This window comes from Agelaius tricolor, unplaced genomic scaffold (assembly GCF_023055355.1).
Source record: "Agelaius tricolor isolate 1412-34295 unplaced genomic scaffold, bAgeTri1.0.p SCAF_1, whole genome shotgun sequence".
Classification (NCBI taxonomy): Eukaryota; Metazoa; Chordata; class Aves; order Passeriformes; family Icteridae; genus Agelaius; species Agelaius tricolor.
The window spans coordinates 2,060,716-2,132,062 of NW_027269261.1; the positions used below are offsets into that span (position 1 = coordinate 2,060,716).

General features: G+C 42.8%; 2 protein-coding genes across 4 annotated transcripts; both read left to right on the forward strand.

Moving 5' to 3' along the window:
- Positions 1–1,948: 1,948 nt before the first annotated feature.
- Positions 1,949–7,999, forward strand: CCT4 (chaperonin containing TCP1 subunit 4). Its single transcript, XM_071441535.1, has 14 exons — positions 1,949–2,179; positions 2,625–2,677; positions 2,920–3,009; positions 3,604–3,712; positions 4,237–4,379; positions 4,640–4,761; positions 4,850–4,982; positions 5,316–5,455; positions 5,649–5,745; positions 6,057–6,167; positions 6,431–6,561; positions 6,654–6,888; positions 7,392–7,505; positions 7,786–7,999. Exons 1-14 carry the CDS (start codon positions 2,062–2,064, stop codon positions 7,801–7,803), a joined length of 1,614 nt encoding a protein of 537 aa, XP_071297636.1. The 5' UTR covers positions 1,949–2,061; the 3' UTR covers positions 7,804–7,999.
- A 1,496-nt stretch (positions 8,000–9,495) lies between these two features.
- On the forward strand, positions 9,496–18,283 carry FAM161A (FAM161 centrosomal protein A). 3 transcript variants are annotated; one of them, XR_011681489.1, is made up of 7 exons: positions 9,496–9,744; positions 10,873–11,120; positions 11,564–12,745; positions 15,339–15,438; positions 15,862–16,013; positions 16,608–17,610; positions 17,642–18,283. XR_011681489.1 is itself a non-coding variant. In XM_071441672.1 (6 exons), the coding sequence occupies exons 1-6, from the start codon at positions 9,625–9,627 to the stop codon at positions 17,185–17,187; spliced, it is 2,382 nt and encodes a 793-aa protein (XP_071297773.1). In that variant the 5' UTR covers positions 9,496–9,624; the 3' UTR covers positions 17,188–18,283. The 3 variants fall into 3 exon arrangements, 2 of the variants coding, with proteins under 2 accessions (XP_071297773.1, XP_071297912.1); XM_071441672.1 differs by having other exon boundaries at positions 16,608–18,283; XM_071441811.1 differs by lacking the exon at positions 9,496–9,744 and having other exon boundaries at positions 10,973–11,120; positions 11,620–12,745; positions 16,608–18,283.
- The last annotated feature ends 53,064 nt before the right edge of the window (positions 18,284–71,347 follow it).

Here is a 71,347-nt window from a genome sequence, read left to right on the forward strand (position 1 = left end):
CACCAAGCACAGCCCAAACCTTCCTCAGCAGCTCCTTTGAAACCTTGGCTCTTTATTGATTCCAGCTGTAACATTGCAATAGTGCTAAATATCCAGGGTTTGGTACTGCTGCCATCCTTGCTGGGTGTAATTGAACCACAGGGTCAGAGTTCACAGTGATTTTTAGAGTGTGTTTGGGTAATTTTAGAGGTGATATAAATCCAGATGTATCCAGACTATTACTAGGTAGACCTTTTCCCTGTATATGACCGAGGTGTGCATTTCTCTACCTTTAGACAAAAACTGCTTTCCTCTCTGCCTGCTAAAAATTGAATATAAAAAGGCAAAGATCACCCACTTCCAAACCCTCTTCTCAGTTATCTGTTTCAAAGGTGCATAAACCCAGCAAAGAAATAAAATCAAAAGCAACTGCTAAACATGGTAGAAAGATGATTGAGTCATGATTTCCCTATTTCTCCATTTTGACAACTGCCCAAATGCTGGGTTTTGATGTCTCACCATACAGAGCTGCTGCAGGCACTGGAAAATTGTTCACCATGAGGTTGTGTTTCACTTGCAACGAGCTCCTGATATAGGTGCAGGTGCTTGAAAATGGAAAAGAACCTCAAGAGCTCCCATTCTCCACCTGTTTCTTACACCTTGCTGGTGCAGGGGAACATTTCTTGGATCATTTTCTTTACACGGGAGCACCTTTAACCCTGGCTTTTCACACTCAGCCAAAGATATGCCATAAAAATTACAGGGTTTAGGTATTATGTGGGCATTTTCCTTTCAGCCAGAGCTCTTTTTTGAGCTGCTGTGTTTTACTGTGAGCACAACACAAAATGAATTCACTTTGTGGGTTCGAGTATGTGCTTTGCATCTAAACTACATTACATTTGTATTCTGTTCTAACTTAAATAGCTATTCAGAAATATAAAATTAAAAAAAAAAAACAACAAAACAGGAGCTTCTTATAGCAATACAGTGGTTAAGCTCCTAATAAACTATTTTTCAAATCTAACCCTATTTTTAGTGAGGATAAAGGCTACTGCTCTACAATGGTGATACAAGCTGAGCCTCTCAGACACATGGGAGGTTCAGGCTGTTACAAAAAAATATACCTTATATGTGTTCTTTTCCTGTAAGTCAATCCTGTCTAAGCTCACCTGTGACAAAGCTGCTCCTTCAATGAGTTCTGCAAAAAGCAGACCTTCAAAACCCACCAAGGACAGGTGGGATGGCACACAGCAGGTCCCGAGCTAAGGAGGGAAAAGCTGCAAGGTGGCACATCGAGATTTATAAAAAGGAAAGGCTGGGGCTGCCTGGCGCTGGGTCAAACCATCCCTCCCTCAGTTCCCGGCTCCCTGAGGGATGAGAGCGGGATCCCTTGGGCTGTGAGCCCCATCCCGCACATCCCTCCCTCAGCTCCGGCTCCCTCAGGGCTGAGGGCGGCATTCCCGGGGCTGTGAGCCCCATTCCTCCCTCAGCTCCGGCTCCCTCAGGGCTGAGGGCGGCATTCCCCGGGCTGTGAGCCCCATCCTACTCCATTCCTCCCTCAGTTCCCGGCTTCCTCAGGGCTGAGGGCGGCATTCCCCGGGCTGTGAGCTCCATTCCTCCCTCAGTTCCCGGCTCCCTCAGGGATGAGAGCGGCACTCCCTGGGCTGTGAGCCCATCCCGCTCCATCCCTCCCTCAGTTCCCGGCTCCCTCAGGGATGAGAGCGGCACTCCCTGGGCTGTGAACCCATCCCGCTCCATCCCTCCCTCAGCTCCGGCTCCCTCAGGGCTGAGGGCGGGACCCTCCCCGGCCGCGCCCTGGCGCCCCCCTGCGGTCACGAGCGCAGCGCGAGACGAGTCCGGCCCAGCCAGGCGGGAAAACCTCCCCTAAGCCCCGAGTGAGCGCGCGGCTCCTCTCATAGGCGTCCGCGCCGTTCGCCGGCAGGCGGGTGGAAGGGGGCGTTTCGCTCGGCCGTGCAGCAGCGCGCAGGCGCGCGGCGGGCAGCCCGGCGTGACGCGCGGCGGAAGGCCCCGTTCTGGAAGCATCCCGGCCTGTTCCCGTCCCGCTCCACTCCCGGCCCGGCCATGCCCGAGAGCGCGCCCGGCAGAGCCCCCGCCGGGGCCGGCGGCAGGGCCAAGGGCGCCTACCAGGACCGCGACAAGCCCGCCCAGATCCGCTTCAGCAACATCGCCGCCGGCAAAGGTGCGGCGGCCGCGGGGGGAGCCGCCCCGGGGCCGGACCCGGGCCCCGCGTGGGCCGCAATTGGGGCGGGGGGCGATGGATCCCCGGGGCTGGCACCGGCCGGGCCGTGCCCCGGGCTGCGAGCGGGAATTGCCTGGGTGCGGTGTCTGGGAGGTGCCCGGGATGCGGCCCTGGGCACTGACACGAGCCCCCGGCGCGTTGCGTTCTGCTCCTTTGTGCCTAAAATGGCTGCAGACAAGGGGCCCGATAATAATGGTTTAAAAACAAAGAACTGTGGAAATCAGGCCTGACACTGCAGCGTTTTACATCGTTCCGCTCGTTGGGATCCTTTACTCTGTCTGGGGGCTTTAAAGGGGCAGGAATTTTCTCTTTGGAAAAGACGTTTGAATGATGGAGTGTTTGCAGTTCTTTAGATCAGCTTGGAAACGTTTTCTTCTCTTCCCAGCTGTTGCCGATGCAATTAGAACGAGCCTTGGACCAAAGGGAATGGATAAAATGGTAAATTTTATGTTTTAAATTCTAAAAACATTAAGCTTACTAGAGATACTGTAATTCAACGTGTCTTTTAGAGGATGCCTCCTTTTGCCTCAATTCTTTCCCATGTTCCAAGTATTTAAGGGAAAGTGGGAACTGAAAGTGGGACATCTTGGTTTTGAAAACGATGTTAAAAAATATTTTGAGCCTCAAATGAGAGATTTGCAGCTGCTGATCAGAACTGTGTTCCTGCCCTTTATTCCCAGATTCAGGATGCTAAGGGAGATGTGACAATCACTAACGATGGTGCCACCATCCTGAAACAAATGCAGGTTCTGCACCCTGCAGCCAAAATGGTGAGTGCTTTCTTTTGCATTTTGTGTGGATTTGAGGAGCATTACCCAGGATAGTGACAGAGCAGGAGATTTTGTGCCTTGTGCTCCAGGAACATTTATTTTGTGGCATGTGCTTGAGAGTTACAAACCATTATTTATTACCCATGTGCCTTATGCACAATCCCTCTGGATGTGTTTTAAAACATAAGAAAAATGAAATTTTGAGAAAGAATCTTAAGAAAATGTAGCCCAAACCTGCATGTGTCATTTGAGAAGGAAAAATTCCTGTTGCAAACCATTAGGACAGAAGGGAAAGAAGGGAATGAGTGAAAGTATGACCAGGTGGTCTGAGGATACAGTAGCTGGTCCTTTGAGATGTTCAGTGTTCATGGATTTGGTTGTGGTTGGAGATGGAAATGAGCTTCCTGTGACCCTCCTCCAGGGAAGGAAAAGGCAAACCTGTTAAATAGGTGTGTTCAGATTTAAATTTGGGAAAAAAAGCTCTCCTTCTGGAAGTGACTCACTGTCCCCTAGCTGTATTTTGGCCAGAGAAGTGTCTGGGTATGGGTAAACAGCTCTCTCATATTTATTTTTTTACCATAATTCCTTCCTTAGTTAGTAGAGCTGTCAAAAGCACAAGACATTGAAGCTGGTGATGGCACCACCTCTGTTGTGGTCATTGCTGGAGCTCTCTTGGATGCCTGTTCCAGACTCCTTCAGAAAGGTAAATAAATTCATGTAGCATGCAGAGTGTAGGTACTGCAGTCACTTTGTCCTCTTGCACATGTGGAATGGAGCTGAAAGTAGCTGTAATCAGTTGGAAGGATAAAGGGTGGATCCCACACTCCAGGGAAATTGGGGAGTTTCATACAGGACTGGAAAAGCAGTTTTTGGAAATCTGAAGTTTAATCAGTGTCAGCCTCCTCACAGGCATCAGTTGAACAGCAGCAGCTTTAGGAATGCTAAGAGAACTTGGAGAAAGTGCTCCTGGGATGTCAGGGATTGCAGGGGACTTATCTGTGAGGACAAATCACTTGGAATGTTAACAGCATTTTCCCTCAGGTTTAATGGCAGGAAATAATAAGGGAGGTCATACACTGGTGAAGAACATTCTGCTGAAATGCCCTCAATTTATTCTGACCTGAGCACCTTGAGTTTTAGAATGGAAAGAGATGGGGAAGAAAAGCCAAAAAGACATGTGTTTGAAAGGGTGGAGTGTCTAACAGGCATGTTTTATGCTCTGCACAGGAATTCACCCCACCATCATTTCGGAGTCATTCCAGAAGGCTCTGGACAAAGGGATTGAGGTGCTGACCAACATGGCCCAGCCTGTGGAGCTCAGTGACAGGGAGACCCTGCTGAACAGTGCAACCACCTCCCTCAACTCCAAGGTACAGCTGCACTTCACTGGCAGCTCCAGCCCAGCCAGGCCCTGCAGTTCCACTTTCTGCACATCCCTGGGGTGGGTTTCCCCTGGAATTGCTGCTCTGTCCTTGCCATGGAGCAGCCATGAAGAAGATGCCTTGTTAAGACATCTTTGCTGCAAAATTGTGGCACCAAATACTGAAAGACAATGACAATATTGTTGTGAAACTGCTGTTCATCAGTGTGAAGGCTCTCACCATGGTTTCTGTACTGTTGAATCCCTTAGGTCGTGTGTCAGTATTCCAGTTTACTTTCTCCAATGAGTGTGGATGCAGTGATGAAGGTGATTGACCCATCTACAGCCAATAGTGTGGACCTCAGAGATATTAAAATTGTTAAGAAGCTGGGGTAAGAAACAATTTGTAATTAGACAGATTTTGTCTCTTTGACCTCAGTTTCTCAGAGTGCTCCAGTGATGGGTTGTGTTTGTTTCCAGGGGCACCATTGATGATTGTGAACTGGTTGAGGGACTCGTCCTGACTCAGAAGGTGGCGAACACCGGCGTAACCAGAGTGGAAAAAGCCAAAATTGGCCTCATTCAGTTCTGCTTGTCTGCTCCAAAGACAGATGTAAGTCAGACTGTGGCTAGAGCAAGTCCTCATCCTCTAGGACTTGGGACAAGCAAACGGAGTAACAAATGTTTTCTTAAGATACTGTGGTGTCAACTCTGTGCCACGGCTAAAGTGAAGAGAAGCTGGATCCTAAAAAAAATTACAGTTGGCATTAAAAAGTTGTTTAAATTATAAATTGTGTTTGAATTACGTTAAAAATGGCTTAAACTTAAATTCAGTGTTACCTGAACTGTCTCTAATAGCATGCTTATTTGTTTAGAATTACAGCATCTTCCAGTAAAGAATGTGGCACATTTTGACACTTGCTTTTCTCTTTTTTATTTGAGACAGATGGACAACCAGATTGTTGTTTCTGATTATGCTCAAATGGACAGAGTGCTGCGTGAGGAGAGAGCCTACATCCTGAACCTGGTGAAGCAGATCAAGAAGGCTGGCTGCAATGTGCTGCTCATTCAGAAGTCCATCCTGAGGTATGTTAATACCCAGGCACCGTTGGAATTGTGTGGAAAACTGAAGCCAAACACAGTCACAATTGGCAGAGTAACAGTGGCTTTGCCTTTAGAAAGCACCAGCACTGTCTGTATTTTGAGTTTGATGGCATCCTTACTTTGTACTCTGAAGAATTTGAGCACTGGGACCTGATTCCTTCCCTCTCGTTTTCAGGGATGCTCTCAGTGACCTGGCCCTCCATTTTCTGAACAAAGTTAAGATCATGGTGGTTAAAGACATTGAAAGAGAGGACATTGAGTTTATATGTAAGGTAAGGTGGCACATATAAATGAGCAGCAGTGTTTTAAAATCTACCCCAAAACCAACTGCCCAGCCAGGGCCAATCTATTGTGACATGTTCACAAGTTTCATGTTTTGACTATAATGCCAGAGCAGACACTGCCCTAAAAAACATTCCTGCTCTGCTGAGCAGTCACCCTTCTGTAGAAGGATTCAGGAGAGATGTAAAAGCTACAGTCCCTTCTGCATTTTACTGTCATGTGCAGAAGAACAACATGCAGTGTACTTGCTGAGTCTGCAGTCAACCTCTGGATTAATTTTTTTTCCCCATTATTTTTTCAGACAATTGGAACTAAGCCTGTGGCTCACATTGACCAGTTCACCCCTGACATGCTGGGCTCTGCTGAGCTGGCAGAGGAGGTCAACTTGAACGGTTCTGGGAAACTAATAAAGGTGAGTGAGGGACAAAATGTTAATCCTACTTAACATCTGTCTGCTATTTTAATAACTGGTGGCTTTGATGTATTTTACTGTAGAATTTATTACATTTAAGTACCTATTTCTAAGCTCTGAGTAGCCACCAGCTTCAGCAGTGCAGTGGTTTTGCTTGGCCAGACATCAGTGCTGTTACAGAATTTGAAAGTGCCAATGGCAGTGTCTTTTTGTCCCAAGCTTTTATTTCCTCCCCAGTGTCAGTATCTGGTTTTATGTTTCAGATCACAGGCTGCACAAACCCTGGGAAAACTGTGAGCATCGTGGTCCGCGGATCCAACAAACTGGTGCTGGAGGAAGCCGAGCGCTCCATTCACGATGCCCTGTGTGTCATAAGGTGCTTAGTGAAGAAAAGGTAACGTCTCACTTGGATCATGAGTAACTCCTAGAGCCTGGTTGTGTGTGCACTGGTGTGAGGTGAGGTTAATGGCATCCCTGTGCCCCCAGGGCTCTGATTGCTGGCGGTGGAGCCCCGGAGATCGAGCTGGCGCTGCGGCTGAACGAGTACGCGCGGACGCTCAAGGGGATGGACTCCTACTGCGTCCGTGCCTATGGGGATGCACTCGAGGTCATTCCCTCCACCCTGGCTGAGAACGCGGGGCTCAACCCCATCTCCACGGTAACAGAGCTCCGAAACAGACATGCCCAAGGAGAGAAAACTGCTGGCATTAACGTCAGGAAGGTAATGAGGGGTTGGAATAGCTGGGTGTTACAGGGGGAATGCTTAACCTCCTAAGGGTTGGACTAGGGAGAGGGCAAGGTGGTAGCCTCCCTTAAATTAGAGGGAAATGACAGCTTGTTCTCTCAGGAGCTCATCCTGAGCACTGATAATAGCAGATATTAAATGCTTTATGCACACGACAGGAAACATCTCACATCTCCACAAAAGCGTTTCAGCTACAACAAAACATCCATCAGTAGGATCTGCAGTGGAAGGTGGTCATAAGTTGGGAGTAGCACCACAGCTTTTTCTCAACTGGCACTGTTGACCTTTTTTGTTGTCTAGTTTTGACTGGATATGTCAAGTGCTTGGGAAGAGAAGATGTGTGTTGTAATGCCCCTGTTGCAGGTGAAAGCCCTGTGATAGTCCAGGAGTTGATTGCCCTCAGGATTCTGCTAAAAGAAAAATTGCTAAATGTGCCCGTAGTGTGTCTTGCACAAAGTGAAGGCTCCTTGTTCCCCTAGGGTGGCATTTCCAACATCCTGGAGGAGCTGGTGGTGCAGCCTCTGCTGGTGTCCTTGAGTGCACTGACCCTCGCCACAGAGACCGTGCGCAGCATCCTCAAGATTGATGATGTGGTGAGTGGTGTGGGCATCCTGCTCTGGGTTATCCTTCCTTCACAAGCACCAGCACATTGTCATTCATTTGCTGTGCTTCAAAATGCAGTTACTGTGCAGAGTATTTTCAGTTTGTGTGCTACTTAAAACCATTCAGCCTTTTAATAACTGCAGCTCATGAATTATAAATACTGCACCATAAAGCAAGGAATTAGTCACCAAAAGGCCAGGATCTTTGTCAAAGGAGGAATTGTGATATATCCTGTGCTTTCTTCTGTCTGACTGTGTGTCCTCCCTGCAGGTGAACACTCGAGGATAAGCTGAGCCCAGGTGGGGACCAAGGCCCCAAGCTCCTGCCCTGTAGCTGGAATATGGACTCCTCACCAAAAGCGCCTGTGTGAATTGTCTTAAACTCCACCGAGACTGATGTACTTCGATCAGGTTTAACTTAAGTAACAGTTGGTTTTCAGAAAGAAAATGCTGTTTTGTCAATAAACACGCAGTAGTCTACCTGACTCTTGGCTGGATAATTTTGTTGGGGTTTGTTACATTTGGTTACATTTGCTTTAGGGCTGAAACGTTGAAGGGGACGAATCGCCTCGTGTGATATATTTTAAAAACACCCTTGAAGTGCACTCCAGTAACACTTGGCTGGCTTAGAGCTGCCTCTCCCAAAGCCTTCCCTGAGGGAGTGGTGGTGCTGCCCTCAGCGATGCCTCTAAGAGGATCTTTGCAGTGGGAGCCCCTCCCATTCCTTGCTCTCCCGAGCTCTGCAGCGATTCCTGCTGCCATCACATGATCCAGAGCCCTGCAGAGGGTGTTCTTCACAGGCCTTCCTCCCTCTGCTCCCAGAATAATTGCCTTTCCCAAAGCTGCTGAGAAGTCAAAAGTACACTGCTCTATAATAATGCAAATTAGCTTCCCAACTTTCAATTCTTAGCCTGACATTTTAAATTAACCCTTTCATCTCCATTATTGCTGTATTGAAACAACCTGATTCCCCTTAATGTTTAAAGGAGAGTGTTTCTTCCATTTCTTCTCACATTTCCGTTCATGATTGGTTGGAGCTGGAGCTTTTGAGTAAATTTCCACCATGGTGTTGTCCTGCTGTTGTGACTTGCCAAGTAGAACAAACAGAATAACTCTACTACTAATTAATAAATGAGACAATTGATTTAGGCATTAATGCTCTGCATTAATTATTCATTGCCTGTTGAAAATTGCAAATAGTGCTTACCCACAGGGTCACATCCAACAATGATCTTAGTTCAGGTACTATGATTAAAGCTGTCATCCCTCATTACGAATCTTGACAAGAATTCCAGCAACAATTGTGCGTGATTTCATCACAAAAAGTATTTGTAATTTCACTACATTAAACAGGTCCATCCACAAATCATTCTTCTTTGTAGAGGAAGAATGTTCCTGCTTGTCCTGATAGAAGATAGAATATTCCTAGGGCAGAATGTTCCTGGTTTAGGATAGAGTATTCCTGCTTCTCCTGGTTTAGGATAGAATATCCCTAGGAGAGAATGCTCCTGCTTATCCTGCTTTAGGATAGAGTATTCCCAGGACAGAATGTTCCTGGTTTAGGATGGAACATTCCTAGGACAGAATGTTCCTGTTTATCCTGGTTTAGGATAGAATATTCCTAGGATAGAATGCTCCTGCTTCTCCTAGTTTAGGGTAGAATATACTAGGACAGAATATTCCTGTGTATCCTGGTTTAGGAGAGAATATTCCTAGGATAGAATTCTCCTGCTTCTCCTGGTTTAGGGTAGAATATTCCTAGGAGAGAATGCTCCTGCTTCTCCTGGTTTAGGGTAGAATATTCCCAGGACAGAATGCTTCTGCTTCTCCTGGTTTAGCCTTACCCTGATATCGCTTACCTGAAGTACAAACACCAAGACGGAAAAAGCCTCTTTAATAACTCGAGGGCGCAAAACCCGCGGGCTCTGCAGCGAGAATTGGGTGTTCCCACTAAAATCCTGCGAGAAGTCGCCTAAAGCTCCGCACGGGCAGCGGCGGCGAGCAGAGCCCAGCCCAGCGCAGCGCAGCGGCGCTCGGTGCGGGCGTTAACGCGTCCCGCCCGGGCCCGGGGCCGCCCCCGCGGGGCGGAGCGCACGGAGCCGCTGCCGGCATGGAGGACGCGCACCGGGCCGCCCGCCTGGCCGCCTCCTGCCTCCGCACGCCGCTCGACCCGCGCACACGGGCGCCCGCCGCGCTCTACGAGCGGGGACCGCCGCCCGCCGCCGCGCAGGTACCGCGGGTTCCCCCGATCCTGCTCTGCACAGGGGGCACCGCGCGGGGCTCCCGGGCACAGGGGACGCACGGACGCAGACAGACAGACAGACACAGGCGGGGGATACCTGGCAGATGGCCCGGGCACCGCAGCACCGATCCCTTAATGCGCTTGCGGAGCAGATGGAGGCGCTGCCTGCCCTGCCCGGGAAGGGCTGGGGCCGCTCCGCGGGGCGAGGAAACAAACGGGGTTTGCACACGCCGGTTCCGGGAGCTGCACGGTGCTGGATGCCAACACTTCAGGGTTTTTCCAGTGAAAACCTGACAAAACATAAAAAAGAAAATTTTTTTCGGTGGTTTTTTGCTTGTTTGGTTGTTTTTTTAATTGTTATTTGTTTGTTTGTTTTTGTTGGAATGTCAGAGCTTATTAAAATACCCCTGTGTGGAAAAGTAATATTCTAATTTAATTTATAAAGAAACTGGCCCATGATTTTTTTTTTTTTTTTTTTTTTTTTTTTTTTTTTTTTTTTTTTTTTTTTTTTTGCTTAGAGCAAAATGAAGCTTTTGTCATGCTGACCAACCTGGCTTTAATAACTTCTCTGACTCGTGCAAGCTTTAAAAATGCTTAAAGAATATTAACTGCACACAGCTGCAAGCTGACAAACAGTATTGGAAATATAAGCTGTGCAGAATCCCTGTCATTTCACAATAAGTTATGGAAATGGCATAAATATTTATGCACCACATCTCTAATGACTTATTTTTAGAGTGGTTATGGAACTAGGAGAAGGTTCTGTTTGCTTGTAAATAAAGGCATTTTTAGAGCTGCACAGTAATCAAGGAAAAATTACACTTTACAAAATAGTTAATTTTTTTCTTTTGGTAAGCCCTTTTGATCATATTTCCTGTTATAAACATATTGATTACAGGGCAGACTTGGGAATTTTTACAGGCTTTAAATAGGAGCCTTAGGATAAAAATTAATATGCAATAAGATTATTCCATGTACTTCTACATTAACATTTGTATACAAGTATCTCTATTTGTGTTACTTTACCATTCCTTAGACTAAATTAGAAGAAAGCAATATTAAGAACCTTGTTTCCCTTCCTTCCAGCAGAAAAAAAATTAAAAACATCTCTTCTAGGATGGCTTCAACTTGGATTCAAATACCAACAGAGAGCAGGCCCCCCCTCCAAAGAGAGACTGTGACAAGTGGATAGACTTTTCCAAAATGTACAATTCAAATCAAGAGTATTACTTGAAGCTGGAAGAGTTGAAGAATGCCCACATGGAGACCATGGCAAAACTGGAAAGCATGTACCAGAACAAGCTGCATTTAAAAGGAGTACAAGCCCTGGATAAGAGAAATGACACCTCTCCAAAGTGCTGTAGGTAAGTTTGGGGGCACTTTTTAGCTGAAGAGTCCCAAATGCTTTGCAGGCAGCTGTAAAACCTTTGCTGGGTGTTTTTCTGGCTTGGAAAGTGTTCCACTCCCCACCTCTCATAACCAGATAATCAGAGAAAAGTCAGTTTTGGTGACAGAAATGCTCATTACCTTGCTCATGGTCTGTGAGATTTAGAGGTGGGTGTGCAGCAGGGATTGGGCAGCACATTTAGGAAAGCACGGGGCCTTTCCCAAGTGTCAGGAAGTGCTGACTTGGTGATCAGCACTAGAACCAGGATCTGCTTTGAGTGCTGCTCTTTTCCCTTCTCTCCCCCTCAGGCACTCGTTTTTGTTTCTAGTGATGATTCCTTAGAGTGGAAGTCACCAGCTTTGCATCAGTATTGGACTGGCTCAAACCAAGGTTTTTTTTTTTTCCCCCTTTATTTTCAAGGCCAACTTGGGACAAGAGTTCCTATCAGCCTCTTAACCTGCACAAATCCTTTTCAGACTCAGACTTGAGCGATCCCTTGGGCTCAAGCGCATCGGACGTGTCTGCTGAAGAATTAGTGTTTGAAGAGAACGCCAGCGAAGCTGGATCATCCTCATTTGCTAAACAGCAGATTGAAAAAATGTGGGATGGGTTCTGCCTGGAAGACTACATGTCCCATGCCAAGCACAGCCTGCCCAGCTCACCAGCCTGCAGGAAAGTGCACAAGAAAGAGAAAGAGAAAGTGTGGTCCCCCAGAGTCACCGTGCCCAAGCCCTTCCAAATGACCATCAGAGAAGCTCAGAAGAAAGAGCAGAACGTCAAATCCAAGTCACAGATTGAGCTGGAAAATCACCTGCTGAAGAAGCAGCTGGAGGAGGAAGCAGAGTGTCAGAAGAAGTTCCGAGCCAATCCCGTGCCCGCCGCCGTCTTCCTGCCGCTGTACCAGGACATCGTGCAGCGCAACGAGGAGCGCAGGAGGTCGGTGAGGGAGAGGAGCAGGCTCCAGCTCCTGGCTACACAAAAGCCCTTCAAGTTCATTGAGCGAGAGAGGCAAAGGCACGAAGCCAGGAAAATGCAGTTAAAAGACCTCTCCCCACCTGAAAATAAAATCAAAGCGTTCAGAGCGAAACCGGTCCCCAAATGTGTTTATAGTGCAGATTTCCATGACAAGGTAAAGGAGGAGGAGCTCTGCAGGGAAATCAGGATCAGGATGAGAGCTGAGGAGCTGCTACGAAATTCATCTGTACCCAACAGCAGACTGGCCTTAAAAGAGACCAACAAAAAGAAGAAACACAGGAGCACTGAACCAAAGCAAACGGAACACAAGCTCAAGATCAAATCGAGCGTCCCCGATTTTGAACTCCTACATGAGAAATTCCAGAAACGCCTCCTGCGACAAAAAAAAGTGAAACCCCTCACGGTCTGTGAGCCTTTTGACCTTTGTACTTCATACATTCCCTCAAAAAAGGACAAGATCTTGAAGGACATGCAAGAGGATGAGGAGAAATTGAAGGAAACACGGTGGCCATTTGCCTCTCCGAGACGGAAGCCTCAGTCAGGGGCAAAGCCACAGCTCCTGGGAGAGGGAAAATCCAAACCTCCCAAAACCACAGAATCCACCCGACGACGGCTGCAAGCCCTGAGGTGACTGCTTGGAGATGCTCTACTTCATATAAGTTTGAAAAGTAGACCTTTTTTTATTAGTAGTATATATTTGATATTTTATTTGGTGTTATTTTTGGCATTTCTATATATGTAGTTAATTCTTCCGTACAGTGAATATAGGATTTAATTTGTTAACGTAAGGGCTTATAAATCTTAAAATATTTAAATATAGGACTTAATTAGTATTTATTATTGTTAAAGGAACACTAGTCATTTTTGTCAGCATGTCCATAAGAAGACAAATGCCACTGGTTTCCCAGGATATCCTGAATCCCTTGAAATGGCACATACAGTGTGTCCTCTCATAGCAACCCTGTTTTCACCCCGTTGTTCTCTTTGGAATCATCTTTGCCAAAGCTTCCTTTGAAGCCTTGCTCTAGGTTTAAACTGAATTCAGGCTTAGTTTATTTTCCCCACCAGGAATTCCCTTGAGGAAAAAAGAAAGCTGGAAGAACAACAAAAAAGGAACAGAAACAAGCAGAAACAAAGAACAAAAAAATTCCAGAAAATTGTGATGGCTCGGGCTGAGGCCAATGACCCCCATCAGAGCCTAGCTCAGATGTCTAAACCCAGATTAAAAACATTCAGGTATTTTGTTGCATTCCCCTGAATCCCAAACACCTCATTCAACAGTGAGAAGGAGAGGTTTGGGATTGCACTGTATGTTAAACATACAGCGTGTAAAAAAAATAGCATAGTCTACGTTTAGATACTTACATGGCATAAATTAAACATGGTGCAAGCAGCTGATTAAAAAGTGGCCAAATTTAGCATTTCAACTGGGAAATTGATGCCAACCTATACTGAACTCAGAGTATAGAAATATAGAGCATATAGAAATATATATGTAATATATAGAAGTACATTAGATTATTATAGACTCAGTAACAGAGAGTCCTGTGTTTTCTCCATTGATGTATCAACTAAAGAGGAAAAGGTTGTAAAAATCAGAAGGAAAGGGGACAGTGTGGATGCAGAATATCCTTGCAGAGCTGGTGTTGGTACAACTTGGGTGCAGCAGCCAACGTTTCACAATTCACTTCTTTGTCCCAGCAGGTGCCCACTGAAGAGAGAAATAAAAGCAGGAATATTTTAACTTCCCAGTGTAACAGCAGTGAGTGAGGAAGCTGCTGGTGCTCAGGAGGAATGGGATCCCAGGTTCCCTGGAGTAGAGATGCAGTGCACAGACTCTTTGTGCATGACACAGAGAAGAACACGAGGGCCTTCCTGGAGTGCTGTAAGCTGCCACTCCAGATGGCTCCAGCTCTGACACAGCTCTAACCCTGTGACTGCTGCTTGGCCTCGTGTTTGGGGCTAATTTAACCCTTTCTGCTTTTCTAATCCTAAGAAAAATAAATCCTGTCTGAACAAGTCCTTAGAGAGGTTTGTGATCTGGCCTGGCACGGTGGTACTGCTGCAGTATTGTCAGTTTAAGGTGCTGTTATGTGGGGATGCTGAGAGGCACTGACTGCTCTGCCCCTGTTGTTTCATGCCTGGGCAGGATTCTGGGGCAGGAAGCACAAATCCCAATTTCCAGTAAGCTGGCACACTGTTAATAACAGGAGCTGTATAATCTGAGTGTCCTCATGATCTGCTGACTCTGGGACAGGGAGTTAAGAGGCACAGTGGGTGATTGTAGATGTGGTTTGGGTTTGTTCAACAGCAAATTTCACACTCCAGTGTTCAGCTTAATCAGATGTCAGGAGAGTAAAATGCTGGGTGTAAAATGCTGCTGTTGCAAAGCAAGATCACTCCCTGGTGCAGGTGTTGAACTTGATAACACTGATTGCAGCCCAGCTGGAATGCCACTGTCTGTCAGAGGCAGACAGACAGACATTCAGAGCAAGGAATGGAAGTTCACTTCCCAGCATGGTGAGGAGTTCAGAGATGCTCAGAGGGAGAGGCTGGAGGGAGCAGAGGTGTAAAGGCCCCCCTTGATCTCCTCCTTGCCCTGAAGTGCCTGACCTGCAATGGCAGATGTGCCCAGGTCAGAGGCACTGTCCCATTCTGAGGAAGGGTTACAGCCCATTCCTCCTGGATTATCCAGTGCTCCCTGTGATCCCAGAGATCCTTTCAGTTAGGAATCAACAGTTTCATTCTCCTGCTGTATTCACTGGGCCCTTGACAAACCAACTCAGGTAAAAGGTGTTCCATGATCCAGGACGTGGCCACCTCTCTTGGGTGACCAGCTGCTAAAGTAGCAAGATTCTCACCTTCAGATTTGAGAAGTACTGATCTTTATTTAATGCTCTTAATTTCCTGTGGTGTATTCTGTTTAATTTTGCTTACAACAACGGGATGATCTGTATGAAATCAGCATGTAAAAGACCCTAAATATCCAAATTTTTTTTTACCAAACAAGAATCCAAACTCAGCCTCTGTTTAAGTGCAGCAGTCAGGACCTGCCTCTGCTTAGCCAAAGTGACTCCTTCAGAGATGAATTGTTCAGTACCTCTAATACATCTTGAAGTATGACAACATTTAATTTGTTATGAGCAATTTAACTGCTGTAGAAAATGACTCCTTGTACTATAAATTAATAATGATTTCTCTTGTGCTCTGCTCCCCTTAGGAACAACGAGAAGCAGAGAAGGCAGGAATATTTGCAAGAATTGCAAGAAATGGAAGAAAGAGTAAAACAAATGCCATTGCTTTTTGAAAGAGTCACTCAGGTTGCCTTGTTTCTCAACTACTAATTAATCTTGACTGATACTGAATGAGACATTTGTGGTCTGACATTTTTAGAAGATAACTTCAAAAGCACTTTTCAGGGCAGTGTTTCTCCATTTCAATCTCTGTTGCCCATCTCCATGTAAATATCAGTCATTTTTGAGATGTGCTTGCACAGGGAACTGAGAACTGTGTCTGGTTCAGTTCCAGCATGAGTAACCCTGACCACCACACCAAACATTGCTGGTACAGGAAAGTAAAATCTGGGATAAAATTTTCAAGTTGTTTTGCCATTCTTACCTGCAGTGAATAATCTTTTCCACTTGTCAGCAGCAATTAATGAATCAGAGGATTGATTTAATAAAAGTATCAAAAGCCAGGCATTTAATGCATTGATAACATTTAACATTGTGGTTTTTCTACAGAAAAATGCCAGAATAGCTGCAGAAAAGTATTATTCTAACAGACTGAGAGCACTGGGGGTCTGCCCAGAGTTTGTTTCAAAGAAAGGAAGAGCAGCCAAATCTCTGCATTTCTCTCCTGCTGGAGATTTCACCTCCATAGCTGGCAGAGCAAGGTACAGATGACTGAAGGCTTTTTCTTTTTACCCACTATGTATCTAATAATTAGAACATTTTCCATGTGTAGATTTCAGGGTATTTTAATGATTTTCAGTATTTTCCAGGGAACTATTTGACTATGTGGAATGTTAGCATTAGTATGTATTTTTGATTGGTTTTCCTGAATTAAATATTATTCCATACAACAGAGGAGAGCTGCTTAACCAAACTGGTTATGTTATGTAATGCATTTCAAAGGAAAAAGAAGAAAAACATTCCTTGTTTGTTCCTTTAATCCAAAATTCTGGCAGCTTGCTGTAAGTCACTACCTTTAAATTTTAAAATTTTTAAGTGAACCTTATTAAAAATAGTTTTTAGCATCTGTAGGGTGTTATGATTTAAAAGGAAGCAGAAATTAAAAAAAAAAAAGGAATATATAAGTAATACTATTTAATTACTTTCTAGCATAAAAAGAGACTCTTGTGTGCCCCCTTCTCTTTTCCTTCCCCAGTTCCACCCCAGCCAGGGCTACCAGGCTTTGTCCTGGCTTACATAAAGCTGGAAAGCATCTTCCCAGAGAATAAAACCCCACATGCAATTTGTCTTTTCAGAATCACCAAGGTTAAAGTGAAAAAAATTCAATTCTTGGAGGAAGCAGCTGCTGACAGTCCCCAGTCTGATCAATCCTGGGAGGAGGAGGAGGAAGAGAAGGGAAAAGGTGTCAAAACCTCCACCCCAGATGAGCAGTGCAGTGACCTGGAGGATGGGGGTGTCCTTGAGCCTGAATTCAGCCAGCACAGTGACCAGGGGGAGGAGGAGGAGGAGGAGGAGGAAGGCAAGGCAGATCCATCGCTTGGTCATTCCCAGGAGGAAGAGGAGGAGGAAGAAGCAAAAGCAGGCCCATCTCTGGACCATTCCCAGGAGGAAGAAGAGGAAGAGGAAGCAAAAGCAGGCCCATCTCTGGACCATTCCCAGGAGGAAGAAGAGGAAGAGGAAGCCAAGGCAGGCCCATCCCGTGGCCATTCCCAGGAGGAGGAGGAAGAGGAGGATGAGTCCAGACCCAGGTCTGATGAGTCCCATGAAGAGGAAGCTCAGTCTGACCCTGAGGCTGAGGGTGCTTTCCAGTATGAGGATGAAGAGTATGAGAGTGATGATTCTGAGGAGAAGGCCAGTGATGAGGAAGGGCACTGAGGAAGGGCTGGGGCTCAGGAGCCTCTCACACTGCTGGCTGTGCTTTTTGAAGCACAATATTTCTGTATTTACAATATTGCTTCCTCTAGAAACCATCCCTCCTGCCCATGGTTATCACACCACCAAGCAGGTTATGCTCTCTTTTCCTTTGAGGAAGAAATTATAACATCATTGCCTTTTACAGCTGCTCCAGATGAGGAGAATAACAAAAGAATTCAAATTCTTGAAGCAAATGTTTAAAGCCACCCCTGGTTTGGAATGAATTCTGGTCTCATGTAGAATCCTCAGTGGCAGCAAGCAAAACGTATGCCTGAGTTTGGCAGATGATAGGCACTCTAAAGATCAAGATATATTACTAAAAATTGTATCAGACACCAGAGAAAAACTTGGTGCTTTGCTACACGTCCAAAATTCTGTGAATTTGTTCCTTAGTTTAAGAGCCCTGCCAGTGCAGGAATTCTGTTTGTTTTCCAGTAAGAAAGCTCAAGTTGGTCTTTTTCACCAAGAAAATAATTGACTTTTGTATTACTCTTTTTTGCTGCACTCTTCAGTGACATTGGTGCACCTCTGTTCCCAAAGTGAACTGCAGCCTCATTGTTTAATAATAAATTACACAATAATTTAATAATAAATTACAGGGTGCTGTGTAACTGCTGAGGCTCCAATCCAGCTCTTCCCAGGGGCTGGCAAAGGCAGGGCAGGTTTTGGAGCAGGAATTGCCATTTTATCCCTGGAAAAGGGGATTTTTTTACCTCAGGGAACTCCAGTTGTATGAAGCTGTGCAAGGAAGTGCTTTAATAGCTCTTCTTTCACACTGGCTACTCAGGACTTCAGCTACTCCACAAAAAACTCTCCAGAAATGTTTGGGATTTGTTTTTTTCTTATATCAGTAGTACCTTCCCCTACTATTATTGACCTTCTTGCTAAAAAATCTGTCAGTATTTTGTCCTCCTTATTTTGTTACACACTTTGTGTTTGGAAGTTTTTTAAGCATTCTTTGACTTATTTTTCAAGTGTGAACATAACTAATGTGAATTTGAAACTTTTTTATCACTTGAATAAAGTATCTGTGCAATTATTAATCCTTGCTTCACAAGGAAGTTGGCTTGTGGTTTTCAGTATTCTGTAACTGTGAGTTGTGCAATTACCAATCACAAATGATGGGACTTGTCCCTTTAGGAAATCAAATCCTTTTCTGAAAGAAGGCAGAGGAGCTCTAAATTATGTTATTTTTCTCAGGTTATTTGAAGTGATTTCAAAGGAAAAAAGTCAAACCTGTTTCTAAGATTTGACAGCACTCAGCTAAGTGTTCTAAAAGAACAAATATGTAATTATTGAAGTACTAAACTAGGGATTAAAAATACCACTAAAATTCCTGTGAATGTACAGAAAGTAGCAAAGCCAACACTTTTTTAAGGTTTTAGAAGGGGTTGGGAACCTGTGTAAAACTTAAAAAAATTGAGTTTGTCACTGAACTTTTAAATATTTTAAATATAAATCTTAATAATAACAGATTTAATGAACATGATAAATAAGATATAACCAGGAAGAGTTAGGATAGATTTTGGAGGTTATGCCTCAGGTTTTTTTAGCATTTCTGGAAAAGAAAAACAGAATTGTGTGGACTAAGGAGATCCAATTGATGATGGTTTCCCAAGATTTCCAGGAAGCATTTCTAGGATATAAAGTGCTAGCAAAATATCTGAAAGAAACCAACCTTTCTGTAGGAAAAGAAAGATCCTCATGAATGGGTGAACAAACCTTGAGGTATTAAAGGACCCACTTATGGAAATCACTTGGAGCAGCAGAGTTTTCAGACAGGGAGGATAATGAGATTAAAGTCAAAAAAGCTGTTCAGAAATTGCATTACAAACATAAAGGGATAAACATTCCAATAAGGAATTAAAAAGCAAAGAAAAATCAGAGATGACAGAATAGAAATGGAGACACACTGGTCAGGGTGAATTAAACCTCATGAAGCAAAGTACAGCAGTAAAAAATATTTTAAACAAAGAAAAGCCATGTACACCTGTCAGGAGATGAAAAATAGTCTGGCCTAAAAACCAAGTCATGATTTGACCTCTTTTTTTCCTTGTTTTCTTTTTGCAAGGGGGATGATTTAAATGCAGAGAATCCAGAATAACTAATGAGAGCACTGGAAAACCCCCCAAAACTGTATTTAAAGAAAAAGCCCCAATAAGTTCAACAGGAAAATCAAAATCCAAAGGTGATGTGATAGAAGCATTTTAAGGCTCATTAGAGGAGAAATGCTGATGAGTTATGCTTTCAGGGAAGCCACCTAGCAGGAGGGAGAGGAATAGGAAAGTTTCTCACAGATTATTGAATATTCCATCTTTAATATTTTAATTAATGGCCACAGCACAAAAGTAGGAACATGTTCAAAAATTTGCAAAGAAAATGAGGAAGGTATATCTGAAAAAAAGGATTTGAAATACCGCATGGGAAGAAGGGGGTAACTTTGCATGTGAACTATAGCATGAAATAATTTTGAAGTGCAAGAATAGTGTTTCTGTATAATAATTATATTTGTATTCTGAACTAAGAAGCCAGAAGTTTGGGATATTGTGCTTTTTGAAGCACTTTCTGTATTTACAATATTGCTTCCTCTAGAAACCATCCCTCCTGTCCATGGTTATCACACCAAGCAGGTTATGCTCTCTTTTCCTTTGAGGAAGAAATTATTACATCATTACCTTTTACAGCTGCTCCAGATGAAGAGAATAACAAAAGAATTCAAATTCTTGAAGCAAATGTTTAAAGCCACCCCTGGTTTGGAATGAATTCTGGTCTCATGTAGAATCCTCAATGGCAGCAAGCAAAACATTTCCCTGAGTTTGGCAGATAACAGGCACTCTAAAGATCAAGATATATTATTAAAAATTATTTCTAACAGTGTGTCTGCCCCATTGCTCACAAGCTGAAGTCAAACATGAGTTTTGTATACAGAATACATTTGGTTTAGTCCATTATTACAAGAGATGGCAGCTGCTGGCTTACAAACATTGAACGAAGGAAATCAGATAAATAAGATAAAAAGAGGTAAAATTTAAGAAAGTTTGGCATCTGTCCTCCTCATCCTTCAGTGGAATTATAGTTTTACTTCTCTTTTGGTAATTACTTGGCTTTAGGAAAACAAACGAGCAAACAAACACTCCAGCAAAACTCCAAATTGCTTCTTTCTTCAATAGGAATTCCAGGAATTTGAGGAATGAACTAAGACTTGCAAATAGTATCAGATAAATTCCTGTCTCTCCTGTCTGCTAAAATCACAGCAGAGCAATCAGGGGTCCCAAGGTGACAAAGAGAGTGACAGGGTGAAGGTCAGCGGTGACAGGGCCAGCAGGGTGTCCCCTGCCATGATCCGTGTCCCACGGAGCTGCAGCCCAGGATTAGCGCTGGGACAATCCCCACAGGTCCAGGGCTGTGGCACAGAGGAGGCAGATGTTAACAGGCCAGAAATATTCTTATTTTCTGATCATTAACACCATGAGACCAGCTTGAATTGCATGAGCACAAACACCTTGATAGCCAGTTTTCAACAGGACTGAAAATAAAAATATTTGCACCTGCACAGCTCCAAAGTTGCTACTAATAGCCAGGACTCAATGCCATAAGCAGATTACACAACAGTTAGGCAGGTTACAAAAAGAAGGTTAGTGAGATTAGGCAGGTTGCTGATTAACTGTAGCAACCAGGCTCCCAACACAGGCAGGAAATTCTGCTTGCCAGGATAATGAGCTGCTCCAAACCATGTTATTCAGATGATTTCAGACACAGCTTTCCACATTTGTAGCCATACCTGCTTCTCAGGGTAACTTGCTGTGCTTTGCAATGTGTCTTCTGTGCCATCCCACATTTTTCTAGTTGGGTGAAAGACACACAAAGTACGTTTGTAATAAGTAGTAAAAGTAAAAAATCAAAAATCAACTTTTGGTGTGTGATATTCTGATTAAGCTCTGCTCTGGGGAGCTGCATCCTGTGACACCTTTATCCCCAAGGGGCTGGAATTGCCAAGGGCACCATCCCAGCTTAGATAAAATGAGATAAATCTACTCCAGCAATGAGCTCTCACATCAGCCACACAAACAGCTGAGTGTGAGGCAGCAGCACTAGAAAAGGACCAGTTTGGGGTCCTGTTTACAGCTCTCAGGATCTTGGGTCCTGTTTACAGCTCTCAGGATCTGACCTGTTAGAGATTGGGGTTTTTTAATCAATCCGTTCCCCTTAACCCCAGACCAGAATTGTGACCTGCAAACTGCCATCCCTGGAGAACATGGAAGCATTGGGATGTCTTTGAGTTTTCTAACCAAAAATGAGACTGCAGCCATTGCTCAGCAGAATTGCAGCCCAAAGTGCTGCAGTTCATCTGTCTGACACACAGGGGCTGCTCATGGTGCCACTGCAAAATCTCCACTCCTAACACACACCTACCCACGGGTTCATAAAATCTGAGATACTGCAGAGCTGTGAGGCTTCCCAGGGCACTGAGAGCTCCTGTATCCCTTGCTTGTTAAGCAGACTCACAGTTTATCCCTGGGTGAAGCCTTCCTTCTCCTGGTGCTCTATAAATGCTGATTTAATTCAGGCCCAGCAAGCTGAGGCTGAGCTGAACTCTGCTGGTGGAGCTGCCTGGGTACCTGTGTGCCTGCTCCAGCTTGTTCCTGACCCTGAGAACTGGCACAGAGCCCCTCCTGTTCCCACAGCTCCCTCTCCTCCCTTCCCACTGAAAGGCAGCTCAGTGTTGCCCAGAAAAAGCCCTCAGTTTCCAACCAGCCACAAAACTCCTGGGTAATATTCAACATTGTGTGAAGGGCAACTGGGAAAAAGCTGTTCAGGTTTATGCAACAGTCAATTCTCTCTCAGACACCTCACAGGCAGCAGCACACCCAGCTCAGCTCTCTGCCCTCCCACCCTCACGCAGAGCCAGCAATTCCAAATTGTGGAAAATCCCATTTGAGGGCACCCAGCTGAACTCTGCACTGCTTACCTGTGGCTGCACTCGATTTAACCCTAAATGAAAATAAAATTCACCCTGGAGGATGGTTCTGTGGAATAGAACTCTTCTTTTTGGGTCAGAGTAGCCACATCCCAAAAGAATTTCCATTCCCTGCTGCTGTTGGCAGCCAAAGGGGCAGGGAAACCACGAGGGGAGCATCCAGGACCTTGCAGCACTCTCCCTGCTTTCCACCACCTTCTCACAAGTCTTGTGTCTTGACAAAGAAAGCTCTACAAAGTCTGCAAAACGCTTTGAACTCCTCAGGCAAAAGAAATTCTGGAAGGGCTAAATATTAGGATAGAAGAGCCAAGTCTGTAGGTGAGATGCCTGAAGGTTTCTCAGATCAGAGCACAAAAGTATCCAAAGAAGCTGCACTCCCCAATTTGTCCACTTACACAAATCATTTTGCAATAACCAGCTGGTTTCCATGATGGGGTTAGATTTGGGGATTTTCCTTTAAGTATCAGTTTTATCAAAACCTCAGTAAAACACATTGTCTAAACAATAGCACAGAGATGCTGAAAATCTGCTTCCCTTTCATTTGTGAGTTGTGCTCCATCCTTGCTCACTGCCCCTTTCATATAACACCCACTCACCACAAGCCTCCAGGTCTGCTCTTTCCTTCAGGCAGCATCCTGCAAAATCATGGAAAAGATCATAGCCTGATAAATTATTTGTAATTTGTGCATAGATGGCTGTGGGTACATAAATGAGAGCAAAGGGCTGAGGCAGAAGAACATCTTGATAAAGTACCTGTGAATTTTTTTTATCTTTTACCAATATCTGGTTTCAAAGAACTGTTTGAAATGAATTAAAAGTTTGTTTCAGGTGACAGGGAGCAGTCCTCTCCTCTCTCCTGGCTACTTACTGTTGAACAGGATCCAAGGTTTGTAAAGTCCAGACCTAAAAGTCCTTCTGAGCATCCAGTAACTCTACTCAGCTGGCTGAAGTAGTAGAAATAATCTCAGAAAAACACTGCAGAGCACAAGAGAAGCTCTTGCCAGCCATTTTGGTGAGGATCGGGGCATGCAGAAGGGGAGGGAAGATCAGATGACTGCTAATGAAGATGGGGAAGCAAATAATGAGAGGAGCTGCTCATTTGTCTCAGTGAGAACACCCAAGCACAGCCCAAGTGTGTGTTTCTTATTTTCTGTTTCATGTACATAAATCAGCTCTCAAATGCACCCAGGCATCTGACAATCATTTCCCCCAGACTTCTGTTTTAAGCCTAGCACACATTTTTTGTGGTTATTTTGGAACTATGACAGTCTTTCAGGGTTTTTATTTGTTTGGGTTACGGCTTTTTGGAGGGAGTGAGTGGGGGATTGTGTAAGGGTTTGGGGTTTTTTTTAGAACTTCCTGCAGCATAATCTCTTTGGACTCTGTATCCCAGACAGAGAATTTGCTGCAGAACATCTACTTATATCCCAGTCACACAAAGAACAATCACAACAAGAAGTATTGTGCTCTCTGCTATAAACACTGCTAGAACAAAATAGTAAGATTAAGGGGAAAATAGTTAAAAATAGAAGTCTTTTCTTTCCAAAGGAAATAACATGATTTTCACCCCAGCCTCTCTTGTCATTGTTACAACAATGGTTCATTTTAGGCCATATCTGACTGCACTTGGAATCAGGAAACCCTGGCACAAATGTGCTACAGCAGCTTGTGCTTTGTTTGCACTGAATGCCTGGGCCAGCACTGCAGGTTTCAAGTGACTTGCTAGAGGTTAACAGAGCTGTTCCAGGGCTAACACTTTCCTGGAGCACAATTCCAACCATACCCTAGAGCTCCAGAGCACTGCAAACTCTGCAGTCAGCAAAGTGAGGGTGACTTGTTGCAGCTTCTCAGCTCTCTGGATAAACTTGGCCATTTTGCACTGGGGCAGGTGCTCAGTGACCAGCTGCTGGTCAGGCCTAGGTTATGGCTTCATGAAGGAGGGATGTGTGGCAGGAAAGCACTGAACAGCCATTTCCAAGCGTTTATTCCCAGGGAGATCCCTACCATTGCCTTTGCAGGAATTATCACTCAGTTCTCAGGATCTGACCTGTTAGAGATTGGGGTTTTTTCCTCTATCCATTCCCTTAGCCCCAGACCAGGATTGTGACCTGCAAACTGCCATCCCTGGAGAACATGGAAACATTGGGATATCTTACCTGCATCCCCAGAATTCATCTTCACTGCCACCACCAATACAGTGCTTCTCTTCACACCACAACAAACACAAAATTCATGTTGAGGCTGCTTGCTTCTTTCCTAACTAATATGATCCTTTGATATTCCTGCTATTTTTCCCAGGAAAAAGGCAAAAAGCCATTTCAGGCTGTTTTCAATACCAACAGACAGTAAGGGAATGTCTCTACTCCTGCAACATTAGTGGTGCAAAGTCTGCCCTGTCTTCCCATTCCATCTTTTCCAGTCCAGGAAACAAACAACAAGTCACCTTTCTTTAATATAGTTCTAAAGTCAAGCCACCTCAGAGGAAGCACAGGAACTGGAGAGAAAACTGCCCCAGCCTGGCATCACACATCCACATTTCCTCTGATTAGCAGCTTCTCATTTTCCACAATCAAGATTTCTCCTTTTTCCCCTTTCTTTGTCTTTTTGAGCCTGGATTTTTAACTCCTCCATTTCAGAAGAACATTTGGTTGTATTTCATGTTGGTCCTCGGGGTTTGCACCTCTTCTCCATCCAGAATCCCTTCCAGACAGGCTCTTTAGTCCTCCAATTTAATTAATACTCTGCCCTGGGAAGAGGAATGAAATAAATGTTCATTTTGAAAAACAGCTTAAATGTTTTCTGCTCAGCATCAGGAGTCTGAGCAATCATCTGAAAAAGTGAGGTGGGAAGTCTGGTCCTTGTCAGAGAAGTGGGTGCTTTGATGGAAACAGGGAACAGCATCTCACCCACATCTTCCTCAGGACTCATTTTAAACAGTGAAACTAAATGTTAGAGCTTAGAGCTGGGCAGGCCCCAGCAGCAGTAGGAATTTGCTATATTAAAGCTGTGCATTATCTTGTCAGCATGCAGAGCTCTTCCTCAGCCAGTCCATTAACGTTAATGAAATCCCCTCTGTGTTCCCCCATGCCAAGTGCAGGGCTGGCTCCATCCTGAGGCAGCAGCTGCTGGCAGCCCCAGCACTCACCCTTCCCCAGCTGGGTGGGAGATGGAACACATCCATCTTTCTCCAGATCTGCAGCAAAGCTTCATGCTCAGGGCTCTCTGTACCCCTCAGCTGGAGACTGTAGCTCTTCACTTCTTGTCTCTGCATTAGGATCCCTTCCCAACCTCTCTCTTCCCCAGAGCTGTAGGGGAAAATTCTGGCCAAGAGAATGCTCTGGAGACTATGATGCTCAGTCTTCCTGCTGGGATGATTTACAAGCATCTTCAAACCTCTGGAATCCTTAAAAATAAAAAAATAAAATTAAACCATGTTTAAAAAACCCAAGACTGACTTCACACTCACTCCAACCACTCCCATAAGGAATTCCAAAGGTTGGAATTCACCTGCACTGGAGTTCCTCCCAGCTGCTTAATCACATCAGCAGCTCTGGCAAATGCTACCCAGGGAGGGAGCCTGGAGCTCATTGCAGTGTGGGGATCCCCACAAAGACATAAAGCTCAGCAGCTTTTCAACAAATGACATTTGTGGTCAGAGACAAAAATAACATCAGGGAGTATCCAAGGCTGCTTTCATTCTCTTAATGTATTTGGGGGATGGAAGAAATGAGAATAGAGTGGTGTGCTGCTTAAGTGAGCACAAGTGAGGCACTTTGGGGATGGTCAGTTGTTGTCACAAGTGATGTTTCAAAGCACCAGTGAGCAGTGGCTGTGCATTGACAGCACTGGGAACAAACACTTTTCTTCACCCCTCGCACCAAAGCAGTGCAGTTACAGGTCAGAGTCACCTTATCAGGACAGCAGATGCATTAGCAGAGGAAGGAATCAATCCAGTCAATAAAGGAATTGATACCTGCCTATAGTTAGAAATGCCTTTTACGGAACAGGCTGTTCTTCTGGATCATTGAGAAATGGCAGAGTTTAGAAACTCAATAAAACACACAACTACATGTATAATTGATATTGCCTCACTGCCAGGCATCTAGAGTGCTTTAGGATTTTAAATGTTCCTTTCTTTTGCTGTTTCCTTCTCAAGAATGGGTCTAACAGCCATGGGGGAAAGAGGAGACGTGGAAAAGAGGTAGGAATTTCCTCTATAATGAGCAGGGGGCTGGTATACAAAGTTTAAAGTGGTGGATACAGTGACTACATAGAATCCATTGAGCAGGAAAACAGGATTCAGGTTTTCCTTTCTGACCCTCTGTGGGGTAGCAGGACAGTGACTTTGACCTTCTGCTCCTCCATCCTAAATAGAAATATCCATCCACATTCCCAATGCTCACTGAGGCTGCTGGGCAGACAGGCCTTGCACATGCAGGGTTACCCTGGAAAAATGCAAACCGGATTTCTGTGGGATCGAGCCCACCAAGAGCTGCATCCCAACCACTAGGGGGAAGCTGGTCCCAAGGACTAAAGGGCTGTTCCAAAGCAAATCCCTTGGAATTTGGAGAGACCAGCCCTGAGCCTGTGGCACTGAGAGCTCCCCTCTCCTGACTGCCACACCTGAAGGAGGTGCAGGGACAGCCCTGGCACAGGCACAGCACAGAGCTAAAGAGGAACTCAGGGGGGAGAAAAATGCTTAAGCTTTATGCTGTTTATTATTCTCTTTTTGAGAAGTCCAAAGCTGGCACCAACTGTGCAGAGAGACTTACTTGGTGTGATGGAGAAAATGTTTTCTTAAGCACGTAAAAGCTCACAAACATTCCAAGAAGGAACATCTAACTTTCACTTCACCTATGCCTTGAACAGATATTTCATTAAGATGGGATTCACAGCACGAGACAAACTCAGTGGTATTATTCCAAGTAATCAGTTTTCTCAGCAGGTCAAATAAATAATGAACCATGAGCCTTTTGTTGGCACTGATGTCATCAAGAAGTGGAAATGTTGGCAAGCTGCCATGTTTAATTCTCTGAGAGTATCTATTCAAAAGCAAAAGATACCCAGCAGATATAATCCATACCATCAATACTATATTCTGTTAACCCTTCTCCACACCACCAATACTGTATTCTGTTAACCCTTCACCTCATCTCAAAAATAATTTCAAATTGGGATTTTTGAAGTGGGCAACTAATTGGGGTTTTTTTCCAGCTTACTCTCTCTAATGCTATCAAAAGTTAAACTTCTAAACACACAATTTTCCAGCTCTTCACTTATGCAGTAAACCTGTTTCTCTGAGAAGCATTCACAGAGTAACAGAAGAAACAACGATCTTTTTTCTCTTTTATGCATCAACAGATGGCAGGTATTAAAGCAGAAAAGGAAATATAACTCTTAATTTTGGAGGAGAAGATGAAGGAAACACTAGGATTTTTTTTAACAGATGAACATAGGCCCCAGAAGCAAAACAAAATCAAATTAATGAGCACCAGAAGAATTGAGGTGAATTTTTATGCAGTCTTGTTCCTCATGAGTAACAAACTGCCTCAAAATTGCTTTGGTGTTACAGAGCTTTTATAAATCCCATTTTGCACCAGTTAAAGTCAGGAACAGCAGTTTGAAATGAGCAGAATTTCACTCTTCAGATGCTGCACAAGCTACGTGCCAGCACGTGCCCCTGCTTGCTATTTCTAGAAAGAACTAAAGGCAGATTTTCCAACCACAATTCAATTACAATTAGTGTAATGGCAAAAACTTTGGCTTTATTACCTTTCTTCCATTTGAATTTCCAAGTAATCCCTTTTTTTTCCTCTTGGATATTTCTGAGCATAAAGTGCACAGTTTTTCTTCAAGTTAGAACAGGAAGAGCTGAAGATCAATACAGGTTTTCATGAGAACAATAACAACAGAATCCAATGTGTGTCATGGAACCATAATTTATACTCTCCACAGAGGTGATTTTCTACTGGTAAAGTCAGTCAGACTTTCTTCATGAATAAGTTGCAGTTGGGAATTGGGTAAACCCACCTGGAAAAGCCACCTGCCCATCACAAACCCAGGAGTTTTCACAATTTGCCAGGAACACAGAAAAAACCCAAAACATTCTGCCTGACAAGCACTATCTTGAAATAGGAAGGTCTCCATAGTCTGATTTTTGGTCCACCTCACTTTTCTGACACACCTTTGCACTCAGAAGAGATAAAAAGAAGGTTCCAGGGGAGCTGAAAAAACTGAGAGGTTTTGGTACTGACAAAGGCTGTTCCACATCAATTCAGGGAATACAGAGCAAGACACCTGCACTCTTTACATCCCTTCCAAGGATCTGTCTCACATGACACCACCCCAATGTCAGCAATAACGCTCACATCAGAAATGCCAGGATTAGCACACAAGGAAAACCACCTGGAGCTGAGAATGCTGCAGTATTTGGAGAGGTAGAAGTGATTTCATTATTTCTACAGCACTTCCTAGAAAAGGAGAAAAAAGCACTTCCTTTAGGCAGCCCAAGGAATGGAGCACTTCAAGAAAGGAGAGTGTTTGGTCAGGATCATTTAGTGGATCATTAGCCAAGCACCAAGTTCTGCTTCCTCAATTAAGAGATGCCAAATGCTCTTGTATTTCCATGGGACTGCTGCTGACAGCACCCTGAGCAGGATGGGCTCCTGCTCACTTCTGTCCAGAAAAGACACCAAATTAAATGGTTCTGGAACCTTAATCCAAGCCCTCCTTGCTGCACAGAAGAGGATTGCATCTGATAAAATCACCAGGGTTAATCACAGCACAGAGCAGAAGCACCTCATGCCCACTGAGCCCCAGGCTGTGCTCAGAGTTACAGTGCAAAAATAGTTCCCAAGAGTTGATAATCTAAGTGGCTAAGGCAGAAAAAGTTACATTCTTAATAAAAATAGCCTTATAGGCACACCATCATATATTTAAATAATGACCTAGCCTTGATTCCAAACTGATTTTATCAGTGTTTTTACCTTCTACTTCAGAAAAATACTACAGTGTGACTAATTCCCCCAGGGAGAAAGAAAAGGAATTAAGAACAGTCCCTTTCAATAGAAACAGTGCCTCTTAATCAATGCTTTAATGTTTTATTAAAACTGCTGCTATTAGGGAAATGGCAAAGCCCAGATTCACACCCTACCTGCAGGTCTCCTTATGGCTTTGAGTAAACAAAGAAGCATTTTCAATTTTCTTTTAATATAATTTAAAAAGACATCCTTTGGGCCAGCAATATCCTCTGTCAAACACTGAGGTGTTAAAATTGTATCAGTAATTTTCTGTCTGGCTGCCAAGATCCAGGTGTAATTTAGGTCTATGTGAAATTAAGGAATCTGAAGAAATGAAATTAAGGATACATGAACTACAGTTCCACAATTAAGAAGAAAATTAATGCACCTAATATTTATAATCCAACATAAAGAATTCCTACAGTCAGAAGTAGAAAGCTTGGAATTTCCTTGAATAAAAATTCCTAACTCTCTCAAGGTTGTACCCTCAACAAAAACAGAAGAAAAATGTAGGTAAGTGTCCCAGGCAAATGAATATTGAATCTTAATCCAATATACTATAACACTAATTTGTAAAAGGCCAGTTCTCAGCTAACCAGGCATGTGCCTTTGATTAGATTTATTTTATTACCTATATTTAGAAGAATCACTTTTCTTATCAGCCTGGACTTCAGGAAAGCACTTCAAACGAGGAGCTGGTTAAAATGGAGACAAGAATATCCCTGCAGGATGAGACACATGAGCCAGGGAAGAGAAAAATTGGAAAGCATTAGGCTAAGGGAAGGCTGAAATTGATTTCATTTAATAACCTTGGAAATGAACACTGGAGAGAGGGAGGAAAGGCAAAGGGAAGGAGGAGTGCTAATGGCACAGGTCTGGGAAGGCTCAGAGCTGGATGGAGCAGCTGCTCCTCACACTGCTGGCTGCTAATTTGTTGGATTTGATACAGTCATGACAAAATAGAATAAACCACAATTCCTTGCCCCTTCTGGGATGAACTGACAGTTCTTTAAAAGCATGGATGTCTCCCTAAACACCAAGCTTTACTTTCTATAAACTCCCACTTATTGAGTGGAAGCAGACATTTTAAAAAGTCACAAAAATGCTTCACAGGTCACCAGTTCTGAGGAGGTAGATGTACTTATCATTTTCATGGTGAACATGAACACATGGCAGCCTGAAGGCTGATGCTCCTGGACACTACAATGAAGTGACTTGAGTACAAATCCTGCCCTAGAAATGAAACAAAAGTCAGTGTTTCTGGAGTCCTACTCAGATCCAACTGTGAAGGCAGTTTTAAATGACATAATTGAGGAGCTCCCTTTGATAGCTGATATTCCTGATTGAACAGCACTGCAGCCAAAGTGAGATTTCAGTGCTCAGAGCAATCACTGCTTTTCTGGAAGGATGAAGTATTAAAAGACAGACAAACCAAACTGGTGTTTAACAGAGGAGATGACATCATCACTCCAGCCCAGCTGGGAGGAAGAACAGCTCCTGCCATAAAAAAACTCCTGCCTGAGTTCCACTGACTTCAGGAAATTTATCCCAATGTTCCTGCATGTTGCAGATTAAAATGACACACTTCACAGTCTGGTAGAGCTGAAACAAGGCTAAAGCCACAAAAACTGATGGAACATATTCATTTAGGGCAATTTATTATTTTCACTACAAGTATGTTTGTAGATGCTAAAAATCAAGACCGTGGCAGCCACTCACATGGGTCACTATGCTAAAAAATGGCCATTTCTGCAGAGATAAGAAAGAACATATGGTCCTTATTGCCAGCTCAGGGTCTCTTTTCAAACAATTTTCCTCAATCTGATTTGCCTCACAATTACCCTAAATCCTGCCATGATTGCTCTCATGGAGCATTGACAGAATTTGGCTTCCCTTGAAGATGTATTTTCCCTTCCCCTGGTGACTGCCTTTACTATTGATTTTTGGCTAATCCCCACAGTTGCTAAAGAAGGGTTTTGGCAGGTTTCCCTGGAGGCTGCAGACCCCATTCCCTTATCAGCAGAGCATCCTTTCTGCCCTGAGCCCAGCCTGGGCCCTGCCTGTTTCCCTGGGCACACTCCATGGAGGGATCAGCAGGGAGAACATTCAATATCCTCTCCCTGACCAACAAGAAAAGCCACAGCTGCCAGCCCCAGCAAAGCTGGCCTGGAGAGGGACCTGGCTGGACACAGAGAATGAAAAAATCCCCTTTCCCACAGCAAAATGTGCTGGCAGAAATCTGGCCCATTTCATCCTCTCCTCATTGGAAATCAGAGTTATTTGAAAGACCCTTTAAACCAATGCAGAACTGTAATCAGAAAAGTACTGCCATTAACATTACCACCTCTGACACAAGAGGTTGTGGCAGAGAATGGGGGGTTCTTTTGTCAGGGAAATAACAGACTGAATATTCTATTGACAAATCACTCCTCTGAGGACAGGGCTGCCAGCATGTAAGCTGCATTCTGAGATCTGAGTGGCTAAACTGAGAAGAAAAGCTTAAAGAACCTTCTTTGGGTTAATATAATAAAATTTAGAACTAATACCTGGCTTGAACTGCCTGTGTGAACAGCCACTATGGTTAGAGTATTTATTGGGGTTGTTTTTATTTTTGTTTGGTTGTTGTTTGGGTGTTTTTAATTGAGAAAAACAACAGCTATGGATTTTTTTGTTCGGTTGGTTTTCTTAAGGCAGAGAAGGAAGAATTGGATTACTGATTTGGAGAGACAAATCACAGAAATATAATCATAAAATGCTTTGGGTTGGAAGGAACCTCAAAGATCACCTACTTCCAAGTCCTCAAACTTTCCTCCAAGTGAGTGCAAAACCTCAGAAGGCAGAAAGGAAATACAAGAATGCCAAGACCTAATAGAACTATTTAAATAGAACTAATTTTTTTTTTAAGGTTTGGAATTGGCTACCCTGTTGAGAAGAGGGGTGAAGAGAGGGTGAAGGGGTACAGAGCTCTGAGGAGGAGGAGGAGGAGCTGTGCCTTGTGCCCCTTTAAAAGGCGCTGTGCTGTCCTTGGTGTGCAGATGCCACTCAGGAGAGGGGACAGACTCGCTCCGGGTGCTGCTCTCCCCCAGAGGGACGGGGCTCTCTCCTGCCTTGCCTGCCTCTCTTGCTGCTCCGGCTGGCTCGGCTACTGCGGAGCTGGAGCTGTTTCCGTGCCGAGCCTTATCCTCAGATGGGAACGCTGCAGGTCCGGCAGGTGGGGGCTGCTACCTGCAGAACAGGCGATGGGACAGAGGCAGGGGAGCGCTTCTGCTTTGGGGTAACCAAAGGGGTCATTTACAGCCCTTCAGCCGGGGCAAGATCCTGAGTGACAGCCGGTGACTCCCCTGAGCAGAGCCAGCCGGTCACCGGGACGCTGTCCCCAGGCACTGAGCCAGCCCGCAGGATCCCTGCCATCCCTACTGCTGCTTCTCCCCGGATTCACATGGAAAACGAGAAGGAAAAAGCTACACAAACAAACCAAAACCAGACCACAAACCGAAGGGGGGAAAAAAAAGGAAAAGAAAGCCAACCAGTCCATGAGATCAAATACAAATAGATATTCCCCCAGTAAAGTTCTCTGTTAAATTATTATAAATATGTAGGCATTTACAAAAAGATGGAAACAAAATAATCAGTGGTGCATGGAGATGTTTTTGACTAAGTGCAGCGGAGTTTTGCTTTCTAGAGAAGACACAAAGCTGTGGCACTCGGGGGGTTAGGAGGAGACAGGCTGACAGATTTAACTCCTGCAGCACAAGCGCTTTCACCACCACGATAAGGCTGAAACCTGATGCCAGCGTGACTTTCACACATCAGAATGTGAATCCTGCCACTACCACATAATTCAGCTCTAAACACCAACAGTTAAAGTGGCAGCTCATTTCCATGGCATATCTGTGAAAAAAGCCCGGCTGGAGGAGAGGCTCTTGGTTTATTTATAGGCAAAACAGCTGCTTTGTGCATTCCAGGATCTGGGCTGAGGTCTGCTCCCAGTCCTGCATCTTCGAGTTACCTCGTGTGGAATTAAAGCATGGAGACCCTCTCCAAAACCTTTTTCACTGGATGAGACCTCTCCTGTGGAACACAGCCCCACTGGGGATTTTCTTTACTCATAAGAAAAATGAGAATTTTTGATGGTGGTGGCCGACTAACCCAGACTAAAACTTGGGTTAGTTCATATTAAAAAACAAAACAGTTTTCACAGCTGCCTTCCTCTCAACTTCCCTCCTGAGATGCTCGTTAAATGTACAACAAACAAAAGCAAATAACAGCCTCCAATCAAATTAATAGAGGAGATGAAGGTGTTTGTCACCTGCACATTGGAATGATTCCACTCCCAGCACCCACAGCTTCCTTCCACTGCTCCTTTTCTCCTGCTCTGTTGCTGTGCATCTGCCACCCTGCAGCTGAGCTATCAAGTACTTTTATGGACTTCTGGTAGTTAACACTGGATACATGAACGTGTCAGTGCAAACAGGTATAAAACTCCCCCAGGTTATTACAAATACAAGTGGTGAGAACTTTTTCACATTCTCCACATTTGCTCTCACCTGATAATATTCATTGCCACTCCAAGTTTCCATCTCTCTCTCCAAGTATTTCATCTCCTATGGATTCTCACTCTTAAATCACACCACTGAAACAGCCCACACTTCTACACTCTTATATTTTTATGATCCTTTTAGAGGAGTTCTGTATCATTTATTTAGATTCATTATTGCTTTTCTCCCCTAAAAGCCACTTCATTTAATGCAGCTACCACTTCCATTTTTCAATACACATAGAAATGGGGTGGGTGTGTGCTCTGACATCATGATCAGCATTTTGCCAAGCAGCAAGCTGCAGTTTTGCCAGTCTCATGCTGGAGGAGAAATCAATGACAGATTCTAGATCCTTCATATGCACACAGACTACAAAATGTCAGACAAAAGTAAGCAAGCAATTGCTTTTCCCTGGAATTTCAGTCCAGTATCTTTGTCCACTTCCCAGAAGTCAACATAAATCAAGACAAGACTCAAAGATCAAGACACAAAAAGACCTCCTATGACTTACAGAGTTTCAGAATGAATCTCTGCAGCCATGAATAATCCCAAATGAACTGTCAGCACAACACACTTCCCAAAACAGAACATTTACACGCACACAAACTGAAAGAATGGGAAAAACTGGTTGCTTGTAATTTAGACACTCCAAATACATTTGGAAATATTCATCAAACAGGTTAAATCTGCTTTGTAGTTTACAGAGGTACACAAAACTCATACAAATTACTGAATGCTTGCACACACTCAGGTATTAACATCAATTTAAATGATCAGTTTAATTAAAGCAGGCAAGTTTAAGCACAGACAAGCCCTGCAGTGAGTTGTATTAAAAAAGGACTGGGGAGGGGGGAGGAAGCACTAAGCTGTAGCTTTGCTTTTCCCCACTTCTTTCCCCAAACACACTCATCCCAATCACACACAGTTTGTCCAAACAGGAGCTCTGTGTGGCTCTCCCTCCTCGGTGTTTTCCCTGCCTTCCTGAAAGCTGTACCAACTCCCTGGCTGTTTTTCCAGGCAAGGCTTCTATAAAGGGACTCCAGAGCTGGCAGGCAGCAGGCACAAGGCTGGTTGCACTCTCCCTGCTTTGCCATCTTTTTCTGCACACACTTATTCCAACCTTGCAAGCCAAGCCAGGCATTTTCCTCAGGCTTATCTGTTCCATCTTAAGCAGTAGGTAAGATAAATTCCTTCAGAGACATTCCAGCCCTCCCTCAGGTGATTCACAGCTACATGAAAGACTTAAAAAGAGTTTTTCCTCGGAGTTGCAAGTCAGTGTGGTGCACACAAAGCCCATGCTAATTTATTCAGCTCTCTTATCTGCCTCCTTTCACTCTCTCAGCTGATACAAGGCATGCCAAGTTCACTAATGCTGCCCTGCTGTTCCCTTCCCCTTCCAGAGGGAACATTCTCTGTACCTTTTTAGCAAGATGCCTTTTAAAAATAGGAACACAAAATCCAGTGCTGAGCTCAGGATAGCTATGGGAGACACAGCAGGTGCAAACATGCTCTTACACAGCATTTTCTGATGATATGACAAAGGAAAACTTTACTTGCAAAGGTCTTAGAAGGACTTTCCAGGGTAATTTTCATCCCAGTGTTTTCTAGATATGGTAACCAAAATCCCTTTCAGCCTACAAGCACCAGAAAAATGTTTCAAAAAGCCAAATTGTACCAGAGAAGACTGAGCTTCCTGGAGAGGGCCAGAAGGTGTCTGTGCCTCTTTAGTTGCAGGTTGTCCTTAAAACTTCCCACTTTCACCCAGTTATTACTGTCACAGAATTCCCAGTTAAAGATACAGCAAAAATATAGTAATCATTGTACATATAAATAAAAGAAATATTACAAAGCATATTATAATATTATAATTATTTATATACTATTTCTTTAAATAATATTTATAAATATTATATAAAGATCCAGTAAAAATTTTGTAATTTAAAGGCAGCACAAGTTCAATATGTGGAAAAAACCTCAGAACAAGCACCACCCAATTTAACATGGAGTTTCTGAAATTTGGAGCTTGGCCCAGACAGAGCCTTACATGCAGACTTAGCCCTGTACTTGGTGTGATGATTCAAACAGTCAGTTTGTGGTGTTGCTAGACAAAAAATTTCTGGATGAGCAGCATGCTACTGTTTAATTTGGAGGTTTTTTTCCTCTCTTGCCTCATGCTGAACACATAGCAGTTGACTGGAGATCAGCTTTTCATTTTCTAGGTACTGCAATTTTTCTGTGCTATCGAATTCACCGTATTCAGGGGGCAGTTGCTTGATTCTGTTGAACCCATTTCAAACGCAGCCCAGGTCAGCCTAAAGATTTTCCTGCTCTGCAGGAATTTCCATCCATCCCTTGGCTTTTTCTGCTCAGTGGCAGGAGCAGTGGGAGCAGGTTTGTTCCCTGCAGGAGCAGACAGAGCTCTGGACAGGATACCCAAGGAAGGGGAGGGCAGTTAAAGATCCGCTCTCCATAAGGAGTGATCAAGTGAAATTTAATCTCTCTGGGAAGCACCGACACCTCAGCCCACCCCTCAGAAGGTCAGCCACCCCTTCAGAAGGCAGCACACTGATGAAGTGACCTCATGCACTCCTGCATGAGCATCTTTTGTCCTGTCCTGGGGTGCCTCACAAAGAGCTGCGGTGCTGACAAGATTTGAGTGTGCTTTGAAGGTGCTTTGCAATCGGTTACAAAAGGCTCACAGAGAGCAACGAGCTGCTCCAGGCTCCTGGGTGAAAAAAGAAAGCTGGGAAAGGGGAAATGATCTCTCACTGAAGAGTGAAAGATTTTTACCATAAAACAACAAAATTGGCATTTTCAAATTACAAAGCAGTACCTTGGATTAGAGTATAAATGCTATTAAAGACTACTAGAAAGAAAAAAAAAATTGTTTTCCCAAGCACTGACTGTGATTATAAGTCATTCACACAAGTTTTGCTTCTAATTTCTCCCTACAGTTTTATTTTCAAAGACCTCAGACACCTTCTTGCTTCAACGTTTCAGGAAGAGGCATCTCATTTATTATAGCCCAATAAAGCACTGAACCTAAGTCAAGCTCAGCTCCATTTATTTTACTATCAGGTACAATAATGCTGCAAGCCAAAAATTTAAAGGAAGATTTTGGAACTAAGACAGTGCCTATTTACAAATAATTATTAACTACAGCTTCATTATGCAATTGTTTCCACAATTTTCAGGACTGCAATCTGTCTTCCCAGGATTTTTTTCCTCAAACTGTACCAAGGACTGAGAAGTTCTTAGTGGCATCTCCCAAGCCAAACACTCTACACCAAAATGCTCTCACAAACTACTCATCTTTTTTTTTAAAGACAAAATTATTTAGGCACATCAGTGTTTTTCAGATTCCTTGTGTTTAAAATATTCTGTTGAAGTACCCAGAATTCAAGAAGTTTTAGAGATGCTGATTTTACTAAAGCTGACAAATATGGCCAAAAGCCAAATCTGCCTCCTCCTGGCTCCAGAAGGTCAAAGAGGAATAAATGGAGCCATGAATCAGCCCAGAAATGTGGGATTAGAAGATGTGCAATCAAATCTTAGCCTCCTTAGAGTCATTACAGCAAAACTCCCATTGCATGTCTTTAGTGGGGAGAAGGGGAACACTTTCCACCCAAAATATCCTGATTAAGGCATGAACCACTCCAATTTCCATGCTGCACAACACTGGATCTCAAATCCAGCAGGGCAAATGACCAAATCCTCTTTCAGGGCAGCTCTGCTTTCTGTTGGCAGGCAGCATGCCTGGAGTATCAGACATTTCTCCCTGCCTCCCATTCCCTTATTTGACTTTGCTGACCCCAAGTGAGTTATGGGGAATCACATCTCATCCCCAGGCACATTCCTGCCCAGCCCTCACTGTCCCAGGGATCCCTGCTCAGGTGAGGGATTTATTTACAGGCACAGGAGCTCAAAGAGGTTTTGCACTTTTTTATTAAAAACCAGATTCTGTCCAACCTGCAGGTGTCAAGACCATTCTCCTGCAGTTCCTGCTCTGCCTCATGGGCTACTTGTGCTGTGAATTTGATTCATAATTTTGTTGGCAACTAGAAAAGCTTGTGTAATCTGCAATTCTACTCAGCTGTGGACAGAACTGAGCCCGAGAACTTACCAAAACTCACATTTATCACTGCAAATTCATCAGCAACAAATATAGAATATGACCTTACCTTGCATGCTATTGAAATAACCTGCTAAGCATTAATATACAGGGAACAATATACAGTGGCTTAAGGAATATTTTCTTCTTCTAACACATCCAGTAGAAGCTTAGAATCCTTTTGTTACCTAGCAGAGAGGCCTGTTTTGTGTTTAAAAATAGCACTAAGAGAAAAATACTTTGATTCCTCAGCACCAAGTGCTTAAGGCTGTTCACAAGCAATTGATAAAGCCCAAGAACCCTGTGCAACACCTTCCAAGCAGCTATAACCAGAAATTGGAGAAGAATCCTTTCCTGGTGCATTTTTAAACCAGCTTTTTACAATTCTTCTTACAAAACTTTGGTGTTACGTAAGGAGAGGTCTGGTTCCCACACAAAGCTTCACAGCTCCCCTAAAACTGGGATCAGAGATCCTGCTGGCCAAGCAGCCCCAGAGAGAGGAACTTTGTCCAATGGGTGTCTCCAGAGTGATCCCAAACACGCTGTCACACCTGCCCTTGCTCAGGAAGGGAGAACACTGTGGGTGGCAATTTCTCCAGAATACACCAAGGCCATGGGAAGGGATCCCAAGGATTTGAGGGCTTTGGATCAGTTCTGTGGGGCTCTGAATTATGGAGGAGCCTAAAGTCAGTATGGAACCAAAACCACTTCAAGGCTTCCTCCTCCCAACTGTTGCTTTCAGACTGGTAGACAAACACCCATATTTAACCTGTATTACCAACAAACAGATTTTCTCTGGATGCTCTTCTTATTTTTGAATAACCTCTTGAAAGCAAACAGAAAGAATTGTATTTTAAGGATGAATAAACAAGTTGTTGTTATTATTGTCATCATCATACTGTGTTCTTATATCCCACTGATGAGGGTAATAGCTATGGAAAAGTGTCAGGAAAAATAAATCTCAATATCTCCAGAAAAAGTTCTTTAAAATCTGAAACAGATCTGTGCACAGGCACAATTCAAAAATTAAAGCAACTCTGGACTAGTTTCAAGTGTTCTTACCAAGGAATTTCTGTGGCAGATGTAGCAGTGATAGCTGCAAATGTTTGGAGAAAGCAAATTACAACTTTAATAACATTGCTGTGCATGGGTACTCACCAAGGAACAAGTAGAAGTACATTGATACAGAGCAGGGACAAATCTCTTCAAATAAGGAGACAGCAGACAATTAAAAATACACATCCCCCACTGGAACAGGCACTGCACAGGGAAACAGGGCTCACTGTGGACAAGAAGAAACACGAAGATGAGTGAACATGCAGACTCTGGAAAAACTAAATCACCACCAAAGGAAATTGGTCAGAGAACAGAAGCTGCAAACATGGGGAGGGAATGCATTTGTTCAAATTTTACTGAAAGTCTGGTTTTCTGCAATGACCTTGGCTGTTGGCTGCTTTAGTTGCAGTAGCAAAACAAAAACAAAACAGGAAATTCCACAGTTGTCTGAATCAAAAAGTGCTCAGAAAAAAAAAGGAAATGACAAAAATTTGAATGATTTTGGCAGAAATTCAAGCAGAAAAAGTGAGTCCAGGTGATATATTTGTGATTTCTTTAAAAATAATTTTAAAGATATTTTTCTTATTGGTATTTATTTCAAAGCTTTGTTGAACTTTTAAATCTTGCATTTACATACTTGAGCATAACATTTTGGCTTTTAATCACTGAAAGAAGTTGCTGATAATATTTCAGCAGCTCGTTTTCAGTATTAGGTAACTTAAAACTGCAAAATCTCAGTGAACTCCATTCACACTGAATGTGTGACAGCATCTGTCAGCCTGAATTAGTTTTATTTTGGGATCATGCCTGTTTATCAGAATATGCCAACAAAGGCACTAAAAAGCATCAAAGCAAAAGTAATCATCACTGAATAAGGAGGCCTCTTCCCATCAGTGGCTGCTGCCATTTCCCTGAGGATGGGCAGGTGGAAGCCTCACTGGGCTGCATTTTTTATGTGCACTAAGAGCACTCATTGACTTCAACCAGGAACAACAGAGCCTGAAATGGGGAGCACAGAGGGGTCAGCACCTGTGCAAAACTCAAATTATTAGAACTAGAAATAAAATTGCACAATATCTAATGACTGCAAGAAAAAGTCCTGCATTCCTTCTTTGGTGTTTAACTTAAGCACAACTCTGAAGAAAATTTTCAACGTGTTTTTTATAAATGTCTTAACTCTGTTATCACATATAATGTGCCAAAAATAGGTGTTGCATGTGAGTTTCACAAGAAATAAGTTTCATAACTATTATTTTTTCAGTTTCCATGATAAGCAGCCATGCAGCACTGGGGAATTGGGCCTTTTTTATTGTCTCAACAAGAGAAAAGATGTTTCTCTGTAAAATAAAAGCTGGCAGATAGATCTAAAATATGACAGAACAGCAAAAAAAAAATCTTATCTGCAGCTAAAATACGAGATGGAGTTATACAGGGTGAGGGGAAAAGTAAAAGAAATCGAAATGGTGCTATTTGAACAAGCACTTGTGTGCCTGTGTTTCACCTGCCAGCTCCAGCTGTGCACAGCAGTTCCACACACTTTACTCACAGGCTGCTCCTATTGTCTTGGGGGACTTTTGTTTAGTCTGTGCTAGATGGCTGCATTTTAAAATCATAATAAAAGAGAACTCTGCATTATCAGAACTCATGCCAAGCAACTATAAAGAATTTTGATGGCTCTTTCATTTCACGGGAGGCTTTAATCTGCAACAATTGCCTTCCTCCAGCATGTGTGTGTTCCCCCTTTGTGACTGACAGGGAATACAAAAGCCAGGATAAGTGATATTGGCTACCAGCCACGTGGATTTGACCTTTCCACGGAAATGTTTAAAGCATTGGCTGCTCCTGAGGTTTAATCCTCAGTTCCTCACTTGGGCAGAATGCTTACGGATCTGGAACTTTTCCTACAATGATTAATTGAGGCATTTCCTTCTGCTCCCTTGCTTTCCCAGGCAATGTGATCACGTGTGGCTGACTCGAGCACACACCTTCATGAGATCAACAGAAAACAGGCAGAGTTGCAGTTATTTCTGTACTCCTTTCATGTCACAACTTATTATTATCAGGTGGGATGGAAAACATCTGGAACAGAGTTAACACACTTCAAATAATGCAGGACTCTTTGCAAAAATATTCTTCCAGTAAAATAAGGAGTCCCTGTGTTTATGTTCACCTCTAGGCCCACTGCTAAAATGATTATTTTAACAAGATGTAGCTATTGTGTTGTTATAGTAACTTCTCATGGGTTTAGATTCTTACTGCTTTAAAATTGAATAAGTAAATTAGCATAAGAGGAAAAATATTTTACTGAGACAATTCAGTGCCCATTACCACAAATATTCAAGAATCAATTCTAAATGACCACTAGGTGCCATTTTCAGCTTATGGCAAAGTTTCACTTTGTAGTGTGGCAAACTGCTAATTAGCAACTTTGACATGTAGCAAAATATTTGTGGGCTAATTGTTGAGCAATTATTAATTCAAACCTGAATTCTGGAATTGCTCAAAACTTCTGATGTTTTCCTGTGGTTACTCTGGGAGAAGCAGAGCAATTCTCCAAAAGCCCCCCCAACAAAATGTCATGAAATCTCCATTACCTTGAACCAACCATTCCTGGCTGCACCTTTCAGCTGTGCTGACATAATCAGAGAAGAGAATTGGTGTCTATTGACCACACAAATCACACCCACAAATTAAGGATAGTGCTAACCAGACCATTTTGTAGGTAATTCTCAGCCTCATCTTCTAAACAAATCTGTGATCTAGTGCCAAATTTATGCTAGCATTGATTTAAACGAGTTGGAGGCTGAAAACCCTTAATGACTCATTTTTAGTGCACATTTTTGTATAGATGCATTATTGTTTATAAACATTGTCAGTATAAAGGACAAGTAAATGCCAGACTAATGGTTTGGGAAAAAAAAAAATCAAATCACCAAATTTCCGGGACACTCATATGAACTCTCAGCTTTCATATGAACTCTTAGTGGTTTTAGCCTAACAATAATTAAAACCCTCACAAATTTGGTAATATTTACCAACACTTACCATCTCTGGTCACACTACAATTCATCAAATCTCTGCAATTAATTATCTTGATGGAAATGGATCTGGTAAATGTGCAAATTGCCAGACACACCCATGGACAGGGTGAGAGGAAGATTCTGCCAGTATTTTATGTAATTCTACGAACAATCTTTCATTTAAAGTGTTTAACTTCTTGCTAAACACTTGTAAATGAAGGATACTGAAATAATGAGGCAGCAAACAAACTGTAAATCCAAACGTTCAGTTTTTCTCATCATCAATAAACTGTTTTGCTCATGTAATGGGAAACAAAAATCCTAAAAGATCTGTCAAAAATTTCAATTATATAAACATGATCCCTACAGTGAATAAAGTAGGAAATCTTCAGATTCACATTTAACACAGACAAATTTCAGGGGTTTCCTGAAAATAATTTATTTTGGGGATCAAGAACTTGAAGTGCTGTTAAATAAACACAGGGAGTGTCCCTGCACAGGAGCCTAAATGAATTTGAGAGCTCCTCTGTGATCTAAGGCAGTTTTCTTGTCAGAAAGAGCGGGACTAGAGAGTGGTACTCAAATTACACCCGTGTTCTGAACTTCCTCCTCAGGATCCCAGGGAAGCAAGCACTGAATTACTGAGCTGAAACTGAGAACAAGTTCTGACAGCCTCACACTCCCAGCTAAACAGGGAGAAAGTCCCTGGAATTCAGCTGCTCTTTTCTCTCAACAGGGGTTGTTTTCTGTGCAGCAGAGAAGAGACTTGGACGTGGGAAAACATTCCAAATATTAAATGCTTCTGAAAACTCTCCAAGGTGCCTAAATAGATCTCAAAACGTGACCACTGAACACCACTTTTAACTGGGCCTTTGACAAAATCAAACAGGAGGAAAAAGGGATTTTTTTTAAAGAAGTTATATGAAAAGTTATTTATTGCAAAGTGATAATGAAAGTTGGTTTGCTGGGGGGCTTTTTTGGAGAAAAAAGGATGCTCAGCACCTCAATACCCAACCTCCAAGTGATCCTTGAAAGATCCTTCACACAAAGAACACCAGTGGAACTTCTTGTGTGAGTATCTCCCTTGAACTGGTGTTTAAGAGAGATATGGGAAATCCTAAAAATCTTCAGTCCAAGTCTGGCCACATTAAAAGTACTGAAGCTGAAAATACCACACTGACTCCAAGTGTGTTCTCAAGAGCAGTGCTCTGTACATAATGATCACAAAAATGCAACACTGGGTGTGACTGCTCACATTTCTTTTGTTTTGATCTGTACTTGACTGCTCAGAGAGAAAACCACTCCAGTATTCTGTGCCATTACTCATCTCAGAAGGGGTTATCTGTTACAAGAAGACACTCCAGCCATGCAAAAACCAGTACCAGTAAAGTAAGCTGGAGGCAACCTACTGCTCATGCCATAAAATGTGTATATAAAATTTCTAAACTACATGTGCTCCAGTTCTCAATGTGAAAATAAATTCCCCATCAGGTTTGCAGGCTCAGATCCACAGAGAAAGTAAAGCATTAAGCAGGTAACACAGTCATATAATGTATAATGACCACCTCATGCCATCAGTATTTTTCCCCCTGCACTGAACTTTTATTCTCTTGCATCCTTTTCTCTGTTGTCTGACAAGAACTAAAATAAAGGATTTAGAGTTGATGTGCAAATTTGCCCCATTCTCTCACCACAAACTTGTGCATAATTGAACAGCAAACAACAAACCCCATTTGTTTTGTCAAAAATACCAGCACTTGAGGACTGGGAGTTAAGATATGTATGAACCAATGTGGTGGTTGGAGACATCTGAAAATGCTTTTTTTCTTACCCTGGCTGAGATTGTGCCAGAACTCTGCTGCAGTCCCAGTCAAGCAGAAGAGCCAAATGAAGGAATTGCAGGGTAAGGTGAACAAGCAGCAACATTTACAGCTGGGTGCCATCACCTGAGAACAGATAACTTACCAGAGGAGGAAGAGCCAAGGGCTGATTGCAGATCCATTCCACAAGAAGTACCTGGAATCACACCATTGCCTCAAAACCCACTTTTACCTATGAGCTCACAACATTATTTTCATGTTTAAGCACCAGACAAGCCCTTAACCTACTTTGAAAGTGCCCAGTGGAACACATGTTCCAGTTCTACAGGGAGGAGAAGGCAGAGAGAAATCACAGAACTCTGTTTCTCTGAGAGGATGGGTGTGGGCACAGAGAGCACAAGGCAAGAAAAACAAGGCCCAGCATCCCACATGCTCCAAGGGCATCCCTGGAAGGCCAGGATGACCCATGTGTCATCCTCACTGCTGCACAAAGGAGCTTCTCCAAAGCTCTTGGGAGGCAGAGGAGGAGCCAGAAGATGCTCAGGACTCTGGGTTCCTCTCCACTTGCCAGCCCCACCCCAAGGCCAGCCCTAGCAGCTGCTTCCTGAACAGGGAATGCAACATTATCACCCCCATCATTCAGCAAAACCCAGCCTTCTCACTGGAGCCTTGAGGGGAAGATGCTCAAAATTTCATTGTGCTCTGATTCTTTCTGTGCTGAGCAACAGGTCCCAGCCTTCCAGTGGCTTTCCCTGAAGGGTGAATTCAGCAGCATGAAAGCTTTTACAAGGTTCAACACTTTCAGATCCCACACCAAATGCAAGCAGATTTCAACTCAATTGCTCAGCACTTTTAACAAGAAATTTGCCTCGTGCTAAAAACCAAGAAATCCTTTTTTTTCTGAGTATTACAAATAATTATTCCCAGTAGGATCCATAGCATGCCAAGCACTTCCCAAACAGCCTGTCCTTGCCTAGAGAAGTTCACAGTGCCTGCAATAGAGGCCATGGGGTAAGGCACACCCACAGCACTGGCCTGGAGCAGAATCACACACAACACCTCTGCCTGGGTCTTGTGGGATTCCTTCTGCTGCATGGAGTGCTGCCACTATTGCATCTCATTCTCCTGAGCACAGGGATGCTCATCTCTCATGGATGCCCAGATAAGATTTGGGCAGTTCTGTGGTGATTAACTTTTACAAAGATCATAATTCTTTACAAGTTTCAGTCATGGTGAGTCAGGCCCATCACCTCCAGTAACTCCACTGAAATTTCTTCACTGTGTTCTATTGTCCAAAGAAATTCAGGGGGACAAAATAGGTTAATAAAAAATTAAGTTTTACTTCTCACTGTGGAGAAGTGAGCACTCACAGAAATCATTTCAAGTTGAAGCTAATGTAGTTTTGATCCCCCTCAGTTCAAATATTGTGTTTGGGTTGCACCTGAGGTCAAATGCCTTTCATTTTTCTAAGGTACAAACCCAAATGCTTTCTTTAAGCCAGCTTGAAAATATTATGTGAAATTTGTTAAATGAACTAATCGTTCCTAGAAGGAAAAGAAAGTCATGATTTAGTCACCACCCTGCCCTTTCCAAAATCACAGGTGAGTTTATGCAGTGGATTGACACTCAGCTGCAGAGTCATAACTCCATCATTATTCATGGCAATCCATAAAGAAAAAAAGGAAAAATTCTCAAGAGAAACGTTCTGACTGCACTTTGGAAGTGATGTGAAATGTTCTATGTTTATCCAAATGAAATAAAGCCTCTGAGCCTTTAGAAAAAGGTTTATTTCTAGAGAAGGATTAATAATGCTCAGAAAGCTCCATGCAAATAACCCTATTGAGATGTTCTGCCAGTTACCAATAGTACACAAACATCTGAATCAAACATGAGGCAAGAACATGGCATAAACCTCTCCTCTGTGGGTAATAAAATATGAAACAGTGCCTCAGTTCTAATCAGATTATCACATGAAAGGGGAAACTTTTAAAGGCAAACTACACTACTTTAATCTATATTCCTCTTTCAGAATTATATTAGGATTTCATCCCAGGAGATCTGTGACAATCCCAGAAGCTCAAGACTCCTAAAAAGCAAACACCAACAGTTTTGTGGTAAAATAGTGACAGCTTCTTCACCTGTTTGGATGAAGGAGCTGAATCACAACATGACATCAGAAACTGTCAGATGATTTGAGGCTAAAAATAATCATTGTTTCAAGGCAATTCCTTGTTTAAGAGGAAAAATGCATCATATGACAAGAGCAGGGTTGAGCCAGGCCCTGTGTGCCTGCTAGCACAGGGAACAGAGCTGTAACTGCAGGGAAAGTCACCTTGGAGTGTAATGCAATTCCCTGAGCATTCTAGGTCCACAAGAAATCCATTTCCAGCTAAGAACTTTATAAATATCACATGCAAGAGAATGCCAGGACAGCAATGTGAGAAGGTGGGGAAGGAAGGTGGACCATTAAGAGAAGGGAAATGAGGAAATACAGCTCAGGGATTCCTTGGTTGGCTGAGAAGGAAGTTGTGAATGATGCCTGATGTGGGGCACTGAGCTTTGAGATGTTCCTCAGAGGGCCAGGGAGGAGATTGCAGAGTTGCCTGGAATAAAATTTAAAAATAATAATAAATAAAATAAAATACTATAATATAAAAATAAATAATAATATAAAATAAATTATATTCTAGTATAAAAATAATAATAAAATATTTTCTTCCTTTTTTGGATGTTGGAAACATCTTATGCTTTTGATACTTCAGGATTCCAAATGGAAACTGGATCTAATATAAGGTCTCATAAATTTAGTCTTAAATAAGGGATCCAGCAGCAAAAATGATAAATGGTGGTATAAATGAGAACAGAAGGTTTTCTTCAGTAACTAAATATTTAGCTGGATAATCCCCAAGGATTCTTCCAACCCCAGATGAATTCCTGCCAGGCCCAACTCAAGCACCCTTCAAGCCTTATTTGTACCCTTCTGAGAAGTGCTCAGGGTCCCAGGGACCTTCATCTGTGCTCTGCTCCAAAAGAGCCTCACCCAGCCCTCGTGGAGCAGGGGAAAACAAGGCCAGGGAGGAGAGGAAAACACTGGATATTCTGAGAGAGCACCACAATAGCTCCTACCCTGCCTCACTCTGTCCTCAGAACTGAAGAGTTTTGCCTCCTGCAGTGGCTGCACGTGGAGCTGTCAGCTGGGTGTCCCAAACCTGCAGGATGCCAAAAACCTCCCCAAAGAGGGGGACAGCAGCAATTGTCACTTGGAGGGACAGCTCTGAACAGGGCTCATCTCATCTGCCACTTCTCTGTGCAGGCATTTTTGATTCTTTGGTGTAGAGGACTAAAATTCCTTTTAGTAGATTTAAAACTTATCAACTTGGAGGAAAATTCCTGCAACTTTCTTTCATAATGTACCAATTTTCATACAATTCTCTGGCCCTCCAAGCATTTAGACAATAAGATTTTAACTTTGTTGTAGGAAACTCCTGTAACAAAATTCAGTGTGAGATCTTATGAAAAGTTAGATGGTATTTATTTAAAAGTCAATCTGATCACACTGACTTTAGTCAGTGGAACTCTCACCCAGACACTCACAAGCACAAAGTGCTCTCTATCAGAATATTTCATGGCTCCAGTTCAGGTGCCCATCTTCTTGACACTTCTATTTAGGTTAGTTCCTCCTTCTCATTTGAATGAAATCACACATTTCATTCATTATTTAGGTTAGTTCCTCCTTCTCATTTGAATGAAATCACTCTTTAGCCATTAAAAGACCCTCCCTCTTAACCCTGGTTCTACAGTTTCCTTTGCAGCCATCTCTTCTTTTTCCCTATTAGCATTTTAATACAGCTCTGCATCATTTTAGTAAGGAAAAAATTCCCTACATGTCAAGTTTCAGAAATTATTATAGTATTAGAACTACAAGCAATTGTAGCTGGAAATTATTAGAAATTGGGATTTACAAAAAAAAATCAGCAAACAAATTCTCAACATGCTATTTGTGATGTGATCACAAAGAGCATCAAACTGTTCCTTGCAAAAAACAAATTTAAATTTTATCTACAATTCCAGACATGTGACATTGTGCAAAGAAAAAAACCCATGAATAGAATCTACCAAGGCTGAGCTCTGTTTTCTAGTTAGATGAAACAAAAGATCCTAAATTTCTTATTAGGGGAAAAAGGTCAATTTTACTCCAAGAAGGCACTTCTACACACACATCATTTTATCAGAACTACAGATACAGTGCCTAGCAGATACATCACAGAACGTTTCATTCATTTCCTTGGTCTAGATCTTTTGAGTGAGAAGAAGTAGAAATTAATTTTCTGTGAGGAGTAAATCCTGACCAACTCTTAAATCAGGGTACACAGCAGTGCCAGAACTCCATTCCAGAAAGGACACCTGACATGCAGATTAGTCCCAACAGGAATGTTTTATTGATTATAGCCTGTCATATGACAGCCCCTCTGCTATTTATGTACAATTAGCATCAAGTTCCACCCTGGGCCACTGCCACTTTGGATTTAATTTTACTTGGATCCAAGTACATACACACGAATGGGTCTCCTGCAGTTGCACTCCTTGCTGTGGGAGCTGTTTTCCCTTGAAATTGCTGGGATATATTTTCAGTAAGGGCCTAAAAATGCTGCAATTCATCATTTGGGCCCTCAATCCACTGCTTTCAAAATGCATCATCACTGATCCCAGGCTCACTGACACTTCAGGCCAGGCAGGACACAGACAAGAGCTCAGACTGAGGCTTTCTTTAGCTTTTCAGCCCAAAATGAAGTTAATAGATTACAGCAGCCATTGGTACCTATGTTACAGCCAGCTCAGGAGAAAGGGAAGCTCACTGTGCCAGAATCAAGAGTAATCCCAATAAAAAGGTATCTGGGAGGGTCAGGCAGCTCTCAGTTTAAATGCAGGGAGCAGCCAGGACAGCTTTTTCTCCCAGGCTGTTGAGTCACTCAGTGCCCAGAGCTGCAGAACACCAGCCCTGTCCTGAAAGCAGGGTGGCAGTGAGGCCTCACCTGCAGCACTTGGGATTTCTTCAGAATTTGCAGAAGATTTCGTGGTGTTCTCTAACAACAACAAAAATTCCCATTTTGATGTAAGTAGAGTCCTGTGTGACTCTACTTTTACTCAGTCATTTCAGAGTTTGCTAGAAGGGGACACACGATACAGTTAAACATCAAACTCCACAGTCATGTGGGGATCCAATACTAAAGTGGACAGAAAAGTTTCAGCTGGTAGCACCATGTAAGAAGGAGACAGAGCCCAGCACAGGGCCATGCAGGGCTAACCAGGATCCTTTTCATCACTCTTTCCTCCACAGGGGCTTGGTGTCAGGCTTATCAATGCAGAACATTCCTCTTTTTCCTTCACTGCCCTGCAGCCAGCCCGCTGTTAACTCTGAGGGTATTTAGAGCACCATGGGACACACTGTGGCCCAGCAAGCTCAGGGGACAATAAATCCAATTTCAATACAGCCATACACTGCTATGCTACCAGGGGACTAATATTTTTTATTCCTACAGGAAGCTCAGACTATACAAACCAACTTTGAATTTCCTAGAACCATAGAATTGGCTCCAAGTACACATATTCCAATTGTTTGTTTTAAGCCCACTGAAGTTAAGATACTCATTTTGGAGCCAAATGGGAAAAAAAAAAAAAAAGTTACTATTCCTAAAAGAGTAAAAAGAAAAATTTGTGTTTTCTTGGTGTGGGGGTCCAGCTTAAAAGACAAAGTCTTCCATCCAAATCCATGTAGCTTGAGTTTGTTTTTTTTTTTACTTTGAAACAATCTGTTGCCTTAAGCAAGATTTCTTTTCCCAAACCACTGGTGACTACAGGGATATATCCAACCCCTTTTTTCCAGTCTCCAGCTGAGCCTGATGGTAGATCCCTTCTGCTCTCCCAAGCGGGTCACAGAGCACTCCTCATCAGTACCAGTGTGCCATTCCTTTAATCTGTGGCCACTCCCTGGCCAGGGATGGATTTTAAGTGCAAGGCACAGCCAAAACAGAGCTGGGAGTGTCCAAGGCACTCTGAGAGCAGCCTGGGCTCATTTGGCTCTGCAGCCCCATTGAAAGAGTCGTGCCAGAGGTCACAAACAGCCCTGGCACCTCAGGGGGGTCTGTTAGAACAGGAAAAGCAATGCTCACTTACCTGCTGCTTATTTCTTCAAGGCATCTAGAACTGTCCAGGCTTTAAGAAAAAGAAAGGCTTTGCCTTTTCAGTGCCTGCCCAGGCATTCTAAAGAGCAACAAAAGCTCATCCTCCTGCTTACCTTTATTAATGAACTACACATTGATGTCTCAGTGTCACCTCTAAGTGCTGCACACTGCAAGTCTGACATATCTTCCTTTATTCAGTTAATAGCACACAAAAACTGTGATGCTGCTGCCAGAACTGAGAACTGGGTTTTCAAATGGAAGAAAAATTTGGCTGCATAGTCCACAAAAGAGAAGGATGTCAAGAACAAGGAGAGTCCTCTCTGTGCTTTAGCTATCTGGTTGCTGTGCAAAAGTTCTCTTTCCACACAAGGTTACTGGATGGCCTGTTAGAGAACAGGGTTTCCACACAGAAGGAAGCTTCCTGGGAGCAGAATTTGTGCTTGAACTTTTTTTGTCCTGCAAATTTCTCAGAAGGGACACTTTCCTGAGCATACTGAGATGTCACAATGAAGTGACAAATGTCATCTTTACCTCAGTCTTCATGGAAAAAGGCATGATTAGATATTTAACTGGATGGGGATCCAGCTCGTTGCTTTTCTCTCTTTCACTGATATGGGAATGGAGCTCAGGAAAGCTGTCAGTGTTCAGCCAAGTGGTCAGGAGCAAGGCTAGAAGGTTGGTCTCAGCCCTTTTTCCATATGATCACTTGGTGGTCATCCATGGACCTTGTCACCATGGCATTTTATGGAGCAGTTCCTGAGGAAAACCTAAGGCTGAGAGTTTCAGGGGTGGTGCAGACCCTGAATAACAGAGTTTTGGAGCTGGATTCCTGTCTAGAGGTTCTCTTAGTCCCACTACCACGAAGCTGGGCAGCCACTTCAACCAGCCTGCCTGACTTCCTGTGTGAACAGCACTTCAGAAGCATCAAAGCAACATTTGAACAACAACAACAACAAAAGGATCAAAGCAACGTTTGAAATGCTGCAGTTATTGTATAAGCTCATCATTACTGAGTCGAGTAATTCTTTGCTAGACTCGGTGTCAACACGTGGCCTCTCTCAGTGGAGGGATGTGCAAAACAGCAGCAAGCAGGTGCTAAACGCTCAGCAGTTTGCAAGGCTCTCGTGGGCTATATTGCCAAAGCTCATCTATATAGCTTCATTCTCTTGGCTGCTATAGCTTGTTGTGATCGGCACTGTAAATCACATCTCTGGTGATACTCTAACTCATATTGTGGATTGTCTCCGTGCAGGGCCAGAGTTCAGTCATCAGTGAGCGATGCACTCCCTAGGAGTGCATTTACAACCACACAGGTTGCCCTGTATTTTAAAGTCTGCCTGAACTGACAACGTGCCTTGGCTGATAAATTTTGAATTACTCCAACTCTTATCTTTTCTGATAAAAGTTTCTAGAGACACACTGGTATTTCAAACACTATAAAATATGTCTATATTTTGATGTGTCTCTAAATAGAATGGCCAAACCCCTTTCAGGCCCATGACAGCCCAGATTACTGCTGGTTTAGGTCTCACAGGGTTCCCAAGACCAGCAAGTTCTGATCAGTTCCCTGTCTTATCAGACTTGAGGCATTGCAGAAATACAAGCAGAACAGTCAGTTCACAGTAGGGAAAAACCCATCCTTTCCAAATAACCAGACCCAAAACATTCTGCATGGCCCACAGCTCCAGCTACAATTGCAACATGCATTGCACGAGGTTTTCTTCCTGTCCTTCCTTTTCTTTTGGAGGTTCACATTAGTTAATGAAATCTCTTTGTAACTGCAGCACATTCATTCACAAGGCATTGGGGAATTCTTAGTTCACACTGGTTAAACAATTCACTGATTTGTTTACAGAAAACCAGTGCCAAATAGCTGGACTGTTGTCATGAACCTTCACCCAGATCTTTTTTATAGCAGTTACTACAATGTGATTTAAAATTAAATTAAACAGCATTGAATGAGTTCCTACAAAAGCAGAAAGACAAATTCCATGTTACATTCAGCAAATGAAATTTGGACAAACAGCTCTTTCTTGTGGATGAAAGACAGTTTTACACTGATTTCCACTGGAAACACAAACAGCTACTAGCAAATATTATTGCCCAGCTGTGTGCATGGGCTCTGGTACAATACACAGGGAAGGACTAAAGACAGAATAGGATTGCATAAAAATTGGCCTATTTTTGTCCATCACTTCTCACACTGAGTCATGCTTGCTATCATTTTCATGCCTGAGATCAGGATAGTTTTCAGTAAAAAAAACACAGATAAAACACAAATATTTGCAGGATATAAGCAATATAAGCAGCAGGTTTCGATTAGGGGGATTCAATCAAATTTCCTCTAATAAAGACACATGATAGATCACCCTAACCTCCCTCCTCCCCTCAAAGGAGATGCGCACTCGGAAGAAGAGCACCGAGCCTTTTGCGCAGGGGCTCTGCCGGGCGGGTGTCACATTTCCGAGGAGCGGGGCCGCTCCTGCAGCAGCTCAGGGCTGTAACTTTCCACTGCCCGGCCGGCTCCTCGCTGTGCCCCAGGCTGGCCTGACCTTTCCCAGCGCTGCCCCTCGCTCCGGCCCTGCCCGTGCACATTCCAGCAGACAGGGGAAAGCCGGGAGCGAAACCGCTGGGACAGAGTGAAAATTCCTGCAGGAGAGGAAATCCAGAGTGAGGTGCTTTGCTACACAGCTCCTGCTGCAAGCAAATGAGACCCTGAGCCAGTTTGTAGAGAAGTTTGTGTTGCATTTGTCATAAAACAAGGAGAATCAGGCTCTTAGGCTGTTATTTTGTCACAAACACAGAGAACACTGAGAACAGGCATCTTTTCATCAATTCTCTGACCTGACACATGTGGACCTGAAACTGATTTTGCAAATTGGGACCCTAAATATAAAGGAGTAGCAATGTCTTACCTCCACACAGCTTTTTAAAATAACCTCTCATGTTTTAGAAGACAACTTGAAGAGGAAGGATACACATACTTCTCTCTTTCCTGTTCTTCCTGCCACCAAACTTTCTCTTTGGACCTGTGAGAAATCCAGCTCTACTCTCTGTCCTGCCAGACCCCCAGGGACAGCAGCCAGCCCCTGCCTGGCACTGCTTGTACCACACAGAGGGTTTTGCCCCTTGGCTCTATGGTCCTTGTCTCCTATTGTCCTTTCTTAACTTTTAACATTTTCACAGGAGAGTGAACGTGTTTTTCACAGCTCTCAAGTCCAAGCCAAGAGAATCCGACGTCTGCCTTGAAAAAAATGCCCTCTCCTTTGTGATCCTTCAGCTTTCCTTCTCCCACCTTCCAACATAACCAACCTTCCTGAGAGGCACAAAGGGCTGGACCCTGTGCTGAGCTCCTTTAAGGTTACAGACTCCAGGAGCAGAGAGAAGCCTGATCTGAGTTTGCTGGGCTTTCAAGGCCAGCTGTCTGTTCCCTGCTGGAACATGGAAAGGGGTGGCAGTGCCACAGGAGGCATGTGAAAGACCTGGCTGGGTAAGCAGGAACAGAAGCCATATGAGGTCAGAGGAGGAGCTTGCATCACTCCTGTACTGGTGCTAAAAAAACAGGGCTGTGCACTCAGTACAGAAGGCAGCAAAAAATAAAGTGCAAGTTTCATGGTGAAGGGATGGAGGAGTGCAGAATATCATGGAAGACATGGAGACAGAGAGGAGGGTTTGATGCAAGGCTTCAGGAGGCTGTCCCAAGATTGTAAGGTCCTACAGACTCAGCTTTTGCTTTGTTTTATTGACAGTAGGAAAATAAGAGATTTAATTTTAGTGCTTTACCATGACCACTGTGCTGCCTTCACTGTGTTTCCAGACACAAAACATAACCCTGAGAGATGAATTCAATTTGATTTTAGTTACAGCCATGAATGTTCCACTCAGGGGGAACAGCATGAGGCTTCCTGCAACCCAAGGCTCTACCATCCCTTGCCTCCAACAGAGCTCCTTTAGGATGAACAACACCTGCCAAAGCCCAGAGTTTTGTCTCTGGTGGAACCCTTGCATTCAGAACTTTCCTAGTTGTTACTGATCCACAATAATGGATGAAATCTGTATCATCAAATTCAATGATTCCCATAATGCCCACATATATTGATTCTGTTCTAAAGGCATCTTTCCACCACTGATAGTAATTTCTATTTTATACCAGTATTATCCAATCACCTCCCCACCCAAAGGAGATTTTCCTTATATTTTAACCTCATAACTAAATGACAGAAGGTGTTAAGAGTCATTCCAAGTGGCTCTTCATATCCTCCTGCAGTATCTCACCTTGTCTCCATCCCAATGTCCTCTGAAGACAAAAAAACATTTGTGCTGACTAATCTAGGTCAGCAATTGGTGGCTGTGACTTCTTTTCTTGTCTCAGCAGGATGAAAGCCTTCTAAGAGCCACAAATCCTTCTGCAGGTGATTTTATAGCAATGGTGGACCTTGGAGCCCTGCTGCTGGAATTAAACAGAACCTGCCAGGTCCTGTCACAAAGAAATATTTACTACCATATTGTCTTGAAATGAATCAACTCACCTGTGCTGGGAACAAAAGCAGAACAACTGTGCTCTGCATGGACACAAGCCCATAAAGTATGGGATTTGTATAAAAACCTCACAGATATAGGTACACATGGCATATGGAACCTGTGGGAATTGCCAGTTCTACCCATGACAGCAAGACCAAAATGCAGAGGAACAGAAAATATATTTTTGGAATTTAGGAGAAACAAAATTATTAGTGAAAAGTACTCCCCATTTGTCTAAGTTAGTTTAAAAACATTGCTTTTAATTGACTGGGATACAGTAGGAGCTACTAAAAAATGTATAAACCTGCAAATATTAGATCATCCACAGCCATTTTCCACTGATTCCAAGAGGTTGCAAAGAAAGTGTGTTTAGTATATTAAAGAAGGTAAAAGTTTGCTTCAATCCTAAGGAGCAGTTTCCAGCTTACCCAGAGTAAAAGTGTGCTCTTTTCTTCCAATACAAAGTAGGTTAGAATTAAATTCCAGTCTACAATACTTCCCACTGGAGTGAATCTAACCCAAATTCACAGCCTTTGACAGATGACAGAGAGTGTAAGAGCTGTGACAACAGTCATTAAAAAGGGAATAAGGAGGAATATAGAAATCATGAGCTGCTTCTGTTTAAACAATGAATATGTGAGATGTGCCAGAGTTTTATGGGAAACATTTTCAGCCTTGCTCCTGATAGGAGCTGAGGACATGGAGCTGCAGCAGTTTTACCTCTCTAAGGCTGTCACACACAATTTGACATCTTTCTAACAATAATACATATATATATATTAAAAAAACCAACCTCAGCAAATTCCAGTGGATTTTGAAGGGAAAATAACTAAAGAAAAATTAACAGCTATAGACAGGAGCAAGAATGTTGGAACCCAGCTGACTTCAAACAAATTATATGGACAATTATATGCTTGACTTGCATGAGTCACTGCTCTGATCATAGTAGCTGTACTGTTGCAATAATTAACTATTTTTCTCCCCCATGAAAATTCATGTTAAGTGTGCACTTACTGCAGCTCGATTTCCCAGGCATAACAATCATTCACAAAAAAAAGCAAAGATGATTGTTTGGGGCATTTGCCTGCAAGAGAAGAAAAAATTGAAATATTAAAAGGCTGAGTATTTTTCCTATATCATTGTATTTAATCCACCTGTTCATACTTGGGTAAAATTCTGCTTTGCTGAAAGCAATACTCTTTTTGCTTAAATTGATATTTGCACTTTGAAGTACAATCTAAAAATCAAACTAATTTACTATATTGATTTTTGTACCTGTACTTGTAGCATGTAACGTTTTAATACACACATATGCATTTAGACAACTCAAAATTAAAGAATTTTAATATCCCACCCGGACAAGTTTTCAAAGTACATAAAAGTAGATCAACTAACTACATGTATCAAAAACAGCACAAAAATATATTAATAGCTGCTTATACAGTGTTTTTAACAACAAAAAAAAAAATCTAAAAGCCCTTTGCAAATGAGGAAAATTCTTCCCCTCCTGGACAGGATAAACTGGGTTTCACTTGAAGCAGACCCAGAGAATCCTCATTTCTAGGCCAGGTGTGTCTGCTGAAAGTTACACTTCAGCTGGGAATGAGTTCTTGAGTGTGGAAGAAAGTGAAGTGTCTGGACCCTTGAACATGATACCAAAGCACATAATATTCTAAATTGTAAAGAATGTTTGGGTTTTTGGGGGTGGGGCTTGGTTGGTTTTTTGTTTGGGTTTTTTGGTGTTTTGTTTTGGTTTAGGGGGTTTTTTGGGGTTTTTTTGTTTGATTATTTGAGTTTGTTTTGTTTTTAAGGGTTTTTTTCTTTCCTAATAATTTCTTGGATGTTCTCCCTTTGCATAGAACAGCTGTAACTAGAGGGACACTGGAGCATTTGTGGATCTGCTCTTTATGCCCTTGAGAGATAAAGAAGTAAAACCCAGCAGAGAAAGAACAAATAATATTTACAATCAGAATGTACAGCAAATGTATTAAACCCAGCAGTGATAACACTGATGATACTGAAGCAACCAAGAACTGAGTGTGACATCTGAGCCTTATAAAAACCCCAGAAAACACAATAGCCTATTATGAGGCTGTAGGATACAAAGAGGTTTCAGCTAAAAGGCCTTATTTAACCCTGCACTGAGTTAGGCTGAGTCTCCCATGCCAGCAGCTTTATAACTCCAGGCTTAACAAGGGACCAAGCATCAGAGAAAACCCATAGGGGAGAATGTGTTTGGGGGAGTTCTATTTAATTATAAATGATCATGACATACACTGTAATTTGGAATTATTATAGAAAGAGCAACAGGTCTAGACAAACCATGTTCACATTCACAGCACACTCTACACCATCACCCTGGACTGTTCCACTCTGTTAAAACATGACTGACCTACCTGCAAAACAAAATGCTTTCAGAGTCTTTAAAAATGGGGATAAAGTTGTAGGGCACAGTTGGGAAGGCTGTGGCGGGAAAGGGGTTAATGCATGAGTTAATTAGCACGTGTTTAACATTAGCTAGCACTAAAAGACATAAAATAATGAACAGCATTTCAGTTCTCTCCAGCGAGGCTCCTTCTTTTCCTCCACTGCCCGCTCCCGTCTGTGCCGTGTCCGAGCTGACGCAGCTCCCAGCGGCACCAGTAGATGGCACAAAGCATTTATTTCACTGCGTCCAGCACCAGAGGCAGAGGCAGCTCCGGAGCAGCGCTGGGATACAAAACATCTGCTGGGAAACATCCCTCTAACATTAGAGCTGCCATCTTCCAATCCATAGCTTGGTCTAGAAAAACTTAGAATATATATCTAGATATAGATAGATAGAGATAGATAGAGATAGATAGAGATAGATAGAGATAGATAGAGATAGATAGAGATAGATAGAGATAGATAGATATAGATAGATATAGATAGATATAGATAGATATAGATAGATATATAGTACTGAACAAAAATTGTATATATGTATATTATATATACAATATAATATATATATTATATTATATATGTGTAGATACATTGCATACCTTCAGAGGTAAAAGGGAGTATAGATAACGAAGAGAAACACCAGACATCAATTAACTACAGCAGTTGCTAAAATATCCTGTGCCTTAGAAAATAAATTAGGAGTATAGAAGTAATACAAATCAGGTTAAATTCACCAAAAAAGCAACTATTTTAGAATTAGAGGAAGATTTAAAAGAAACAACAATCCTGTTGTTTCCTGTGTTTTAGAATTAGAGAAAGATTTAAAAGAAACAATAAAATCTGAAAAAAACTTTAAGAAATTTTGACAAGGAAAAAAAGAGGACTAAATATTTGTCAAAAGCAAAAAAAAAATTAATAGTTTATGATCAGTCATACACTGTCATCTATGAAATTCACATGCTTTCTAAAGAACAAGTAAAATAGACACAAAAATTGGATTTGTTATTTGAAAAAAGAATATACACGCTCCTGGAACAGCTGCTTTGCTGTTACAAACATGTTGGAAAACCCCAGTTCCTGGAAAGAGAACAAAAAGGGAATTATACTGAAATACAGGGCTGGGGAAGCAGCTCATGCTCTGTACAGCACAACACTTGCTCCTGTACAGTTTTGACAGAATTCCTGGAATACTACAGCAAGGAGAATCAGGCTGCCTGACTCCATTTTTCAAGTTGCAAATATAACCTATAGCTACCTAATTATAGGATTTAATGATACTTAATTTTGTATTTTCAGAGAAATATTATGACATCATGTCATTTTACAGGGCAAACCACTTAGCTTAATAGCTGCTATTCACTGCAGAAGCACACATTAAAAGCTATGCAATCATATGATAAATTATGCTCATATCTCTTGGTCAAATTACAGCTTAATAACATGAGAAAAACTGTAAATAACGTGAAGATTCATGGTTTAATTATTTTAATAGAAAGTAATGTATCAAATAATTATGAAAAATAAAGAAGCAGCCAGGTCTAATGGGCTGGAATATACAAGCAACATTTTTCTGCATTAAGCCAGGAGCTCCTGGACCAAAATGTTCAGAGTAATTTTTCCTCCAATCCAGGACAACTCCAGGCAGGCAAAGCAGCAGGCAGTGCTTGCCTCTGCCTCTCCCAGCCCTGGTGGGACCCAGTGGTTGTGCAGATCAGCTCAGCAGGTTGATCTGAAAGGCAAATTTGGTTCTGGCAGCTTTGTTCTGTGCTGGCCCAAGCCAGCTGTGCCACATGCCCAGATGTCACCCATGGGGAGAGCAGGGGATGTGCAGCCAGGAGTGGAAGAACTGCTCCACACCAAGGCCTGCTTACCCCAGATTAATGTGTAAGGCCCAGCTGATTAAGTTTGGGACAATTTAGTCAGGGGCATTTGACAAGTGAATGTTTGGATGATAACAATTTTAGAGATAAACCCAGAAATAACAGCCATGCCCACCACTGTAAAGAAACCTTATTAGCACAGCTGCATGACCTGATGAAATTTAGTGTCCTGTTCCCAAAGCAATGCTGTGACATCATTTTTCAGGGTAAATAGCCCAATGACATTGCTGCCATGGACAGCTGGGCCATTTGCCTTAATTCCTGAGCAGCTCAGGTACCCACAAGGGTCTTTGGGGAAGGTGTCCCTACCCAGGGCAAGGGGCTGGAACAAGAGGGGCTTTCAAGCCCCTTCCAACTCAACCCATTCTGTGATTCTGGGAATGACAAGTGCAAAAACATCTCTTGTGACTGTTGATGTTTGCTGCTAGAGAAGTGAGACCCTAGAGAATCTGGTGGGGGCAAATACCAGTTATACCCTTTGTACACAAAGCTTTTTAGCTCCTGCTGCCTTCTCACTGCACATCACCTTAAAACTCACCACAGAGAAGGTGGAATGGAATGGAATTGCTCCTGCTCTGAAGGGCTGCTTTGCTGAGGAAGGCAGCAATAGCAGTCTTCAGTTTGATCACCCCACAAAGGGCTGAGGAGAGAAAGAGATAAAGTGAACAGGAAGCCAAGGCAAATATCTGTGTGTCTCCAGGACATGTGAATTCCCTCCTGCCTGAAGCTCTGTGCTGCCTCTCCACCTGACTCCCAATTTCTCTGTAACACATTTTGGCTGAAATGACCTGCACTGAGTATTCCTGCTAGTAGGGCTGTTTATGGTCACCTACCTCCGTTTAATTTAAACATATTAGAGAAGGATCATAGAAAAAGCTTAATTGGCAGCTCTGGGGAGACAAAGAAAAAGTAGTAAGAGGGATTAGTCATGTCTGTAACCAAGATGGAACAGCACTGATAGTCCCTCATGGTGGAAGCAGGCAACAGTCACTGTGCTTGGCCTGGAGATAAGAGAAATGTGTTTCCAGACTCAGCAAAGTGTCACTGCTCCTCCCCAAAGCAGCACCAGGGTCACACAGGGCTGAGGTTTCACTCTGACCAGGCATCCTGTCAGTGCTGATCTCCTGAGGGGGACAGAAAGCAGAGCACAAAGCAAACCAGCCAAACTGGGCACCTTCAGGAGTCAAGGGGAGTGGTAGCAGGGCACATTCCTCTGATGGCTGCACCAAGAGGTGTTTGCATCTCATGGAGATGTCCATATAAACACAGAAAAGGGGTGGAGCATGGATAACCTGAAAACACTTCCAGTACAGAAATACCTTTGCTACATCTGCACTGGGATTATAACCCCAAATTTACAGGGCAGACTTGGAACTTCATGGACCAAGATCCTACCACTGCTGACAGAGAAGCAAATTGTAAAACATCAACATCCCTAACCCCTTACTTCAAATTGCAAGCTGGAATCTTGCATCAGTAATAATCCAAGGCAGATTTGCAAAACAAACCAGAAGTTATTTTTTTGTTTTTCTAACCCCACAAGGAGGCAATTGGGAAAAGGTTTGAACAAAACTCAAATCCCACTGTCAAAAGAAGAAGGAACATGGTGGATCTGAAACAGGCCAAAAAGACAAGCTCAGCAGGAGACAGGAGGAAGATTAACAAGTGAAATTGCTGTTTGACAATGAGTGTTGCTGAGGTGGAAAGCACAAAGGACTGGCTGACAAAAATAATTATTACATTCACAAGTGTTTTAGATGCAGGATGATGGAGCTGATAATTTCTCTCAGCTCAGCAGTAAAATACTCCTGTTGGCTGTTTAATTGCAAACCTGGCTGAGCAGCCCCCTCCAGGACACAGAAATGTTATACATTAAGATTTAGTGGGAAGTTTTCTTCCAGCACAAGTCATGCAACTATTATCCTCCCAAAACTTCAGTAAAATTCACCTTATTAACAGAAGAAATATGAACTACACTGCAAAGGAAAGTTAGTTTAAAAATAAAAGCTGTTCTAGGTCTCTGAGAAGACTTTAGAGGTTCCTTCTCCCAACACTGGGAGACAGAAATAGGCATATTGAATTTGCAGATTGGTCAAGGTCCAAAAATCTTCCAAGGTCCTTAAAATTTTATTTTCTGAAGGCACAAAAGACACAGCTTTTATTGCTGCTGAAATTAGCTTCCCTGGGTCACAGACTGCTATTCAAAGAGTGATTACAAACTTAAGAGCTTTTCTCCAGTCAAGAAAGGGAAGTAAATGCCATACTTACAGTATTTTAGCAACTCTTGCCACTGAGAATTTATTGTCTCAGAACAATGAAAATAAATGCAAAATAACTCAATTGATAAATGCAGGCTACAATCTGCAGAGGAAAAACAACCACCCCAAAAGCAGAATAAAACCTATTTCTTTGGAGCCTTGCCAGCTTTTTCCTGAAACACACTGATCTTGGATGCCTTCCAAGGCCACCATCTCACCTGTTGTTGCAGTGGTCTTGTAGTAAACATGGTTGACTTCACAGTTTTAGGTCAAAAATATTTCCTCTGCAAGCATGAGCAAGCCAGAGCCCAGAGACTTCTCAGCCCTCCCTTTGTGGGGATGTTGTGGGACTTTTTTCCTACATTATTTTCTGAACTTGGTAAATTTTCTTGGGGGGATGTCATCAGTCTTTGGCTCTGAGTGTGCACTGTGCCTTCAACTACCAGGACCCAAAACTTATGGTACCCCCAGTTACAGAAAAAAAAATTCTAAATACAAATTATAGCTCAGAGGTAGAAACACTCTTCTCTTCCTCCTGTGGGTAGCAATTGCAAAGCTACAATTAACCTCAATTAATAGGAAGGGTAAACTTTCTACAAAGGATATGCTGCTCAGGTGTTCTTGGTGAGAGCACTTGGCACTCCTTCATCTCTCTGGAACAGGGAGCTCTGCTGGGGTGAAAATTAAAGTGGCTAAACTTTAATCCAAGTGCAAAGTAGGCTATTTCCCCCCTAGAGAAAAAGCAATCCTGCTAATAAAAGCTACCTGGAGAAGTTCAGAGTCTGTTAGGATGCTGAGTGCATCACTGCCCTGCAGAGCCTCCCCTGAGAGCCCCATCCCACGCTCTGGCCACTGCCACACTTCAGCTCAGGCTGAATTCCTTGGTTCTTCCCTGAGGTCTGTGCCCAGCTCCAGTGGATTCCCTGGCTTCCTGACCCCAGCCTGCCCCATCACCACACATCTGGGTCATGTCTGACACATTTCTGCTGATCTGGGCTGCACCCAGAGCTTGCGAGTGCCACCAACCCTGCCCAGCTGCTGGAAAAGTTCCTGCAACCCTTACCTGGGGCAGCAATGAACAATTAGGCTTTTTTCTCTTGCTCTCACTGTTCCTTCCTCCTCTTAGAGGAAGAAATATTCAAAAGTGCCAGCTTCCACTCCACTACAAGATTGGTGGAACTGACAAAAAAAGATCAAGGTCACAAGACATAAAAATTTTGGGAAAATGACTAAATTTTGTACAGAACTGTCCCCTTCATGGTTTCTACTGTATTAAGATTACCATTTTTGACCTGTCACATCTCCCTCACATCCCTTTTATATTCTATATCCAAAAGCCATTTCCTACTGACTTTCTCAGTGTTACAGCTGTAGTAATTATGCAAAAAACCAGCACTCCATGCATGCTATTTGTATGGGTTATTGTATTTGCTAGTCTATGTGTCTATCCCATAGACCAGCAATATGTGCCTTTAGTTGAATCTTTATGCCATCAAGCCGAGCTGCTAATTACTTGCAAATACTAATGAACCTCTAAACAGTGCTGCCCAAAGTAGAATATGCTAGACCATGCATTGTAGAAAAAAAAATAAATTATATCCCTTGAAGTCAAAGGCTTTGACCTCATAATTTTAGATTTTTAATTTAAAACCTTCCTGTGCATCTGAAATGACTTTATGTGCATTTGAATGTAACTTGGCTTTTTAGCTGTGTACTTTTGAGGGGACTTCATACTGCCTTGTATTTCATACAACTGGCTCAGTGTGAAGGGAGGAGAGCAAACACCACATCACTGCCTGAGATCAGGTGGCCTTTAGTTTGGGAATGTCCTCACCTAACTTAAAAAGGAAGGGACAGCAGAAGATAAGAGTGAGAGAAAGAGACAGAAAAGATAAAAAGCTACAAAAGCAAGAGGATACATTTCATGGTCTTATTTTCCCCTTTTTTTATTTTTTATTCCTAAATTCCAGAAATAGACATGTCCTGCATCTCCCTTCCCACTTAATCCTAGCTCCATACTCATCCCTACTGGACAGAATGTTTTCTACAGCCACAGTGCTGCATATCCAGGTTAAAACTAATCACATTTGTCAGGTGAGATTTCAGTGCTGGCTTAAAGCATATGTGAAACCATGGCCTCGTTAATCAGCAAATTTTACCTAATTACCAGGAGCCACAAGGGATGATCCTGCTGCTGTAACATTTCACAGCTCCCACTCCCAGACTTGATGGGCTGTGTTGTCCCCTTCCATCAGGCTTGTGACCCAAATACCAGCACACATGCACAAATTCCCATCCCCCTTGAGACCCAGTTTGGATCTGCAGCGGGCTCCAGCTCACAAATGACAGAAACTTCTCCTGGTTTGGCAGCCCTGGCCCCACTGGCAGCTCATCCCATCTGGGGCCAGGAGGCAGAGGGAGGTGGGGGATCAGCAAGGGAAGGTGCAGAACCAACCCAGGCCCCTCTTGCAGTGTTGCTCCCTGACCCCCAGTACAGGCAGCAGAGCTGAGGACATGCTTTGTTTCCCACTTGGAAAATCTGTTGCATTGAGGATTTCAGCAAACAGAACCATTTCATTCCAGCCCAACTCCACAGCTTGGTTTGTGCTCCTGTGACAAGCCATTCATCTATCTCACATACACAGGGATCCATACAGGAGAGGAAGAGCTTTGCTCCTGGGCTACTTGGGAGACAACACAGGGCTTTTACAGGCCCTTATCACCCACCCAGCAGAGGAGGGCTGACAATGGCACATTTTCTTCCACAACAATCTACTGCAGCCATTTCTCCCTGCTAAGAAAACAACTGAACTATTCTGAAAGGTTAGAGATTGGACTACTTATCTAAAAGAGATGAAGAATTGATTTTAGTCCTCTGTTATCTGTTTCCATGAGAAAATCTCCATGCCTGCCCCAGAGTTTCCCTTTTGAGTCTCGTCTAGACTATCATAATAGATCTGACAATTGTTTTTATTACATAACTTTGGGAAACAGACTCAGAGAATTTGGTTATTAGAAAAATTCTGCTTTGAATGAGATAGGACAATGTGTGGCTTTTAAAAAACAAACCAAGAATGCCTCTATTGTTGGTTTGCTTTCAAACTTGATTTCTCAGTCTAAAAAAACAATAAATCCATTAACATATTTTAGATTGTGCTAAATAGTAATATCCATAGGAAGATTTCTTCTTCCTATGGATAAGAACACAGTGGAATTCTTGATGCTTGGAAAAATAGCATTTGACCTTAAATTGCTGTCCCAGATGATTTTAAAGTGATAAACTAACACCAGATAAAACTCATGGTCACCAATTCAGCAAGTTAATCTATTAAACCATCAGGGCTGGCCACCCTGCCAGGCACTCACAGCTAAATGTTGTGTCCTCCTTTGCCATGATTTGCTCCTCCAGGCTGGGCACACTCCATGCTTCTGAGGAGTGAGGTGTGATAAATCTCTGTCACAGTTTTGCTGCATTCATGGCCGTGGTACTCCACTGCCTACTGAAGAAATGCCCTCACTGTGCCCCTCAGGTGCACAGCAGGCACAGGCAGCCTTACAAGAGATTCTGTATTCAAAACAAGGCTGATTCAGATGTGGTTTCTGCTAAGCACCTTCATATTAAATTGTTTCTGGGGCTATTTTGATTTCCTCCACAGTTTAACTGTCCAGATTACTTCTCAGTCCTGCTTTACACTTGGAATGGATGGCAAAACTTGTTAGTGGTGTTAAATGGAACAGAGATTCCTGCTAATGGATTATTGATCATATTTGAGTGATCTTTAGAGTATCACAAGCAGAATGCCTTTCTCCCCTCTGTATAAGAATCTGATAGTAAAAATACTAGCATTACATGCTGATTATTTTCATGAGGGAAAACATTAAGCACAAAGCCTACCTCTGTAAGAGGAGATAGCATCTCTATTTTTAACTAAAGATCTTGAAGGGTATTTCATCAAACTCAGAGAACCCCTTCACCAAAAAAAAAAAAAAAATCAGTATGAAAGTTCTCCATTACTCAACCATAACCATGAGATTGTTTGGCTGAAACACATCACAAAGTAATTTGCTACCTCCCCACAATACCATTTTTAAACAGAGCTAGAATGAAGGACTTGCAGATGAAAAGTGCAATTTTATTTCATGTACATGGTCCTAGAAACTTTTTTCAGCTTTGTGGGCTGTATCTAACAGGCATCTTGAAACCAACCCAAAGTCCTTTTTCCACCTATATCCAGGACATATTAGATAGACTTGGGTTAAAGGCTAATTAGCTGTTAGGTGACACCTAACTAAACTATAACATTTCTTTCCTACAGCTGGAGTCAAATGCCAATATTTAGTTTTACTTTTTAAAAAGTCAGTCTTCAGAAATAACTTGGGCAACAGGCTGGTCAAAAAATTATATGTAAATATAGATCTTCATCTAAGATCCTGCCAGGGGGAAAAAAATCACCAAAGTGGAGACCCTATGAATAAATACCCCCTGTTTTCAACTCTGTTTGTAATGAGGTCAGAATGGTTAAAGGCAGCCCAGGTTTGCATCTGCACAGTGCTGTCACACTGTGCTAATCCAGCCCAGGCAGCTCCCTGGAACACTCACAGCACAACACATGCTTCTCATTACCCATTTTCTCTGTGCAGGCAGCTCTCAAGACCTGCATTTCCCAAATGGCTGAAGCCTAACTCCCCAGGAAGAAAGCACACACAGCATCTTTGCTGCAGTCCTGAAGGACAGAGGGAGTGACAAAAGGCCTGTCCCCTCCATCAGACAAATTGCTCACCTGCACCAGCATCTCTCACATTTTGGGAAGTAACTCGGAGGTGTTTGCACCCAATCCTTCCTGGCAGGGGAAGTGAAGTTGGCTTTTGCCATGGAAGGTGTTGCTGATGTGCCCCTCAGAAATGTGGGGACCTCTGTGACACAAGGAATGTGTGGCAGCCCTGCCCTTTTCAGTCTGGGATGCCAAGCTCCTCACTCTAACCCACCTACAAAATTGCTTATTGCTACCTGAACACAGAGCATGCGGGGATGCTCCCTTCAAACCTAATTCTCCAAAGGATGCTCACGGGGGAAAAACGATTCTAAGGATAGAAATACATTTTTTTTTTTTAGTTCTAATTTTCCCTTCACGGTGAAAAAGACCAGCCACAAAGGAACGTGATCAAAGACTAAGTTTAGTCACAGGTATGACAGAAGAGAGCAGCAGTTTAAAAATACAGCTTGCCAAAGGCTGAACAATAATTTATGGACTGAAATAGAGAAATGATTGAAAAACAAGTAAAGCTTAAACAGAAAAAAACCCCATACCTAAAATCAAGGAGTTGACTGTGAAAAGATGAATAATAACCAAGAATCCTGATGAATTGGAAGATGATTGTATACATACTATGTACATCCAAAAAACTACAAATAATCAAAAAGGTTGGGAAGAATGTGACAGCTTTTTCTTCAGCACAATGTTATTTGCCCAAAAATGAAATGTGCATTTTCCTCCAAATTGTTTCTTAGTATCACCTCTCCAAGAAAAGCCTAAAACAGTGATTTGGTTTCTACTCCTTCCATGCTTCTACCTCTTTGCCCAACATAGAGAAAGATGTTGCTGATTTCCAAAATGAGCCATCTAAAGGAGCTTGTTCTGGAATTACAGCCCCATGTTCATCACTTGAGGAATACATTTTGATTTCAAGGCTGTTCCCTGTAGCACTGGGAAGGGACAGCCAAGTTGCACATGTGACAGCATGGAAGGTAAAGGCAGTGCATTAAAAACACCTGGAACTGCTGAGGGGCTGTTTGGGATTTAGGCTCAGTTATAAAGCTAAGACTGGCCTGAGAGAAATCTGTTATAAAACAGCCTCACTTGGAGCTATAACCTTATTTTATCCTGATGTGTTTATGAATTTGGCAGCCCCCAAAGCCACCGATGATCATGGAAGTGACACCTACCACACTCTCATTAATACCTTGGCACTCCCATCCTGTGAGCCGCAATCCCAGCTACAGAAGGCTGACTGCTGCTGTTCCAGTGCTGTTACCTGGGGATATAAAGTGGTGTTTTTCAGTTTAAATCAGATTAATGACTGAAAGTTACCACACGCCTACTAAATCCTGGAGAGGACAGGGCTCCACCAATCTTGTAAATACCAAGAATTCACTAAAGACAAAGCAATCATCTTTAGTGGAGCTGTTCCTCAGTTGCCATCTGGAGTTATTTTACTTGTTAGAGAGAGATGATTGCCTCCAAAGCTGAAAGATCAAGTCATGTCCCAAATAAAGACATTATCACAATGAAGTTAGCAGTTCCATTTGAAACACAAAGTGGACCTAAGTACCAGCCAATTGCCCAGAGACAATTGTCTGATTTAACACTGTGTAAAGTTTATTGGGGAGAATCAATAGTCTCTGCCAATGGCATTTGGAGCACTGACACTATAGAACACTTTATCTCAGATTCCTGAATCTTACAGTTTGATTGGTATTTTGGAACACAAATCCTATAACTTTCCTAAAAAAACCCCAAACCTTTAAAAAGTTGCAATGGGTTAGACCAAAAAATAAAGCTAAGAAATTGTATCAAGAGCAGGTATTAAAAAAACCACAAAAAAGCAAAAACCCCCCAACACTTCCAGAACTAATGATTGTTTCAGAGATGAACAGATCTGGTTTAACCAAAGGGTGACATCTTGGGCTTTGCCTCCTTGCAGGATTTTATTACCATGGCTTTATGGCAATCCCTGTGTCAGCAGAACAGCTCTGCTGGGACACACAGCAAACTTCCCACCATCCTCCTGACAGAGTCACAGCAGCACAGAAAATGCTTCACAGCTGCAGATTCTAGAATTGTTCCTAGAGCTGAGCCTAACAGAATTTGTGCCAAGCTTATTGCAGTTAAACAGCTCTTGAAGAGCAGCTGATTTCTCTTAAGTTATGAGTATTACTTTATAGCTACATAATGCAAAAGGAGCATTTATATCTCACTGTGCTCACTTGTTACATAGAGTCCCACATTAAAGACTCTTTTCAGTAAAAAATTTCTGAAGTCACTTATTTGAGCTTTACTAGAGGAAGGGGAAATTTCTTACCTTTGCCTTCTGACCTCTTTTCAGCATCAGCACAATTCACATGAATATGGCAAGCCAGGTCTGGCTAACAGAAGACTTCAGTTAGCAGTGAGACACCAAAAAGGTGGCATTTTTAAAAGACTGCAGATGGAGAATTTCTTCCTTGTAATATAGAGTGCTTTTTCCCAGTATTTTTTCCCAGTTCCTTCTTAGAATCAATGTTTTTCATGGATTTGTACATAGAGTGAAAAGTTATTTTACAGTTTGAAGTTTAATGTCTACACCTTTCTGAGAGATATTTTAATTATCTCAAAATATTCATCAACTGACTAACAGTTGATGCCTTTAGGAAATTTATGGATGAATACATCCCTATCTGGCTTTTCCTTGGTCGTGTTTTACACATTTCACACCTTTACTCTCTCAAGTGTTAATCACCAATCATCTCTGAAATGGTGCCCATCTGTTTAAAACACATTGATAATGAGATACCCAGGTTCAGCTAAAATATTCTTCGAGTGCTCTTGAAATTACTTCAGGCCACCTTCCTGCTGCTGTTCCAAGCAATGCCCACAGATGCTCCCTAACCGTGTTGTCCTTTCCTTTGCCCTGTCACTGAGCAGAGGAATATTTAATTTGCTCTCCACTTTCTCCCTCAGCTCTCTTTCCCAAGTTCTCCCTTGGACTGACTTCTGATTTCCCCCCCAAGGACACATCAGCTTTTATTTCTCCTCCATTCTGTTACATTCAATTTCCTGTTTCCAAGATTTTTAGGTTATGTTGTATTATTTCTTCCTACTTGTGTTTGTAGCACCTGACTTATGATCATCTGCAAATGCTGTTATTATTCTTCTTACATCCAGTCTCTCTGAAATCATTGATCTGGGATACTCATCAAAACAGACAGTTGCTTTCTTCCACGTAAGAATAAATGAAATTAAATGCAAAATTTGTTTGGCCAAAGACATGGTAAAGGTGGAGTCAAAAGTAATTAAAGAATAAAGAAAGTACATTAGAAGCCCTCCCAAAATAAAAATAAAGCAATTAAGAATGGCAGCAGATGCTCAATGAGAAGAGGGATGCTCAGGCAGGATTAGTTCTGCCATTTCTAGAATGACACGAGGCAAGAGTGGAAGGACAGAACAAATTCTCTGCATTCCTTTCACTAGCCAAACATATTTCCTGGTCCTAGCACGTCAATAACCCCAGAACAACGTGGGACAGCTGCAGGAGAAAGTGGAAACTGCAAGGCACCTTCCCCTCTTTGAGGAGAAAGCCCTGGCAGTGGACACAGCGTGGTCGAGGGAGAATCAGCAGCCGGGACACGCCCCCATAAAGGCAGGGATGGGGAAAGGGCCTTTCCTGCAGGATGAGGGGGAGGCTGGAGCTGTTTACAAGGAGCCCGACATTCACAGATTGTTTCACTTGTGTGTTGCCCAGACATCCTTGAAGATTTACAGCTGGCAATTTCCTCTGAATGCCTCATTCCTTTCACTTCAGCCTCACCCAACACCTGCCTTCCCTTTGCCTTATTTCCCCAGCTCTATTTTATTCTCTTCCCTGCTCTTGCCACTTACAAGTCCCACTTCACCAGCCAAGATATGATTATGATCATTATCAATTATGGTACCAACATGATATTTTTCTTTTATTTTCATGCCTCCTCCCTCAGCTTTCCCAGATGCACAACACCAAATGCTGACACACCATCCAAGAAAATAATTCTGGTTCTGAAAAACCAAATTGACCACAGCTAAAGGAGATGCTCTGCTAAAGCAAATGGACAGGAAGAGTGTCCAAAAACAAAACAAAAAAGCTTGAAAGAGTAAAAAAAAACCAAACTGCATAAAAGGTAAAAGGAAGAGCTCTCTAACTCCAGGGTAAAAGTTAATAAGCACTGCTTACCTACCCACATAACCTTTATTTTGTGACACTCTGAGACCTTGGTGGCCCATCCCATCACCCCTGAACAGGGATTAGACAAGCATTCAAAAGATATTAACTCCCACAAATTCCCCTGTGAAGAACAAATAGACCACAAAAGCTCAGTTGCTTAATTGTGCTCACATGGTGCCCACTCCCTGCTTTGCTTTGTCCTCCTGGGTCTCCTCTCACCTTTTTTTTTCCCAGGCTGACAAAGCCCAGCTCCCTCAGCCCATTTTCCACCTTGAAGATGGGCTCTGCTGGACTTGCACAGGGTTTTCCACATTTTCTTGTGGTGATGGAGCAAAGCCCAGGCATGGGGTGCCAGATGCAGCTGCAGAGTGCCCAGCAGAGAGAAAGAATCACTTCACTTCATGTCCTGGTCATGCTCCTTTTGATCCAGCCTAGTGTGCAGTTAGCTTTTATCACTACCAGGCCACACTGCTGACCTGAAACCCAAGCAAATTTTTCTATTGATTCCAGCAAGGCTGAAATACCAGACTGAACATCTAATAAAGGAGCCATCAAACAGGGAGCAGTGGCAACAAAACAGCAAGCACAAGCTTACAGCAGCTCCTGATAGCATGTGTGGGAGAAAAGCTGTGATCAGATACACCCACCCTGCTGAAACAGCTGCTTTTTACTGCCTGCCCCGAGCTCCTGAAGCAGCCTTCACCTGGCTCCTTGCAGAAGGGGAGTGGGAAGAGGTCAGCTCTCCCAGAGCACAGCTTGCAGGAAGATAGGAAGGCTATTTAAAAAAAAAATAAACGTGTTATTTGTCATAACAGTGATGAGGCAGGAACCCTCCCCTACTCAAGCACAGGATTTAGCAAACAAACTTTAGCAGAGCCAGCCCCTGCTGTGTTTGTTACTCCTGCCATTTATTAAAACCACATTGCAATCTGGGCATTAGCAGCACCTGATGAAATTGTGAAGCTGCATCTACTCCCAAAATAGTTAACATTCATTTAAGAATCTGATTTAAGGGTTTAAACATTTTTCTCTTACATGTTAAGAAAATAGAAGTGACCCTTCTGCACAAGCAGAACGAGTTAAAAGAATTTGCCTTTGTGGTCTCTTACATCAGTTTGTTTTGAACAGCAGAGCTAGCTAGAACATCAAAACACACATAGGAACTGTTTATTCTGAGTGCTGGAGTTACAGCCCTGCTTTTAACCCACCAGCAGCTCCCTATGTTCCTCCATCCTACTGGAATCACTTTCAAATCCAATCCCAGCAGCTCCAGTGCTATCTTCAATTACAGTCACTCTGCAGAGGCCAACCCCCAGAGCAACACAAACAAGCTGAATTAAACAAAGCACTGTTGCC

What these genes read in the sequence shown, in the direction of transcription:
- CCT4 (XM_071441535.1), top strand. Translation starts at nt 2,062, where the DNA reads ATGCCCGAGAGCGCGCCCGGCAGAGCCCCCGCCGGGGCCGGCGGCAGG. An exon ending in CAAAGGGAATGGATAAAATG is followed by an intron (nt 2,678 to 2,919) that starts GTAAATTTTATG and finishes CTTTATTCCCAG; the next exon opens with ATTCAGGATGCTAAGGGAGA. An exon ending in ACATTGAGTTTATATGTAAG is followed by an intron (nt 5,746 to 6,056) that starts GTAAGGTGGCAC and finishes TTATTTTTTCAG; the next exon opens with ACAATTGGAACTAAGCCTGT.
- FAM161A (XM_071441672.1), top strand. Translation starts at nt 9,625, where the DNA reads ATGGAGGACGCGCACCGGGCCGCCCGCCTGGCCGCCTCCTGCCTCCGC. An exon ending in ACCTCTCCAAAGTGCTGTAG is followed by an intron (nt 11,121 to 11,563) that starts GTAAGTTTGGGG and finishes TTTATTTTCAAG; the next exon opens with GCCAACTTGGGACAAGAGTT. An exon ending in TCCATAGCTGGCAGAGCAAG is followed by an intron (nt 16,014 to 16,607) that starts GTACAGATGACT and finishes TTGTCTTTTCAG; the next exon opens with AATCACCAAGGTTAAAGTGA.